At 31.8% G+C, this 72,089-nt stretch overlaps 3 protein-coding genes and 1 long non-coding RNA gene across 5 annotated transcripts; 3 read left to right on the top strand and 1 right to left on the bottom strand.

Annotated features, from left to right (window-relative positions):
• The first annotated feature begins 13,028 nt into the window (after positions 1 to 13,028).
• On the top strand, positions 13,029 to 16,467 carry LOC133691858 (probable WRKY transcription factor 47). Its single transcript, XM_062112473.1, has 6 exons — positions 13,029 to 13,299; positions 13,512 to 13,586; positions 13,692 to 13,844; positions 14,600 to 14,935; positions 15,052 to 15,165; positions 15,549 to 16,467. The coding sequence occupies exons 1-6, from the start codon at positions 13,072 to 13,074 to the stop codon at positions 16,161 to 16,163; spliced, it is 1,521 nt and encodes a 506-aa protein (XP_061968457.1). The 5' UTR covers positions 13,029 to 13,071; the 3' UTR covers positions 16,164 to 16,467.
• Positions 16,468 to 31,843: 15,376 nt separating this feature from the next.
• Positions 31,844 to 32,503, top strand: LOC133691883 (uncharacterized). The gene is made up of 2 exons (XR_009841755.1): positions 31,844 to 32,228; positions 32,325 to 32,503. It is a non-coding gene; the product is annotated as an uncharacterized LOC133691883 (long non-coding RNA).
• Positions 32,504 to 40,547: 8,044 nt separating this feature from the next.
• LOC133691881 (protein S-acyltransferase 18-like) lies at positions 40,548 to 44,647 on the top strand. The gene is made up of 9 exons (XM_062112500.1): positions 40,548 to 41,484; positions 41,811 to 41,924; positions 42,018 to 42,344; positions 42,436 to 42,504; positions 42,591 to 42,662; positions 42,767 to 42,895; positions 42,989 to 43,069; positions 43,772 to 43,930; positions 44,012 to 44,647. The coding sequence occupies exons 1-9, from the start codon at positions 41,428 to 41,430 to the stop codon at positions 44,522 to 44,524; spliced, it is 1,521 nt and encodes a 506-aa protein (XP_061968484.1). The 5' UTR covers positions 40,548 to 41,427; the 3' UTR covers positions 44,525 to 44,647.
• Positions 44,648 to 45,077: 430 nt separating this feature from the next.
• Positions 45,078 to 49,221, bottom strand: LOC133691882 (probable polygalacturonase). 2 transcript variants are annotated; one of them, XM_062112502.1, is made up of 6 exons: positions 48,369 to 49,221; positions 47,348 to 47,665; positions 46,852 to 46,972; positions 46,639 to 46,747; positions 46,358 to 46,428; positions 45,078 to 46,077 (listed from the first exon to the last, which is right to left on the bottom strand). In XM_062112502.1, the coding sequence occupies exons 1-6, from the start codon at positions 48,384 to 48,386 to the stop codon at positions 45,383 to 45,385; spliced, it is 1,332 nt and encodes a 443-aa protein (XP_061968486.1). In that variant the 5' UTR covers positions 48,387 to 49,221; the 3' UTR covers positions 45,078 to 45,382. The 2 variants fall into 2 exon arrangements, with proteins under 2 accessions (XP_061968486.1, XP_061968485.1); XM_062112501.1 differs by having other exon boundaries at positions 46,573 to 46,747.
• Positions 49,222 to 72,089: the final 22,868 nt, after the last annotated feature.

The following is a 72,089-nucleotide window of genomic DNA, read 5'->3' on the forward strand; positions in this document are numbered from 1 at the left end:
ATATATATATATATATATATATATATATATATATTAAGAAAAAACTAAAAGAGATCAGTGAATCACTGTAGATTGTCTCTAGAATTACTGTGGATTGCACTGTTTACGTTTAGAATTCATTCTTGCGATAGGTTTTGACCAGTTTTCTTTCACTATTTTTTCATTTGTTTTCTTGGATACTTGACAGTATCCCTACCATGTATCTTTTTTTTTCTTTTTTCAGGTTACATCTTTCCATGTCTTTGTTTTTTCTGATACAAATGCATCAGAGAACGCCTCAAAAACAAATCAGAGAGCACGTTCATCCATCTCAATTAAAATTAAAAAAAAATACTAATTACTGTGGACTCGAGCAATTCTTATCGCTTGAAGGTTTGCTTTGGTGTTTTCTCGCGCTAAGTTGGGATTCATGGAGATTTATTCCCTGTTGGTTTATTTGGCTGGTGGCTTTATCCAAGAGAAACATCGTCTTGGTTTCACTCCAAGATCTCAGTTTGCATCGGGATTTCAGTTCTCACCAGGAGGTTTGGGCGGAGCTTGCGCTTCGTTCACTCAAAAAGAATGGGATCCGGATCCGTAAGTGGCTTCGATAAGCTTTTAGTTAAGACTGATTTTCTTCCTGACCTTATAGAGCTTTGTTTGGCAGGGAATTTTAGCTCCTTCCTTTTCTTGCTGGTTGGGCCCTCACGGACAAATATTATAATTACATGTGGAAAAATCAGGGTCTGTGGACAGAAGCTCCCAAAAGGAAAGACTGGGAAATGAAGGGTGAATGATGGCTTGGATTTCATGATGGCTTAGGCTATAAGGGAAAGGGACTTTAGTCTGCAGAGACGTGGCCGCCACCAGAAAATCTGGCTTGCTTTTAGGAGTCCTTTCTTCTGGATTGTATGTGTTCTTATTATGCTACATTAAATGCAACGCCCACTTGGTTAGATTTGATTGAGAGAGCAGGTGAGTTTATTTGTGATTAGTAATTTGGTTAGATTTTATATATTGTTGCAGTGATTGACTGACCAGTTTTGGTTTTTTTAAAATTAATTTCATTTTCAGTTTGCCTTTTTTACAAAATATCACTTGACAGTGAAGTTTTGTTTATTAAGTGGCTTGGCATGGATTAAAAGGCTTTTTATAATTCTTATTTACACATGGCTGGTTTGCTTTTATTTCTTTGTGCTGGTACATTTTTCTTTCCAAGAATTAAGGTGTGGGCATGCATTTGGATGTCTCAGTTGAGATAGTTGGGAGTGGGTTGGTTCAACATGATGATGAAACGAAAAAAGGAGTGTGGTTTTAAGCTGTTTCAACTGACAGACATTTAATGCACGTTGAGGTTGGCATGTTGCCGCCATTGTGATGTGCAGTGTTTTTCTTGAGCGGGAAATGTGGAGAGAAAGTGAGGGAGCTGATTTGTTAGCTTAGTTTTGACTTGGGTAGGTGATGGGTTGTCCTTTTAGAATATTTTTTAAGAGCTCTAATTCATATCTGATCATTTTTTCTTGGGCGGGAAATGTGGAGACAAGGTGAGGGGGCTGATTTGTTAGTTTTGTTCTGACTTGGGTAGGTGATTGGTTGTCCTATTGGAATATTTTTTAAGAGCTCTGTTTCATATCTGGTCATAGCAATCACTTTTGTTTTGTGACATCCAGTTGGTTGCTTTTTATCATGTTGGTAGGCATGTATTTTCCTTTTTTCTGCAAAGATATATAATGTTTCAAGCTCTGCTTTTGGATGTGCTGGCTCCTAACTTTTTCCCCGTGTTCTACTAAGACAAAGGTTAGTTTTTTAAGATTATTCTATGCTTTTCCTCAGCTTTAGTTTCAAATCAATTTGGGTTGCAAGTTATAAACTTTGTACTAAGAGGTTTGTTTAGACATGTCAATGCTGAAAGCCAGATTTGTCCATTGTCTCTTTACTGTATTTTTAAGATTTGGCTCCTTTTAGTTGTCTTTAATTTTTTTTACTTTTATTGAACGATTATTTGTAGCATTAAAAACCAATCGTGCAAGCTAATTGCCTCTTCTCCTGTTTCTTAAACTCTTTGCAAGCCAATGACTTAAAAAAGCTTAAAGAAAAAGCAGAGCATCTTTAAGCTTAAAGAAAAAGCAGAGTAATAATCAAAAGAGATGAAAAGCGGGGCACAATGCCGACATGGTAGAAATCCCATATATTTTAGAGTTTTGGTAATGACGACTTGAGAATTCATCGCCTCAACTTCTAGCCTGAATTGTTTTATTTAAAAAAAATTAATATGAAATTGGCTTAGATCTAATGAGTTAATTTACTATAGGTTGAATTATCGGGTTGAAATTCTATTTGACTTTTTTAAAATGATATATTTTAATTTTTTTAAAATTGATTATTATCTCATTTGACTATAAACATTCAGCAAATCAAAGTTAATAGCATTAGCCCCCAAGAACCCTCCAAGCACAAAAATTACCTTAGCCTTCTCTCAGCCCCCAAAGAGTTTCGTTTAATATTTGTGTTTGGTGGGATATAAATGAGGGGGGTTAAAGAAAAAGAAACAAACTCTGTTCCCAAAATGGTTCGTGTATTTGGGACAGAAAAAACAGAGCCTAATCTTCTAAAACATTTAACACTGTTTGGCCATGGGAACCTGTAGAGTTTGACAATTGTGTTGCATGCTTTAGGGAATTAAAAAAAAAAATTGCAGCAGAATGGAAAGACCACCAAATTTTCATAGAGTTTTAGCGAAAAACCTCAGTATATCTTCACTACTTTTTTTTTTTAAAACGCCTCTCCATAACCTGGACTAAAAGCCTAGCACCTAAAAAAAAATAATTCCATCAACAACACAGGAGATTTAGGGTAAGTATTTTTTGTTCCATCTGGTTTTGGATTAAAAAATTATTTTTTAAAAAAGAATTATGAATTGAAATGAATGAATTTGTTATTTGAGATAAGGCATTTGAGGTTGATTGGTACTTGAGATATAGGAAAAACAGTTTGTTTGTGGCTTTTTTTATCTTGATTTTAGGTGTTGATTTGGCTGATAAGTTGATTTATGCATATGAAAATATTTGTTTTACAGGTTGCTTTACCTTTTGTGGACCTTCTCACAATCTTTAATCGTGTAGGCCATTGGTTTTGCTATCCACTTTCAAGGAATGTTTAACAAGGTATTTTCATGCCTCTTTTTTTTATTAGACAGTGTTATGGTTCATGGTTGTTTTGTTCTTTCTTTCAAGCTATTTTCTGCTAAATTTATTTAAATATCTTTATTGTTGTAGAAGGAGCTTAAGTTGAATTAATAGCTAAATCTGAATTTATCTAAAACTAAATTCAAATTTAACTATATATAAAAAACCCCCTCGAAAACCTAGAAACTCAAGTCTCATGCAATATATACGGTTCCAACTGTTCATAAGCTCTACCTTAAAGAAAAGCCCAATAATATAAACTCAGTCTTGGATAAGAATTTAGTTTTCATGGACTCAAGAGGAAGAGCTCAGCTCATATTTTGAATCTTAATATTTTACAGTCATAGCTATTCAGATTAATAGCACCAGGGACAATTTAATTTTCTTTTTGTGCTTAAGTTTTCATTCGTTGAAAAGCAAGTATGTTGTATCAGTTTGTGTTCAATTCTCTCTATGTGAGCAAGGCAGTGGAAGTAGGGAACAACTTTGTTGTTCACCAAGCCGATCAAGTCGTGGCTGAAAAAGCCAAAACCTTGCAAGATCGTATTGTAATTTCTCTTCACATTGATTTTTAATTGCAATTAGGGTTTTTGACTTGACTGGATACATTTGATTCTATGACAATTTTTTTTAATTAATTTATTTGTTCCATAAAATGAATGGATTTGTTGTTTAATTTTCAATTGGTCTTGATGGTTTATTCCTTAATTTCTTCCCTCCAATTTTGTGTGCAATTAAGAGAACTAGCTTTGCTTGCAATTTCAGTTCTCGCTGTCATTTTCTTAGACAATTTGTGTTACCAAAAAGCTTTGGTTGAGACGAACAACTACACCATCTTCACTTTTGTCTTTTCTACTTTGAACAGTTTTGTCACTCAAAGGCTAATTAAATTTTAATAACTTGAGTTTGGGGTATTGTTTTGCTTTGCTTGAAAATATATGATTGATTATATGTGTTTTTTAAAAAGGTATTGCTTGAACTCATGCTTAGTGATATGTGTTTTTTTAAAAAAAAAAAAAACTAATTGAACTCATGTTAATGGTTATTTAAAGAGATACATTCCGAAATGAAAGACGCTTAAGAATAAAAAATAATAATAAGTTGAAGATTTTTCTATTTGGGTGTTAATTGCTTGGTTAACTAATAAAATAATTTAGGCGATCAAGGTTATTACTTCTATGCTTCAAAACGGAAAATTAGATTGTTTATTAGTTTGACATGGTAATTTAAGGTGTTGTGTGTTGAATTAAGAATTTTTGACATGTTGTTTTATATTTCCTTGGCCTATGAATTAAATTATATATAGTTAGCAATTAAATTAACACTTTAAATTTCATTATGTATGATTTCTGCCTGAAATGGTTTACAACTTTATGCTTAACCATTATTGTTTTATTGGGTTCTATTTTCTCTCCACGAACATACATTGCTCATTTCAAGACATTTCACTTCAATTACATGTGATTGCTGGCTGCTTTTGTTTTTAACAACACTTGCATAGAGAAAATTCTCTTTCTGAAATTATGCTGTTAATTGCCATGACTTTAATTAATTTTAGTTGCATGTAATTGATGGCTGAATTATCGCTTTGAATTGAATTGCATATGATTAGTGGCTGAATTGGTTTTCAGCAAGATTTTGGTTGGAAAAAAAATTGTTCATTTGGTATCAACTCTGTTTATTGTAACAAATTCCACTCACTTTCTTTATTGTTGCATTTGCTTCTTTTCATTGCAACAGCTATCATTTTGCAGCCGAATGAACACATTTTTCATAATTATTTTCTTTTATTTTTCATAATCGCATGTCTTTTTTTTATTGTTGTTATTTTCCATCTCTCAAGTTCAAATTTGCTTGGTGGCTTTCTATTTTTCACCATTTGTTGCGGGCATACTATTCCAATTAGTGTTAAACTATCTCTAGCTGCAACACCATCTTTTTCCTGTGTCACTCAAGTTACAGGTGCGCCATTATTTTCAGGCTTTACCTTTTTTTTGCTTGCAACTTTGTTGCTATATTTTTCTTTTCCATTTTATGTTTGTTTTTTACAGATTAATTCTTTTTGTTTTTTTTTTGAAATGTTAGAAATATATTGACGTATTAGAAATATATTGAAATACTTTGTTGATAAAGTATTAGAAATATATTGAAATAAAGGTAAAAAAAACAATTGCATGTCATGATCATCCATTTTCAAGAACAAAAGGTTGTGCTCCATAGGCTGTAAAACCACATATGCCAAATAAATACATGTTTGTGATTTAAATATTACTTTGTCCATACAAAATTAATGTAACCCATCATTATATAAAAACACCGACTCTATACTGAAACCCATCATTATTTAATTATTACTTTGTCCATGCAATTTTGATTTTGATTTTGGGTCCATGTTTTTTATAGTTGAGAGTTTTTTGCTCTAATCCATGTGGTCTTTTTAATTGGCAAGGGCTGTCATGTGGCATTGTTTTTTTTCATTTCAGTAATTACAGTTCCCCTTATTCTTTTCATTTGCTTCTGTAGTTTTTTTTTTTTCCTTTTCCTGTCATCTTATCTGTATGCCTTTGAATGGCTTCCATGTTTTTTTTTTCCAGTTTACTAGGTAATGTGTGAGTTGTATTGTGTTATCTCATTCCTTTGTAACATGATCAGCATAGTGCATACATTATCTAATAACATTTTTTTTCTGCACTATGCTCACATAAAGCCTAAGGTTGCTTCATTGTTGTTAGGCTTCACGTTGTTTTGTTCCCTTTTAAAAAAAAATGTTATTTGAGATGAGGCATTTGAGGTTGATTGGTGCTTCAGATATGAGAAAAACAATTTGTTTGTTTTTTTCCACCTAGATTTTAGGTGCTGATTTGGCTGATTAGTGGATTTATGCATCTAAAAATGTTTGTTTTACAGGTTGCTTTATTTTTTATGGAACTTCTCAGAATCTTTAATCGTGTAGGCTATTGGTTTTGCTATCCACTTTCAAGAAATGTTTAACAAGGTATTTTCATGCCTCTTTTTTTTTAAAACAGTGTTCTGGTTTTTAGTTGTTTCATTCTTTCTTTCAAGCTATTTTCTACTAAATTTTTTAAAATATCTTTGTTGTTGTTGAAAGAACTTAAGTTAAATTAATCAATGCTTATTCTTTGTTTGCATCATAGCTTGAGATTAGGGTGTTGTTTTGCTTTGCCGGAAAATATATGCTTGCTGATATGTGTTTTTTTTTAAAAGATGTTGCTTGAACTCATGCTTAGTGATATGTGTTTTAAAAAAGAGTTGATTGAACTCATGTTGGAGGTTATTTAAAGAGATGCATTCCGAAATGAAATATGCTTAAGAATAAGAAATAACATTATGTTGAAGATTTTCCCTTTTGGATGTTAATTGCTAGGTTAGCTAATGAAATAATGTAGGGAATCAAGATTATTACTTCTATGCTTGAAAATATAAAATTAAATTGTTTATTGATTTGGCATGGTCATTTAATGTGCTACTGTTGAATAAAGGATTTTCGACATGTTGTTTTATTTTTCCTTGGCCTTTGAATTAAATTATATATAATTAGCAATTAAGGGTAATTTTAATTTCCATTTAAGTTTTTGTCTAAAAATATTTTTTTTTAAGATTTTTGTTGTCATTCTGATCCAACTAATTCCCTTTTCATTTTATTACAAAAAACTCTTTTGTTCACAAGGAAAACCAAATCTTAACAGTACAGCCGCCTCTCTTTGGTACTTCAATCCGGACATACCAGAATGCTTAGCATATAAACATTTGTAAGTTATTCCAACATCAACCATCTCTCTTATGCTTTACCATTATCAATTTTTTTCTAACTAATTATTTTTTCACCATCTTTTTTAATCGATTGTACACGCAGCTTTGCACAACTACCCGTTGAAATACAACAACTCCCTTCATCATCGAATGTTGTTTTATCGATAGAGGAACAAATCGAAGAAAATAGGAGAACAATACATGAGATTCTTTGCATGAATCCTTATGAGCACAAGGTTATTTTTTATACCCTTTTATTATTAGCTTTGATAACAAGCTTTACCTTATTCATATAATTAGTTTTTTTAAATTTCATTTAGCCACACTCCTGAAACATATATTTCCTTTCCATTACCAGCATCTAAGATTCACCTGTCAAGCTTCGATTGTTGACTTTGATTTCCCCAATGGCTGGTGGTATCCAAGCTGTCCAAAATGCAACAAAAAACTTAGTGGGGGCGAACAAAATTACACGTGCATGGATCATGATGCTATCACCTCTCTTCCAGTTCCATGGTAACTCATCTAATTTCAGAACTAAAGCAATATTAAGTTGTTAAATAAAAAAAAATATTCCTCGGATACATTATCATAAACTTCTTATTAATGAACATGTCATCAATTTTATATTATAGGTTTCGCTTAGAATGCATTGTTACCGATGGAGAAGATGTCACTAATTTTCTTCTATTTGGAAAAACTGCGGAGAACTTTTTTGGATCATCAACCCACCATTATGTCTATGATAAAAAAATTATTGATCCCTCAGTTCTTCCTCCTGCCATGGCAGCAAAGTTGAACAAAAGCATGATTTTTCAGCTTCGATTTGGTGCTTTCAGATCCATCACCAACAGATGTGAGGTTATCATTACTAATATTTTTGGCGACACCACAAATAAGAGCATCCATCCTTTAGAAATACCAACTCCAGAACCTAAATCATCTGCTACATCCAAGACATCTACTCCATTAAGCTCTATGAAACAGGTTCTCATAGCTCCATCAACTCCACAAAATACTGTCACACAACTCAACATTGCTCCTAATTCCTTGGAGACACCACCTCATAACATATCACCAAACAAGGAAACAAGCATAAACAGTGAAGCACGACGTGCACTTGATTTTGAAGCTGCAACACAGCAACTTAGGCAAGTTTACATTTCCCCACACTTTCTTTACATTTTTTTTTTGTCCTTGACACATGCTAAATTTGATGGTTCTTAACCTATGATGCTTCTGCATGCATCTCTTTCACTCCTTTGATTACAATAGTCCTGAAGATGAGCATGACAAAGCAATTGAAGTCCAAGGAAACTTGGGAAACATAGCTACATCCGACACATTTGATCACTCACTTCCACCTTCGAAAAAACAAAGGACAACATCCTCATCATCTTCAAAGGTTTGGTTTTTAACCTCACATTCTTATAAATCATTATCCAATTTGTCCAACATGCCTTTTATTTGTTATTTATTTTCTAATTCTGTTTTTATTTGTTATTTATTTTCTAATTCTGTTTGTCTTTTATTATTTTACATTTACCTGTTTTTCTTCACTTCACAACCTATAATTGATGAGTTCTTCTCTTCTTTACATGCTAATTATAACATTGAATACAATTCTTAAAAGAGAAAAAATCATTCCTTGGCTAATTTATATATCAATATTAATAATTTTCATTAAAACCAATGGATTAGTAAAGGATATATGTATATTAACAAGAATATGATATTAAAAAAAACATAATTATTATGTGCACACAATAAATACTTATATAAAGAAGAAATCATTACAATTATATATGTGCATATGTTACTTAAACAATTGCAACAAATATGGTTACTTTCTTGGTAAATGCTGTAAATTAAAGTCATCCCAGAGGTTGGGGAACCATGACGCCCATTCCTGACACAGGATATGCACAATGGATGATCCACATTCAGGCAGGACTGCAATCCTTCTTTCAGGTGCTGTAGGCATTGAAAGCACACCATCCATGCATACACTGCACTCAATTTCTTCACTATGTTTTAATGCCACAAGAAAATTTTGTTTCGTTTCTTCTCACATGATTTCAAATGCTCCCCTCTTTCATCTTTCCTAAAGGAATAATCACAACAATGAGATGCTGGAGTTCTTTGAGAAAAAAAGTTTTTCTTTTTTTAACATGTCCAAAAAATACAAACAACAATTACTTGGATTTATTGTCTTTATATAATTTATTTTATTGTCTTTGCATCGCAGGAAAACTAGCAATTCCTCTACAAATGACTTGCATTTGGATTTCTATACCAAGAACATGACTGCTACCTTTGTAATTTTGATATAATTTGCAAAAAACGATCTCCTTTAAGTACTCAGCAATCTGGCAGCTTATTTCCACTTTTGATGTTGTTTGTAACTTAATCTATATTATCATGACTGCTGCCTTTGTAATTTTGATATAATTTGCTAACAACAATGTCCTTTAAGTGCTTAACAATCTGGTAGCTTATTTTCACTTTTGATGTTGTTTATATCTTAATCTATATTATCAAACCTTTCATACTAGAGTTGGCTTCAATTCTCTTCATCACTACCTAGCAATCACTTCTTTCCAACAAAGATCACCAGCAGCAAAATGCAGGGACACTACAATGTGTTTGTTTTTTTTTTCTTTTCTATCATTAGTTCTTCTCCTGTGTGCCTTTGAGGTTGTGGATTTTAGGATACGGGCTGCAATGTGTGTTGCATATGGTTTGTGTTTGTGTGGAGTACAGGAGGAGGAGAAGGAGGAGAGTTGGGTTTGGAGGAGGAGGAGGAGATGGTGGGATTGGGAGTGATGGGAATTCGAGTTCCGGTTCGAGACGTGATTATGGAGAGTATGTCAGTTTGGCCCAGTTAGAAGATGATGGAACTAGGTATGTTTGTGGTGTCCGTTGCTAGATGTTTGAGATTTTAGGGTCTTTGATTAAGTAATGTGAAATTGATGATTTTAAAACTGTTTGGCGTTACTTATTTGGCCTTTTATTTGAAGGGTTTTAAAAAATATTACATATTTGATTGTTCTTGATTTGATTTACCGCAGGCTAGCGTGGGTTATCATGAGGTTGAGGGTGGTGTTGTGATGATGCAGTTATGAAAGATGAAATTTAATTATGGATTTAGGATAGGATTAGGTAAGCCTTATATAGGTTCACCAGAATGTGTTTTCATTTTCTGATTTAAAAGTAAGAGTTTTTAATCATCATTTGGCATGCAATTTATTACCTTTTCATCTTCATTTTTTTACGCACTGGCCTCACTTTATTACTTTTTTCTTCTTCTTTCAACTTTGCTTTGCTTTCACTGTGCTATTGATTTTTTTTCTTGCATAATACGTTCTTTTGGGTTATGTCAATTTGTCTTTGTTGGAATTATGTTCATTGTCAATTCAGATCTTTGTGATCTTGGATTTAAGGCTTTTTCATGTTTTGTTAATGGTTGTTATGTTGTTCTTTGTTTTTTTTTCTTCTTATCTTTATTAGCGGTCATGTGATTTGATTTTGTCAACACATATTAGTGTAACGATAAAAATAAGATGTCTAACAATAAAATATGTAAAAAAATAAATATGCTAAATTTTTATTTTCTTGCCTCATCCACACATTTAACTTTATATAATTCATAAATATAGACTGAATTTTCAACCTTAAATTTCATAAAAACCAAAAATATTTTTGTCAAAGCTATTTAACATGTAAAAAAAAAAAAGACATTAGCTAAAGAATCAAATCAAATTATAGCATACTTTTTTTCTTTTATTTTACAAGTTATTCTTCTATGTTATTTTATGTTACACATGCCTACAACACATCCCTTTCACACATCCTTTCCTCTCTTTTTTGACATAATTTATTTCATTTTCTTACCAGCACTAGCAATTTCTTTACTAATGACTTGGATTATGATTTCTAAAACAATAAGGTAATTGCTGCCTCTGCAATTTTAATATAATTTGCAAACAACATTGTCTTTTCAGTGCCCAACAATCTATCAACTTATTTGCATTTTGTTGTTGTTTATAATTTTATCTATATTATCAAACCTTTGATACTATACCTGGCTACAGTTCTTTTTATCATTGCCTAGCAATTATTATTTTTCATGGATGTTATTTTTGTTCTGGTAAAAAAACCACATTTTCATTCATAACCTAAAATCGCCCGCAGCAAAGCGCGGGCAGTCAATCTAGTATATATATATATATATATATATAGTTTAAGTTAATGAGATTAGGTTTTCTTTTTTGTTACTCTCTTTATATATGTAGGACTCGTCATCCTTTTATTCTAAGCACCATAAGATAAAGTCTTGTCGTCAACCACGTTAACCTCTAGAGATGTCATCCCCACCCCTATATGGAAGACCTTACCATACTGAATCTCAACCTTAATCTCCGTTAAATGAAACCCCATGCACTCCGTTATCATTAACAACGACTCTAGGAGTTAACTGCAAAATTAGTTATTTGAAATTGGTAATTTTTTTATATTTAGATTTTTATACTTCAATTTTTTTAATTAAATTGTCTCAGTTTTCAAAATTTAATAAATCAAAATAACTATTTTTTATGGTGATATTTGAGATTCAATGACTAATATTATCCCATAAATATTTACTTTATATAATTCTCTGAAAATTTGGCTGTAAACTATCTTAATAGAAATATATTGTTTTTGAAATTTGAAATTTTGTTTTAACAAGCATTGAGAAAAAAAAAATTATAAGTATAGATTTTAAGCTTATTTGTTATTGAGGCAACATCGCGCTTCTTAGAAAATTTGGATTTTTTCTTACTTTAAATTAATTTTTTTGTGTATTTTTAAATTATTTTGATGTGTTGATGTCAAAAATAAATTTTTAAAAAATAAAAAAAATATTTTGATTTATTTTCAAACGCAAAGCACTTTTAAAAGCAACCGCTATTACAATATCATTATGGTTATGTCAAAAATCTAGCTACCCTAATTCTCATATCTATTTTTTTTTAAATTAGCATGGTAAGTTAAAAATTTTAGCAAGATAACACCATTTGTAAAATATTTGATAAAATAACACATTTTCACAATGTCGCGCTTCTGAAGGTGACAAACTAACATGTAGCCTCACAACCAATTTCTTGGCTCAACCGGTCGGCCGGTTGATCCAATTGTATAAACTGATCGATCGTTTCACATAAAAACTATAATTTTATGAACTTTTTTCTTTCAAATATGTTTTAAGAGTGTCAATGATATAGTCGGACTTGCAATAATAAGTGATTCTGAGCAGTCAAGTGTGAAAGCTGCCACAACTAGATGAGAATCTGCCTCAAACAAATTACATGGATGGCCTATCAAATGCATTTATAGACTATTGTGATAGGTCTATATTTAAGAGAAGATCTGGTTGCGCCAGAACATAATGATGGTTAAAAAAAGTCATAACTTTTGATATGATCGCTGGATTGAACTCAAATTTTCATAGAAGTTTTCAGAGTTTGTTTTTCTTAAAGTGGTTATAGAATTGCTACTCCGACCATCAAATCTTTAGATTTTAAGAATATCATCTTAGGACTCTGGTTTTGATAGTTTTGTAATTTTTCTTATTATTTTTGAACTGGTCGACCAATTAGTCCTGGATTTAATTGATGTCATGGTTATGAATTTTAATATCAATTAAAATTTTATCATGTTTACAGTTCAAAACCATAACATCCCAAAATATACTATTTTACCAAAACTTTTTCTGCTATTTTAAATAGCCTTTTAAAAAAAAAAATTGTATGCTAATGGCACAAGTTATCCCCAATTCTCCTACATGCTATCAAGTAGTTAATATGTTATGTTACAAGTTGCACGGCTGCCGCATGGTCCCCCTCCCTAATAATGCCACGTGTAAACTAACACAACAATGATGTCAACAATTTGGAGAAAATAACGGCTGGGTTCTCTAGGGACTTGTAATTATTTTTTTGATCCCTCCCTTCTCTTTAGTCTTTTGCTAACTAAACAATACAAATACTTCTCGTTGAAAGGCCTACACAACCACTACGCTCACAATATCTCTTCTCTCTCTCTCTCTCTCTCTCTCTCTCTCTCCCCCCCCCCCCTCCCTCCCCTCGTTTCAGTCATGGATCAACAAGGTCGTGAATTGGTGTTCATGCACTCGGGCGACTTTCTACGGCAAAACCCAGGTGTATCGGATCACTTAAATGATTATAGTTCGGGTGATCATGCCAAGCCCACGATGAAAGAAGTTGACTTCTTTTCTACTGATAGGAATGGTAAATCACCAAGTGAGCATCAAGAGATGAAGATTAATATTGGATCATCAAGTCTGGTTGATTCTAGCCTAAACGTAAGGTTTCTTTAATGTATTTACCTAGCTCTTGAATTTTTTCACCTTATTTTTGTCCACTTATTACTCTTTATATGTGATCACACACTTGTGAAAGGTTAGGTTTTAAGGGCATGGCCATGACGATACTGTATTTACTACATAACAATGTATGAGCACAGTAGGTACGTATTTGTGTTTGCTTGTTACTGACTTAATTTCATGTGTTACAGACTGGATTGAATCTGTCAACTTCAAGTTCTGGGATTTCAATAATAGCGAATGCCAAAGAACCAAATGATAATGAAGTGAGTTTTCACGTTGGTACTTAATTAGAGTCTTTTGAGTTTCCGATGCTATTAATTCACAAGCTTTTTTATTTTATTTCTAAGTTAGAGGATTTGGTTTTGCAGCTGAGAGTACTCCGAGGAGAGTTAGGGAGACAGCATGATGAGAATAAGAAGCTGAGAAGCTTGTTGGATCAGATTACCAAGAGTTACAAGGACCTGCAAGCTCAACTTCTCGTGGCAATGCAAAAACAGACACAGGGATGTCGGGTTGAGCAGGTGATTCATCGTTTGAGTTGCTTAACTGATCAGTTACCTCTCCACTAGTATGTGTGTCTAGTATTGGTCGGAGATAGATGGATTTTCATTCATCCTTACCAATCATACGAATTTCTTGAATAAATGGTCATGGTGTGATATAGCTACGGTAATTTGAAATTCATTAACAAGTGCCTATTTTAGCAATTAAGAAATGAGTAACGTGCTTCCCTTAAATTGGAAAGTGCGATTACTCGGCTCAGTATTACTTTTTCAATACCTTAATACACATTTTTTAGGCCTTTCCAGTTCCAAAACCACCAAGACAGATGACGGGAAAGTTCCGAGTTCGTATAATTTGAATAAGTAATTTCTATTTGACCACCATCGAACTTGCTTCCACAGGATCTCGTGTTTGCTGGAGTGCTATTGCTTAACAAAGATTTGTCCCAAGTTTTTTGATGTAGGGATCACCAGCCTAAGCCTGCAATATCTCCTAGCTATTGCAATAGATCGTACAAGGTGTTCCATTATCAATACCTATAAAGAGAACATAAGCTACTATTCCTTTTTTCTCTTTGGCACTATTTTCTCTCTCTAGTTACGAAGCACGGCATTCATTGAATGTAATCAGATGGTCCAAAACTTGAATCTCTCATTTCGATATTCAATTTATCTTCAATAGGATATGAGGATCAAATTTATTTTTTTTAATAAATGGTTGGCGTCTTCGGTGTCTTTTTCACTGTATGGAATCATTTTAATGTTTGATGCAGAAAGGGGAGATAAATGACACACCAACTCCAGTAATGTCAGCTCAACTCTTAATGGACCCACGGCCATTTTCAACATTAGATGCCAATATTGAACCTTCTGTATCCTACGACAAGACGCATGAAATGCTGGTCTCTCCAACAAATACAATGGAAACAAAGTCTCAGATATCAGGGAAACGAGCTTCAATTGGTGATAGTAATATTGATCAAACATCCCAGAGTTTGGGCTCTCCAAAAAGTCCAAGATTAGAAGAAGAAAAGCCTAACGAGCAAGTCCCTGAGGTCCCTTTCAGGAAGGCTAGAGTGTCCGTTCGAGCAAGATCGGAGGCTCCTTTGGTGAGCATTAATTTTCATGGATTAAAAAGAAAAAGCATTGCACTTCTGTGCTGCAAAATAATAATAATTTAAATGAATTAATGAGATCAGTGAATTTCTTGTGTTTAATTAATTAGATAAGCGATGGATGCCAGTGGAGGAAGTATGGTCAAAAGATGGCCAAAGGTAACCCTTGTCCCCGTGCCTACTATCGGTGCTCCATGACTGTAGGATGCCCAGTTCGCAAGCAGGTAAATAGTCAAGTGCCAATAACAAATACTACGGCGCCTTTCAACTCTCAATATATAATTTAATGTGATGATGGTGCTGGTTACTTCATTTTCACTTGTTAGTCAATAAATATTAATGGTCGGTATCGTTCAACTTCTTTTTTATTAATATAAGATAAATTACAAACTTGTAGAAGTTTAATTAATCGAGCAAAATAAAGATGGGATTTTATTTTTTCCATTTCCTTCGAAATTAAACAGATCAAGAGGTGAAGAGTACAATGAATTTTTTTATTTTTTTTTTGAGGTCTATATGTATTCTGACTTCAAATTAATATTGACCAACCGTACATTTAGGTTTGATTGCTGGTTTACTGACATTTTTCATGTTTTTGTTTTAACAGGTGCAAAGATGTGCAGACGACAAGACCGTTCTCATTACCACATATGAAGGAAATCACAACCACCCTCTTCCCCCAGCTGCTACGGTTATGGCTAATACTACCTCAGCTGCAGCAACAATGCTCTTATCAGGTTCAACCTCTAGCAGAGAAGGCCTATCCTCAAGTAGTGGCTTCTACCCTTCTTTGCCCTATGCATCAACAATGGCTACCATATCTGCTTCTGCACCATTTCCCACTATAACCCTGGACTTGACACATGGCCCAAACACTACAATGCCATTCCCCTGCACTTCTCCTTCTCCAGTCACATTCCCTTTTCCTTTGCATGGCTGCCCACAACTCCCAGGGAACCCAATGTATGTCGCTCCTAAGTTACCTGCAATTCCATCAGTGCAATTAGGGCAGCGGCAAGGTTCAATGGTTGAGACAGTTACTGCGGCCATTGCTTCTGACCCAAATTTCACTGCAGCCTTAGCAGCAGCTATCTCCACATGTATGGGTACACCAAGGAGCAGAGATGGGTCTAACAACCTTAGTACACCTAGTGTAATACCTGGATTGCCCGGATCTCCAGTACAGATTCCTCAATCTTGCACCACTTTTTCCACCAACTAGGGCTGCTACCGTCTGGGGCTCTGGTCTTCAATAAGGTGCCTAGTCTGTTATTTCATTTTTTTCGCGAAAGCTAATTATAATTTATTGTTGGCTTTTGAGAGAGTTTGAAGAAACAGCGCTGAAGATGTTAAAAAGGAAGCTTGAAATCATGGGCTGTCCAAGGATGATGTTTTCCAGCAATCTTGGATGTGCATTTAGCTTCTAGCTATGGCTAAGGTATCGCTGATTCAGCTTGTTTGGAGTGTTATTATTACTCTTATGTAACTACAATTTGGGCTCAGAGATAAATTTTGACATATATACACTTAAGCTGAGAAAGGAGATAAATTAAAATCAGATATATATATATATATATATATATACACACACACACACACACACATACACATAAAGCTTGTGATGGAGAGAGATTGCATACTTGAATTTGAACTGCAGGCAAAGTCATTGCAGCTTTCTCGAATATGCTCTTGCGTGTAATTATGTCATAAGCACTAACCAGCTCAGTATATATTAATGTAATAAAAAATTGTCAAAGATATATTACCGTGAATGATGATCTTTAATATTTTTAATTTTAAGATATTGTCTCAAAATAAACCAACCTGCCGAGTGCCGAAAAATCACGAAGTCAAGTTTTATGAGTTATTTTGATAGTTTTTCTACAATGTGCTAATTAAATAGCATTAATTGAACATCGACTTGCCATCCTTTCCTTTCAAGCACCTTGATTAATACAGAAACACAAGATCGTTACATTACTCTGAAAATTAGTGTAAGAAATAAATTTTTTTTTTTCTATTCAAATCTTAAATCTATATCTTATCTAATAAATATATTTAGGTGTTTTATTGAGAAAAATAATTATCTCTCTACATACCTTAAACAGTTTACATTACACCATTAAACACACCTTAACTTATACTACATTATTAAACAGTTTTATTGATTGATGCATTTCATCGGTGTAAAACACACAATTCATCGGTAAAAGTTTTACTAACGGCCTCACTAAAAGAATTTGTCTGTCGGAATATTAATCTTACCAATTTTTTTCTTTTAACTATTTTCTTTTGGATTAAATTTTAGAAGCTTTGATGATATCCAAATTTGCATTATAACAAAAAAACCTCAGCTACAAATTTAATTAATATAATTCTAGATAGTACGTAGGCATGTTTTATTTTAATTTATTTTCCATTTTTAAGCCATGTTGATACTAATTACATAAGTTTGATTCTATTTTATACACATATATTAAATTGTTATTATAAATTAGTTTATAATTGATAATTTGATGTTTTAGGTTAGTTAACTATTTTACATGGCAATAGTATTTATTGAGCCTGTTGAAGAAACATATTAGGTCAGGAATTTATGGTTCTACTCACTTTCCTTCGATCAATTTGTTGGAAGTTTGGGGTTTCAATAATTTCGAGTACTTCGTCTCTAGGGAGTAAGGGACCAGAACTTAACTAAGAGACAGTCAATGATAAGAGCCAAATCGAATTAAAGCCATCTCCAAGGGTATAGGTGTGGACCAGCTTCCCAAATTTCTTCTTACTTTAATTATGTACGTAGTCTCCTAATACATTAGGTGAGACGAGTATAAAAGAAATGAGAGAGGGTTAACTAATAATTTAAAAAAAAATGATATGGGAGAAGATTATCCTCTTATTGTGTTAGTGGCGTGCTTCCACAACACAAAAATAAAAAATAAAAAATCATGAACTTCATTGAACCTTGCATTTCCTATATTCCACATGAAAAGTTTTTTAATTGAATTTTGTTTTTTAATGGATAAAGTATGAGTACTTAAGATATATATATAAAGTATGTAGAATATTGGTATTAATTTCTTTAATACATACATACATACATACATATATATATATACATACATACATACATACATATATATATACATACATACATACATACATATATATATACATACATACATACATATATATATACATACATACATACATACATATATATATATATATATATATATATTTCTTACTTGAGTAATGATGATGAAATCCCATATGTGGTTTTTCATTACCATTCAAACATGAAATGTACTCAATTTGTAATTTATGAATAATCTTATTAAAAAAGTACCCATAGAATATTATATACAAAGTCGTTTGTGAATAACTTCATTACCATTCAAACATGAAATGTACTCTATTGTGCACACTTTATAAATATCCTCCTGTATTTAACAATCTATGTATCCATATAATTATAGCATTTTTTAATGCATCAAAAATTAATATTTCATTAGAAAATATTTTTAATGTCAATTATACAATTTTCTATCATCCTTCTTAATTTACCCCCATATAAGCTTATCAAAATGAATGCAGTTAAAAGTAGTGCTACGATTATGACATGTGAATTGTTAATGTATTAATATTTTTAAATTTTAATCAATAAAATTTTGACATCTATAAAAAAACTAAACACATACACGTGATCCATTTTGCCACGTATGAAAATTCCATAAACAAATATTGATATCAATTTGAAAAGAGAGCAAATACAAGAAAATCTTTTAAATTAAATATTTTGAATTATAATTTCTTAACATATTTTTAATGTAAATTCTTTTTTTTAAACAATAAAAATCTCTTACAATAAGTTTTAGTTTAAGATGCGTACTAAGTATTTTTAGTAAGATATAAAAGAAAAATCAAGAAACTCATCTCGCATGCTAGATCAATGTATATCAAGGCCTTTCAAATTGTTTAAAAGTTTATGATAGTATAGAATTTTACCTATTTTATTTTTTAATTATTTATGAATTAACTATTTTTTATTAAAAAAACTACAAAAGTAAATGTTACAATAGTAATTTTTAAAATAAAATCCAAAATAGTTGAAAATCTAAATTTTATATGGATTGAGAAAATAAAATATGTTATATAGGTTTTTTTTTTAAATTAGGATAGAGATTTTCTAAATTCAATTTCAATAAAAAAAAGTTTAAAAATTGATACCAAGAGATGACACATACAAAAGTAGCACAAGAAAGACAACAAGTACATGAACACAAAATAAAATTATACTGAATAGAGATCACATAAAAATCATAATTCAAAATTTTATTTTCTCTGCAAGTAGTCTATCTCTTTAGAAGGTTTGCAACTCAAATAAACCCAAAAACTAATCTAAACAAATTAGGCAACCTCGAAATAAAAAATAAGACAATAAAAAGTCTTAAACAAACTAGGAAAAACATCTTAAATAAAGCTAGAAAAATAATAAAAAGCTCTAAACTAAATAGTAAAAAGAATTTTAAATCAATTAGAAAAATATAATAAATCTCAAACAATAACTTTTGGGCATTATCAAAAGACTTTTCCAATATTCAATTGCTGTAGAATTTGAACTTTATAGGAAACAGTGTCTATAGAATCTCCTAGAAAAATTTCAGTTTAATCCAATTGTCAGATACAAAATTATGCTTGACAACATAAAACTACACTTTAAGAAAAGATCTTATACATTAGTATTTTCAGGTTGGATCGAAAGAACTCGTTCTCGAGTTTAAATTGTTTTTTTCTCGATCATATGCCAATGAAGACTCTTCAACCATTTTTTCCTTATTCTCTCCAAGCATATAACAATTTTACAGATCAACTTTAGTCTTTTCATTTCATCAATATATGTCATATTCATATAACCCTTGAACACATCTGCCTTCATAATAACATTAACCTTGCAATCAAAAGGATAACATAGTTTAAATTAACAATTTTCTTTTGTTGAGCACCTTTCGTGTTTTCTTTGCACTCAATCTTTATATTATCAATAAGAACACCATCAATGATATCATTATTATTATTACTATCATTGTTTATGATATCATTATCAAAATAATCATCATTAAAATAATCATCATAGATTAGTAGAGAATACAAATCCATATCTATCTCACCATAACCAGAATCACTAAAATCTCTACAATACTCACCTCGATCAAAAAGTTATATTATCTGCTTATGCTTCTGAAAAGGATTTTCAAAACTAGCCATGGATCCATTAATACTTCAATATTCTCCTTCTCGTCTCCATCAATTAATGGGATAATTCTTCAACTTGCCTTCACATGTTTATTGTATTTATTTGATGAGTTTTTGCACGTGTGCGGCGTTACGATGATTATCCTCCTGGATAACCATCGTCGGGAATGATATGGGTGGAAAGGACAATGAATTCTTGTTTTTTATCAGTAAAAAAAGGGAATCGGAGTTGCCACCTAATATTTTGGTCATTATAAACCTTAACTGATCTCAGCTTTTGGATAAGTGGACTGATTGCATAAAGGGAAGGTATTAACACCCTTAGTACGCCTTACCTAAGATAAATTGCATTATTTATTTGTCTGATGTAAATTAAAATAATATTGTGTTTTCTAGTCGTTGGTCTATTTAGGGCTTAAGAAAAAAAAATTTAGTTAAAAGGTTTTTATTTTATCAAGTTAAAAACCTAACCATTCTAATGCCAGCATAAAAAATAAAATAAAACTGTTTTTTTATTTAACATCAAGAATATATCTTACGTATAAGTTCATAATCCTGTATATTAAAAAAATAAAAAAACAATTATTTATTTATTTCATATCAGGAATATATCTTATGTATAAGTTCATAATCTCACATATTAAAAGAACCAAAATAATTAATTTTTGTTATTTTGGAAATGTAGACTAAAATCCTTTGGAATTTTACAAACTTGTTATGAACTCGATGTAATATTTTTTTAAAAACATATCAAAGTATTTAATTTAAAAACAATGCTTAAATAACTTTAGGATTTTTAGTCATATGTAAGAAAAATAAAAATATTATTTATTTATTTTTTTAGGCTTTGTTTGACAAAAATTCATTTTTCTTTGTAATAAAACTACTAAAAAAAATAGACTTAAAGTGTGTTTGCAAAGCACAACCTTAAACCCAAACATCTTTTAACAAAAAAAATATGGCAAACCAATCCAGATCTTAAACTTTTTGACCCAAATTGTTTTGACCCCACCCAACTAGGTTGACCTGAAATCTTTGGTTCAACCATAAACCGAATAAAAAATCATGATTTGACAAAAAAACAACCAAAAAACAAAAAATAGATTAAACACCCAAGGATACAAAAAACTCAAAAAACCTTGAACAAAATGGATCAAATATAAAAAAAATAATGAAAAACATTAAGAACAATCAAGAACATTGAAACGAACCCATCAACATTGAACCTAAGACGTACTAGATTTGATCAAAACAAAGGCATATATATGTTGGAAATCATGCAAGGATTAATAATCTAGCATTCATTCACTTCAATTATCACTTAAACAAAAGGATTTTGTTAAAATGAGTTTTGGTTCTAAACTGAAACCCTGGGATTAAAAATCATTAAAATCATATTATTCAAGCAAATAAACACTATTATTAGTTAACCATGCATAAGGAAGGGTTCTATACAAAGAAATAGACCAAAATTAATCCAAACTTAGGGGGTTAAGGCAATATTCTTTCCAAGAATATGGAGAACGTTGCCTAAAATCCAAAAAAATTCTTAGCCACTGTAGTCTCTACCAAACCCAGAAATGGGCATTTTTTCCTCCTAAAACATGTTTTTTTTTATCCCAATAAGTCACAATATCATACACAAACATGTTTGAACCAAAAACCTAACAAAAAAAAACATTAAAGTATCAAAATCAAGCATAAGGTACCGAATAAAAAAAAACTATCAACTTAAAACAACCTATATGTTTATGCAGCATGGATTCAAAATTGATATTCTAAACTCATTTTATGCATGAATAGGCCTAACAAACCCAGAGTAAACATCTTTTTTTTAACATGCATAGCTTAAGTCAAACAAAAACTAAAATAACATTGTATATTAACAACAAACTGAAACAACAACTTTAATGTATCAAAAACATAAAAAAAAACATAAAAAAAACTTCATTAAATAAAAATCATAACAACACATTGGTGAATGCAACATCATTTGTTAATTATTTCAAACCTCTTTTCTATGCTTGCAAACATATATATATATATATATATATATATATATATATATATATATATATATATATATATATATATATAACAACAAAAGCAGGCCAAAAAATGACCTATTTTTTTTATCAGTAATGTATACTTAGAACAACCACTCTCTCTTGGCTTTCATTTGGAAAATTTTGCCTCTCACAAACTTGAAAAATCTTAATAGTTTAGGCTTCTCTACACTTTTGTTTCTTATTGATATTTCTCTTATTTTTCTTATCTTTTCTTATCTTTTTTTTTTACTTCTTTTTTTTTTCAACCCCTTTTATTGATCTTGAAGGGGGTATTTATAAGGTTTTGTTAGACTTTTAGGAGGTCTTTAATCCATTTCTAACCTTTTGATCTTGAGGGAAGTGTTGTAAACCCTCGATAAGAACCCATTAAAGAGCCTTTATGTGTGAACACATGAAAATCAAATTGGTTATTGCATGATGGTTGCACTATCAGGGCTAACTGGGTTGCCCACTTTTGAGGTCTTGTCGGAACAATTTTGACATCATCGTCATCTGAGACCACTTGAAGTTGGTAGAGCGGGTGCCCACCTTTTATTTAGATTTAATTTTTCTCAATTTGGGGGTTATTACATCTACATTCATTCATTTGATGTTGTCAATTTAGTCAACAAAAACTATCAAAAAAAAGCTATAAGCTGACAAATGAGATGTCATTCACCTTCTTTTCATTGAGTCTCAACGACACATAATTTAGGGATTTTAATTTGGGATTTAGAAAATTTCAATTAAGTCTCTATTCTTCTAATTGCTTTTAATTGTATATGTAATTTCCTCTAAACTTTTAATTTCATGCAATTTCACCCTTGTCTAACTCAATTGTTAGCTTTAAAGTTGATCATTATTTTAATTATAGTCTTTGGTTCTAAATTTATGCATTTTTTACCTTCAATTAACCAACAAACTTCTAATTTCTTCAATTTGGTCCTTAATTTGGTCAATTTCAACCCTTACATTCATGCGCCTTTTTCAGTTTGGTTCTTGGTTTTCGATTTCTTCAATAAAGTCCTTAATTAGTTGTCAAACTTCAATATTTAAGCAATTAATACCTTGATTTGATCATATTAACTCTTAAAAATTGCAATTCGACCTATAAACTTTAATTGCTTCAAATTAAAGTCTAAATTGACTTCAAAAATCATTTTTGAATTGCAATTAAGCCCTTAATAAATTCAATTAAACCTTGAAAAAATTCAATTGAGTCCTTAAACATTTAATTTTGAATTTTCCTCCTTAGATTGAAATTTATTTGCCAAGGCCTTCATCAATTGAAGATACACTATTAACTTTTTCAATCTTGTATACTTTAATATTACTCAACCAATCTTCAGCAATTTTCTAAGCGTTCTGGTATATTTTTCTTACTGATATTTTTCTAATTTCTTATAATATTTTTTTCAATTTTTTTGTATTTTCTCCTTTTCTCATTTTTTTATGTGGGACCCCAAAATGAATAACAACAGGGTTAATTTTATAATTTGTCTCTGCATGTCTTCTATAAAATGCTCCTGAATGTTTCTTTTTAGAGGGGGAACCTTCTCATTCCCTCTTACCTAAACACATTTTACTATACGTCCTCTTCCAACCATGGTTATCCCAACACACAATAAGCAAATAACATGTGATTTGCAACACGCAACAAGAAAAGAACTAAAGATCATTGAGCTCTAATACAAACTAACACAGATGGAAGCAATACAAGAAAGACAACAAGCACCATAACCTAAAATTATACTAAATAGGGATCACAAAAAAACTCTAATTCAGAATTTTATAACTACATATTTTCTCTTCAAGTAGTTTATCTCTCTAAGATGTTTATAACTCTTTAAATAAATCCAAAAACTAACCTAAACAAACTATGTAATAAATACCTAAATAAGCTATGAAAAAAATACTCATTAAATCTAAAAAAATAAATAAAGAGTGCAAAACAAAATAGTATAAAAAATCTTAAACCAGCTAGAAAAATATAACAAATCCTAAATAATAATTTTTTAGAAAATATCGAAAGACTTTTCCAATAACTGATTGTTGTGAAAGTTTAACCCTATAGGAAATAGTGTCTCTAGGATCTCTTAGAAATATTATAGTCTAATCAATAAGTCGAATAAAAAATTATGCTCAATAACTTCAAACTGCACATTAGGAAAAAAAAATCTCCTAGATCACAAGATTAAAAAAATAAAATTATATAAATTTTGGGTTAAATATTTTTATGAGTATAAGATCTGTTAATATTTTTATTTAAATGCACATGATTATAATCATTAAAATAACATACAAACAACATTATAATAATATAGCCAAATTACTAAATATTGATTATATATGAATTATCAAATAACTAAATTATGGGATGTATGATTAGTATAATGTTTTAGCAAATATAATAGTGTTGTAAATGATATGGCTTTTTTTTTTCTCTTAGGGTCATATAAATATAATTTTAAAAAACTCAAACTTAATGGAGTTTGTGATAAGGTAATGAAGCTTGAATTATTTAATTAATGATTAAATTGTTTGAATGTATATGTCAAGGTAGTAAATCATATGTATTTGGAGTATTCAAATGAACAAATTTTTTTCTCGTAAAAATACAAAATTTAAAATTAAGTTTAATCTATAAATAAGAAATAGATTTTCTATTCATTAACATCTACAAAGAAACTTGAGCAAACTTACGAGTCTCTTTGGCTCTCTAATTTTTTCTAAATTTTAATGCTTTAATTTGCTTTAATGCAATTCATAAAAAATAGTGTTTGATAAGGATTTTAAAAATCAACTATGTAACTTTTGATATTGAAATATATTGTTTTTTAGAAGAAAAAAATAGATTAAATGTGTATTAGATTTCAACTCAAAACATATAGGAAGTGATGTTTTCTTAGATGAAATACTATTTATTTTATTTTAAAAAAAATAACCTTAAATATTATAAAAATAAAATAAACATAATATTTTTTATACATACCAATTAACTAATATTTAATTACATAGTTAGTAACCTTAAATATTTTAAAACTAACTAAGCTCAATTACTTTATTTCAAGTATATTATATCTTAGCTTTATGGATCCTAATTAAATTATCTACTATTTCTAATTACTAAAAAAGACTATGTAATATTTTCATTATTGCTTTTTTTTTCTTATGCTATTTTAATATATGTGTATCTTTCAAAGATATAATTTATTTTATAAGTAATTTATTTGGTTTCTTAAAGAAAATATTTAATTATTTTTAAGAAAAAAATTATGTATAGTTATTTTCTTAATGATAGTTTGATTTTAGGTAATTTTACTATCAACATAATAAAACAGTTCATTACCAAACAATTTAATATGTTTAATCTTAGAACACAACACAACAAACAATAATACAACATAACAAGAATAAGACAGCACAATAAACATAATATGGTCCAAATAGTTTGTACATCGATTTCAACTTCAACAACCAATTAAGCAACTTAAGTATTTGTTAGAGAAAAATAAAAATTTGGTAATCAATATTTATTTAATTTTTTATTTTAATGCCTAACCTTCAATTTTATCTATTTGAGTTTTTTACCTTGAAATTTTCATGGAGAAGTTTCCATTAATCTTTATTATGCCTCTAAGTCCCCACGACCAATTTTCTTCAAGTCCCCATGACTAATTTTTTCAAGGTCCTCGTGACCATTGTCTGTAGGTTCTTGTGACCAATTGTCTCTAAGTCCTCATCACCAACTTTCTTCAAGTCCTTACGATTACTGTCTCCAAAAGGATCATGAATCTCTCCCCATAAAACATCGACAATATCTTATAAAATCAAAAAATAGGCAAACATTCAAAGCCATGCTCACACGGGTAACATTTTTATACAAGCATATACTGTAAGTATTTGTTTTCCCTTTCTAACTAGTTAAAATCTTTCAAATATGTATATTTACAAGACATCAAGGGCAAATGATAATAATAATAATAATAATAATAAGACATGTTGAAGCTTAGTATGGCATCCCAACCAAGCCTCACCTCGAGCTCGATTTGTTCATAGTTCAACCAAGCTATTTTGTCTCGATTATGCCATGACCCAACTGAGCTCCACGAAGCTTGTCAAGTCAAGCCCAAACAAGCTCGAGTTTTAGTCTGATCGAATTTTCTCACCTTAGTTTACTATTCATGAATAGTATTCTTTTTCACAAGCATTTCTCCATATATTTCTTTATATATTTTATAGATATTTTTCAAGACTATTTATTCTCAGGTTTTGCGAAAGAAAAGGGGGATTAATCTTAACAACATTATTTAAAGATAACACTCAACGAGCTAGAAAACATAAAGGGAAAGTCTATTTTTGAAATTTTTACATGATAACCACTTGATCAAACAAACTTAAATGCTAACTTGAGAATCAGAGTGTACCACATTCTATGAGGGACTTGTTTTGAAGGATCGATATAGGCCCAAACTCATCAGTCAGGGAGAGTCCATTTTTATGTGAAGTTCTTTCATGACTTAATCATCATAGCCTGTAATTTACAACTCGTATTTAGAGCTTGGAATCATGTATGGGCTCCAATAACTTTAGAAAATTTAGTTATTTGCAAAAGTCAGATTTGGAAAATGGATTGGATTAGGTGGTTTTTGATTATGTTGGCTCAAATAAGGTTGTTAAGAGTTTAGATTGTATTTGGGTTTAGGTTATCATGCATTTTACCAGTTGACCCTAATCCTAACCCATTAGGTTTAAGCATGTTTGGGTTAATTCATAGGTTTGACAATTAGTGTAAAAAATTAATAAAATAACATACCAAATATATTTTTTATTAATCTTTCTTTAAATAAAATATCTTTTTTTTAAGAAAAGGAGAAAAAAAAACCATGTCAGGTTTGTAGGCTAGGGTGGCCCAACGTTTGTGCCTTTTTTTTCTTTTTAAATTGAGTAGATAACGTGTCATCTACGTAGTTTTTTTTGTAGTTTTTTTTTAAGAATAAGATGGTGTTGTCTATTATTTTTGTTATGATAGACACATCATCTATGGATCATTCAGGCCACTTCATGTGGTCAAAAGTCGAGCTTCCAACTTCTCAGACAAAAAACCTTATTTTCAACCCTTTTTTTATCTGAAAACATTTAAGAAACACTTTAGAGACCACAAATGATTATTTATGGTCTTAAATATATATATGAAAAATCAATTTCAAAATGAAAAATTAACCTGAAAAATCAATTTCTTTTTTCAAGCAAGATGAAGGTTAATGAACATCTCAATAGGACTCCTCTCTTTAAAAAGAACTTGTTGACTTCAGGAATGACTTTTTTATGGCCAAAATGGGGCCAATTGACAACTCTCTTTTTTAATATTTTCAAATGACTCTCTCTCTCTCTCTCTCTCTCTCTCTCTCTCAAACCCAGGATATGAAAAAAATAAAATCAATAAATAAAATGTTTGGTCTTTGAACTTAAGGAACTTTTCGCATATGGACACATGACGTCAAGGGGTTATGGGAGTCGTTACCTAGTTGTTTGGTTCAGGATCGCTAGGAAACCCAGGTATATTGGTTTTATTAGAAATTTCAAGGTAATAGACTGGTTATAGCTAGAGAAGGCATTAACATCCTTAGCATACCCTACCTGAGGTAAGCTATATTGTGTGGTCTGAATGTTGTTTAAAGATTTTGATGGGTTTCTAACCGATAGTTAATCCATGGCGCAGGGTGAAGATTCATTCATGTGAATAAATATGGCTTTTAGAATTCATTATGGGCTCGCGTGCCCAAATAAATTCTTATGAAAATAGGTGCCCTGACATAGTTCACCTATCTTGGAAGACGAGAGTGTTTTTCACAACTCATGTGTTGTGGTAAGAAATATTCCCAATTAAAATTAATGAGTATTCAGAATTTTTCTGAGAATTCTGAGAATTTTCAGGGTAATTCTTAATATTTAAATACTAGCCTACTTATAGATCCAACATTTATACCAAAATATTGACCATTAATTCTCATGAATTAAAATTTTACTGATTATAGGAATATTGATCAAATTCTTATGGATTCAATAAATTGATTGTTAAATCCAAAATGCATACTAAAAAAAAACATACCATGCATTTTAGTTTTTAAACAAGATATGGTTTTTACATTTTTTAGAGACTTGGTTGTATACAATTAAAACATTTGGATAAATTAAAATCCTTTTAATTTTTTATCTTTTCTACCACAAAAAGAAAATAAGTAATAAAAAAATGCAACACGTACACACATTCTCTTTTTTTTATTATATTTTACTCACACACACCTACAATTACACTTTTTACAAATCATCAAAATTTAAAATTTAACAATTGCAAAATGGACCTTCTTAAGGTCAAAAATAAATTGGGGAGATTACTGGGAACTCAGGAAGCATGCTGGATATGAGGAACAATGGTGGCACGTTTGCTTCACATGTTGCTGCCATAGGTGAAACCCAAAAAATAGGTGGATGTAACGCGGTTTCCCCTTTTTTTACTCCCTGTGTTGGTGGTGACTCTTATTGGGACATGTAAAAGAAATAAACGCAAAAATTGCTAATTTTATCTTCTTTTGTTCATAAATCTGCTTCTCTTTTACTCTTAATACAAATTTGTCAAGATGAAACTGGGCTTTGTTATTGACGATGAAGGTTGTTGGCTCCTACTGGTGTGAAGAAGAGATGATAAGTAGTGAATTTGATAGCGAGAAAGGTTAGCTTGTGAGAGTTCAGACAATAAATTTTGTTAAAGAAAAAGGGGAGCTACTCCTGTTGTCCGTGGCTACTGGGGCTATTAGGCTGAAAGGTGTTGGTAGGGTTGATTGGCTTGGGAAAACTCATCACTACTGGTGGTGATGAGGTTGAGAGAGAGAGATGGGGTTGTCTCATGTTGATAGTGACTGATTTTGTTACAACTAGGTTAGGGGGTCTATGATGGTGCCGACCTTGAATAATGAATGAGAAATTGGTGAAGGCTTTGGTTTTTTTTTATATGAGTTTCAGGTAAATGATAGATCATTGGTGGTTTTCTTTTGTTTTGGAAAAAGAGAGTTTGTGGTCGGCGGTGCTACTGATGGTGATAAAGAAGAGCTATCAGTCAAAGCTCTATTGGAAGTGGTGGCAGATGGTGTGAGGGCTAATGGGAACTATGGTTTTGGTGTTTCTAGTGATTTAGTAGGTAATGGCTATTGACATAGAACTATAATTTGGTATATATCTTAGTGGTGTGAGAGGCTAGAGTGAGTATAAGAGAAGCATGGCTTGATTTATAAAAAATAGTGACTAAGCTTCGGGTGGTTGTCAATAGGTGGATGAGAAAAACTATTTAATTGGTATGGTAAGAGGGGACAAAATTGTGGTTGAGAGGAGGTAAACTCTGATCATTGATAGTGAGGAAAATGGTTGTTGTGGGTTGATGAAAGTGTTTGTGATTTGGTGGATTCCTTTGATAGTTATGGCTACTTGTGGAGGAAAGAGAGAGGTTGGTGTGCAGGGAGAGAGGTTGGACTGTAGTAATGGTTAGTGTGAGTCACCTATTTTTTCCTTATGTAGCTAGCAATTGGTTTCAGAATAATAGGTATAAGTTTTTTTTGTGTTATATGGGTGTTTTTTGAGTTGGTAGATGGGAAAGTGTTTTGGTGTGTGGGTGGTTTATTTTTTCTAACTAATTCTTTTCTAAAATTCCACCTAGAAATTCTCTCCTAAATTTCTACCCTTATTTTTATGTGTGTATGACCATATATTTATAGGTGAAAATTTTCTTTGGCTTTAAGATGAAGTGAACAAAGATTAACCATGGATTTCAAAAATAAATCTCAACCATTCATTTGATAACTTAGAGACAAAGCAACCAAAAAAAAAAATGGATCCTTGGATTGTGAGAATAATTGTAAACCATTTGATTAAAAAAATGAATTACTTGGTGAGAGGGTTTTTAATTTTCAAATTGGTCATCTCCCTTCCACAATTATAATTAGATCACTAAAAATTAAATGTATTTTTTCTTTTTTTTTTTCTTTCTTTTTCTTATTTTAAATTCTTTGAAAAAGACGTCAAAAACGACCCAAATAAATCAAGAACATATTTTTTGGGTTTTTGTTGTTCTTTTTTGTAATTTTTGGTTTTTCTTTGAAATGTTTTCAAAAATAGGATCGAAAATTAGATCGCACCAGGACTAATAAGAAATTTGACAAAATACAATTTAGCAAAAAAGCAAAGGGACCAATTTTTTTTAAATAGGGCTGTCATTTTACTTTTTCTTTAATTTTGGTTCCCTAGCTTTTAATCTTGTGCAAACAATAGAATAAAATAAATTTTTGCAAAATCAGGAAACAATCCAACAACGAGATTTTTTTAAAACTACAGTAGCATAAAAGGAAGAAAGAAGGAACAAATAACAAAAACCAATTATCAATAAACATAATGTCAAAGGACTAAGTTATTCGGAAAAATTAAAGGACTAGAAAAAAAAAAAGATAAATCATTGTGATAGGTAATAAGTGAAGACTTGAATAGTAAATTCATGATTTCTTTTTAGGTTTTTGTTAATTCTACTTTTAACTCTGGGTTGGATTAGGCCTATCTAGTTTGAAAAAGCCTACTTATATTGTTAAAGACATTTGACCTCTTTATCAACAATTTTAAATTACATCCACTAGAGAAATGAGGATTAGACGAAGCCTTTATCAACGGCTACCGCGTCAAGTGTTATATATTAGTATGCATATACTAAAATGAAATAGTGTCAATTTCTTTACTGTAGCGGTGAAAAAATTATAATTAACAGTTTTTTTTGGAAAACAAGTTTTTTATATATTTATTTTTCTCTTTATACTTGGAATTTATATCATTTTACACTTGGACTATTTATTATCATTTTTTCTTATCTTTATTTTTTAGTTTTTTTTCCTTACACTTTTTTTGGAAAAAAATTATTATTTTGTATTTTTTATATTTCAATATTTATCACTCTACTCTTAGCCTATTTATATCTTTCCTTTTATTCTTATCTTTATTTTTCTGTAATTTGTTTTTCAATTTTTTTCTTTACATTTTTTTTAAAAAATTATTATACAAAAAATAAAAAAATGGTGTTTTTATGTAGCAATCAGAACATTGCTTTATTCTTCTTCTATGTTAAAAATTAACTTAAGAATTTACATATTTTTATTAAGATATATGATTTATACTATATTTTATTATATATAAGCATTAACCTTTTAATTCACGATTATATTGTTTACCCGATGTTAAAAAACACGTTAATAACACCTATACCTTAATTCTTTAGTGTTAAAAAAATTATTTGACCTACAATAAGACGAGTTGAATAAACATGTTAACATTTTGATTTTTGCATTTATTAACACAAATAATTCTTGATTTATTTAATTAAATGCATGTATAGACTTTTTAATTTTTAATTATAATATTTTTTAAAAAAACATATTTAATAAAGTTGTATATTTATTTTTTTTCAAAAAAAATATTATTCAACCCACCGAAACACGGGACAAATAATTAGTATATATTTTATTAAGAGTGGTATTTAAGATTACACTCGGGTCAATTGGTACGAGAACCAGTAGAGCCTGAGAAAATGTCCAAGTTCAATGAATCTAGTACGAGGGTCATCCAGAACCAGATCGCAACATGGGCTAGGTTCGCCTAAAACGTAGTTTTATCACGGTTGAAAATAAACCATACAGTCCTTGAAAGATCCAGAGGCAGTTATATATATATATATATATATAGGAGGAGGAGGAGGAGGACACGGCAGGAGGCATGTATATGTTAGCTATGTCGACAAACTGAAATATTCATCGGAAGTTGATTAGAAATGAGCAATGAGTTTGTTTGGGGTCACCCTGAGTTCCTCCTAGCTTCTTCAGTACCCGTGGAAAGCTAATGCTGCAATTATCTTGAGCTGGTAAGACTGGCAGGTGTCAGATTTGGATGTGTTAAAGGTAATATTATTGATTATTTACGGCGCCATTCAAGTATTTGTTCTGTGTTAGAGGATTTAATCAAGTATATGTGGTATTACTCCTGATTTGCTGAAGGGTTTGGAGGAACTCTAGGTGCTGCCAAACTTGTTACCTATCATGCTGTGTGGTTGATGCAGATCTGAATCGGATAATTTGGTGGGTTATTAAGTTTCTTTATTACTTTGCAACTTGCAATTAATTAGTTCTGGACTGGTTCAACGTTCCTAGGGTTAATCTTAATCTTTCTTTCTTTCTATTTGGACTTATTTTAACCACTCTTCAACTTCTGCTAAAGGGAGGATAAACTTCTCTACCAGAATAATGAAGATAAATTGAAACATGATCAACAGATGTTATGGAGATGGCATGAAAATGTCAAAACAGCTGCACTAATGATGAGTGTGTAGTACTACAAGGCCTTTGAAGGCCACAGGATCAAAACTCCACATTTGTTAGTAAAATGGAGGTTGTGGAAGTGCACACCTCGACCTCCTCTTACATGGCAGCCACAAATTGTACCAGTAATCTCTTCAAATCTCCTTAATTCTTTGTTGCTGCCAAGTTAAAGATTCCACCGCAAAGAGGAAAGCAAAATTATCCAAACATACAGATAGCATATTTGACTTCAAGAGTAGATCAAAAAAAGAAGTAGAGGTAAAATAGAAAAGCAAACTAGGCGAGGGGGCTGCCACTGGTTGCAGATGTGAGAGCGGCACTTGTTTTCTTTGTTTTTTTTCCGATCCTTGGTGAAGAGTAGTTATATAATTAAAATTTTATTTTGCGGCTCAGAATGCAGCAAGGTCTCTCTCTGGTCTAACAAGAAAGCTTGTCATTTCTTCATCAAGTGCACAAATTAAGGACTTGGAGAGGCTAGACAAAATACTTCTCAATTCTTTTCAACAATTTGGTATTTGTGCTTTTCTCTCACAATTGGAATCTATCTACTATGAGTAGAGGTATGTGTTCTTGGGCTACCGCTTTTGGTTTATTGAAATTTCATGATGATATTGCTAACATTTTGGTATCAAAGCAATATTTGTAGTCTGGTTGATTGCATAATTTATCTGGTTTATCTATATATTAAATTATGTATATTACGTATGTTTTCAAGTTTGCTTTCTGTTTGAAACTCTGCACAATGTGGAATTCTACTGAAATTCATGCATCTGTGGTGTTTTACTTTGTATTTCAAAACTCTATTCAAACTGGATTCTTGCATGTGGAATTATACTGGAATTCTTACATTTGTGATGTTTTATTTATAAATTTTATTTTTGAAAAAAATAATTGGATAATCAAATTCCATGTGAAATTATGAGAGAGAGAGAGAAAAGCCCGATGATGCTGCATGTTCTTATCCTGTATGGATCATGAATAACATTATGGGTCTGTAACTAGACAAAGAATCCTTTTGCTACACTTCTTCTGCATATAATTGTCATTTGTATAAAATATATGAATTTATATTTCAAGAATGTGTAACAAATAGTAGGCTAGTCTGGTGGCACATGTTATTTAATGTATGTTTGATATTGTAGTAATTTTGTGGTAGTAAGTCTTTTAATTAGTTGTGGTTTTTTTAAAAATAGATTTAAAAAATATGTTTGGTTAAAATTGTTGTAAGATGAATTTTTGCATGCAAAATAAATAAAAACATGTTCTTGTAAATAAAAAAAAATTACTTGAAACTTCTATAAATACAATGTTTAAAACACAATTATGTGTGGGACCGGTGTACAAAGCAGAAGTTATTTAACTAATCTAACAATTTTTCTTTCTAGTTAGATAAAAAACAAAAATTACCATAATATCAAACACTCTTTTAATTTTTTTAGGCAAGCTAGGTTGGATTCACTCTTGGTGAATAAAACCTCAACATTTAAATGTTGTTTTATGGAGAATAGAACTTAAGAAAATATGAGAAAAACACAATAATTACTATTAAGTTGTTATTATTATTGTTGTTGTTGTTAATTCATTACATGTTTGAGGAAGGATTTTTATGTATACTTAATTTTTCAATGCATATTTTTTGTTTTCCTCAATATAAAGAATTTGCAATTGACATAAAATTTAGTCAATAATTATGATGCCATATTAAGTTTGTATTTGAGAAATTAAGTAATAGCTGCAACATTTAAAATGTACAGTAACATTAAGTTTAGTTATATAAAGTTAATAACATCAATAAATATTCCCCCTAGTAATTTTTATATTTAAGTGATTAATTAGGATGAGATAGAAATAATTAAAAAAAAATATTAATCCAGTTGCCTAAAGGCCTAGAAAATTCTTTTAGAAATAAATGTTAGTCTTGTCATAAAGTAATTTAAATTGCATGGATGTTATAATCTAAGCTAATTTTTTTAAAAAATTAACTTACATGGGTAAATGTTTTGTATTTGGCTTCATCACATGTTTTATTTAGGAAGCTTTGTTGTTTATTTATAATTATTCAAACTTTATTTGTTCTTAATTTTAATTCATTTAATGTTGCTCCTATGAGTGTTTCTTCTTACATTACTTATTTATAATTATTCAAACTTTATTTGTTCTAAATTTTAATTCATTTAATGTTACTCGTATGAGTTTCTTCTTACATTACGTTGCATGGACCTTAATTTAGCACTTTGAGTGGATGAACCTCTAAAGCCCATGGAATCAAGCAAGGGAAAATGCCTCTTAATCAAGTTAGTAAAGGCAATGCCAAGTTTTTATTTTGCAAGAATAAAGGACATGTAAAGAAGACATATCCTAAATTCAAGCATAGACTTGAAAAGAAAAGTAATCTCATATTTATAGTGTGTTTTGAATCTAATATGGTTCATGTTTCTCATAATATTTAGTGGATTGATTATGGTTCTATAATTAATATTGTCAATATCATGTAAAGTTTCTTAAAAAAATAGATAAAAAATAAATGTGTCATCTGTTTAGGAAACACTACCTTTACATGAAGATGCGATTGGGACCTAAAAACCTGTCCTTACTTCTTGTTTTGTTTTAGACCTTGAAAAAACCTTTTATGTTTTATCTTTTTCAATAAACCTTATTTCAGTTTTAAGACTTTTATGTTGTGCTTTTAATTTTAAATTCATTGTAACTACTTTCACTTATATAAATACAATGTTTTGTTGGCAATGGTATTATGGATTATGAATTATTCAAATTTCATTTAAATCCTACCCTTGATTATAGCCTATGATTTTGCATGCTAATAATATTGGCATTAAACATGGGGTTATAAATGAGAGATCTTTTATATTTTGGCATATGATATTAGGTTATATCTTTATTGATAGAACTACAAGATTGGTAAATAATGGAGTATTTTATTTATTTTAGTACTTACATAAATTGTATTAAAGAAAAGCAAACTAACAAGTTCAAGAAAGGTACCAAAAAAACTTCTGATTTTTTTAGAGATTAAGCATTGTTATTTCAGGTTTTTATGATGCATGTTTTAATAGTAAAAAATTTCTCATTACCTTTATTAATGACTATACACGGTATATGCATCCTTATTTTTTTTATGAAAAAAAGTGAAACATATGATGCTTTTAAGGTCTATAACATAGAAGTAGAAAATCAATTATTCAAACAAATTAAAACGAGAGGTCAAATAAAAATGGTGAATATTATGACAGGTACACTAAAAGGGGATAATTATAAGGTCCATTTGTAAGGTGTCTTGAGGAACAAGGTAATGTGGCACAATACATAATGTTACGCTTACCACCTTAAAATAGTATGGCTAAAAGGAGAAATTGAATATTAATGGATATGATAAGTAGTATGGTTAGTAACTCTGAGCTCCCATTATCTTTATAGAATGAAGCTTTAAAAATTATGTATGTACTAAATAGAGTTCCAACCAAGGCAGTCATAAAATACCATTTGAGTAATAGAAAAGGTTGGAAACCTAGTTTGAGGCTTGTACATGTATAAAAGAGTATACAATCCACATAAGATAAAATTAGATTCAAGAACAATAACAAGAGTTGTGGAATCTAAAAATTTAAATTCCTTGAGAATGATGAGATTAGTGATAGTAGTCAACCTCAAAACTTGGTTCTTAAAAAGGATAACAATTTTAAACCTACTCATATATCTTCATATAAATTGGTTTTGTTTCATGATAATTATCAAGATTTGATAACTAAAAAAACTAATCATTGAAGAACCACATCATCAGAAGGATATTTTTATAAATCTAGTTACTTAACATTCTTAAGTTGAATATATTAAGAATATATTTAACAATTAGAAAACCTATAATTTTCTCAAATTATGTTGTGTACCTATTAGAATATGACATGAGCATTGGTGTTGGTGATGACCTTATTATGTTTTCACAGGCTATGATATATAAACCTATATTATGGTATAATTCTATTAGGGATAAGTTAGATTTAATGGTTAATTAGTAAGTTTGGGTCTTGTTGATTTGCTTAAAGATGGAAAAGCCATTGGATGCAAGTAGAATTTTTAAAACCAAAAAAGACTTTTTAGGAAATATTAGAAGATATAATGTAAGACTCTTAGCCAAGGGATTGATTATCATGATACATTATCTCATGTTTCAAAAAAGGAATCATTTTCGAATAATCACGATATTAGTAGCTCATTTTGATACGAAGTTGCATCAAATGGATATGGAAATGACATTCCTCAATAAATACCTAAAAGAAGAGGTTTAAATTAAACTAGAAGGTTTCATTTTAGAGAGGAACAATCACTTGGTTTGTAGACTTAATAAATCTATATATTATCTAAAACAAGCCTCTCGTCATTGGTATTTAAAATTCTATAATGTTATTTCTTTATTTGATTTTATAGAGAATATCAAGGATCGATTTATAGGCTGTAAGGTCAATGAAAGGAAAATAATTTTCTTAGTCCTATACATAAATGATATTCTACTTACTTTAAATGACTAGGGTTTACCTCATGCGATTAAATGATTTTTTGGTGCAATTTGATATTAAAAAAAATGGGCAATACTTATTGTGTCTTGGGCATAAATATTGAGAGAGACAAATCCTAAGGGATATTAGGATTGTCTCAAGAAGCCTATGTTAATGAAATTTTAGAGAGATTTCATATAAAGGATTGATTATCTAGTGTTGCACTTATTTTCAAATGTAATAAATTTAGTCTGGAACAATATTAATTGGTTGTAGGGGATGGGTTTGGTGCTAGAGATGTCTTTGATTTTTTTTCTAACTCTTTTTTCTAAGGTAAGTAATGCAACAAAAAAATTTCTTTCCAAAAAAGTTGGTTTGAGTCTTCTCGAAGCATAACACAAGTGAGAAAAGTGTTTTTATACCAATGGAAATTACTAAAATTTTTGCATTTAATGTTTGAAAGAAGTTCAACATTTTTATCTTTTACTTGAGATGGATCTCCTATGAAATGTAGAGAAATAGTTAGTATTAGGGTTGATATTGCATTTTGGATAAGGTTGTCAGATGATTTAGGATTGGTGTTTGGTCTTTATATGTTTGAATGGATTGTAAAATCTCTAATCTTTGGGTATCAGTGAGATGGTAATCCCATCATCGTTTTAATTGGCCAAAAAATCCTGCAATTAAAAGTTCAACTATGATTTTTGTCTGAGTTTCTAATATGGGTTTTGTAAGCATTGACAACCATAATAATTTGTTGTAAAGTATTGAGGATATTGTACCATATCATTCCATCGAAATTCCATTTATACAAAGAAGAGGCATTGAACTTATGTTGGTTAGTAATGTTTGGCTCATTTTGGATTCTTATCTCTGGTGCAACATGAGTTGTTTTAGGTGTAGTGTTCCTCCAATAAAGTTTGTATATTTCAGGAATTTCTTTCTGGAAGGCTTCTTCTTTAGCAGAAGTTTGGTTTTTGTCAAGTTATATGATGTTTACATAGCTTGTAGAGGCTTGAGGGTGGTTAATGACTTGGGACGTGTCAAGAGCAATTAAGGTGAAAAAGGAAGCTTTAAGGTGGTTAAGATGGTCCTTAGTAGCTTTAAGAAAATATTTTTTATTATTTTAAAGTTTAGCTTGGCTAGCTTTATGTAGGTTTAGGTTGGGTTGCTTCTTTAAGGATCTAGTCTTCTAGTAAAGTTACATTTTTCCATTAGATGACTCTAAGTACAATTGTGTTTGATTTTGAAAAGTCTATCTAGAAAAGTAAAATTTCACCTTTTTGGGATTGAAATTTATGTTCGCTGGCAAAGGCAGAGGCCATAGCTTTATAGTGGATTTTGAAGATCAAAGCTACTAGAATTGATCCTTCAAGCATATTGTAATTATAGATTTTTGTTTGTAGGAGTATACTTTGTAGTATGTTCTTGTCTTTGAGAGATATGGTAAAGTTTGGGTAACGGCAAAAAAAGAAAGAACCAATGCATAAACTAGATTCTATAGAATCTAATCATGAATCTTGGAAATTATAGAATTTAATGTATCTGAGAACCTGCAAGGATATAAGTGTTTAGGTCTTCTTTGGTAAGGAGCTTTATTCCTACTTATACAAGACCAATATGGACATATTTGTAGTTTATGTTTTTATATTTTTTGTAAGGATTTTTTGGAAAGAAGTTGGGTGATTTCAAAAGGTTTTGTGAGTTGTATATCTTTTTTTTTTCAGTTTTAATTATAAAATTAGTTTTGAAAATATTGAATGAAGAAGTTTGATAAATCTAATTCTTTCGGACTTTTAGTATTTTCCAATCATCAATATTTTTTGTAAAATCTTCAACAATAATTTCTTCACTGTTAATAATTTTTTTGTTTTTAGAATAATCAATTGTAAAGGAGGCTGAAAGAGAAGTAGTTTAAAAAAAAAAAACAAAATCCATGAAAATAAAAAGATTGTTTAGAAAAGCATGTTCCAAATTATATGGCTTTAATGCCCTACTCAACTCTTATTCTGGACTTACACCTTTCCGTATGATTGATCTAAGATTTTAAGGTTCTTTCTGTCTTTTTTATCTAATCATTGAAGTTCTATACAACATTACTATTCCAGACCCCAATAGACTCTAATATCAATATGGTTTCAAAAGTTTTTTGCAAGTTGTATATCTCATTTTCTAAATTTAATTGTAAAATTATTTTTGAAAAGATTGAATAAAAAAGATTGATAAATCTTGTTTATTTTTTGACTTTGGTGTTTTCCAATATATATATATATATATAACATGGACAGACTAGATAATAGACTTCTCAATTCTTTTCAATAGTTCGGTATTCATTTTTTCCTCTCATAACTAGAGTCTAATTGTCATGGCTGGAGGCATGTGTTATTGAGCTTCAATTTTTAATTTATTGAAACTTCATGATAATATTGCTAACACGAAGTCCAACAAAGGAGCAGGTTTAGATGTTTGGTATAATCTAAAAGGCGTGAATTCGTTATGGATAAAAAGGGACGTGCTTCTAGGAAAGGAGTTGAGAATTGAAATAAGAAAAATCCACTATTTGTTAAAGTATTCAAAGAAAAAGAATAAGATTAGCGAAATTGAGAAACATTACTATATTTTAACCTAATTTATCTTTCCTATTTTGAAGAAATTATTGTGTAGAGCTGGTAGATTATCTAAACATTCTAAAACATTGGAGGTTTTTAAGGTGATTTATTGTTCATGTGAACAGTAAATCACTTTAATATATATATATATATATATATATATATATATATATAATAATTCTATTTCATGGCTTAGTCGATTGAGTCATGTGTAGGGTGGGAGCAAGTCGTAGATTCGAGTCCTATTGAAACTAGTATTTTTTTTTAGACATGTTTTGTTTTTTTTTTTAAGACAGACGATAATAAATAAGGGTTAGGTGTGAGGGCCTAGCATGCTACTATAGGCTACGTGCTAGACCTGAACTTTTTATATCATTTATTTTTCTTTTTTTTGCACTAAAAAAATTATTAGATTTACTTGCTCTTCAATTTTGACATGGTTCTATGATAATATTATAAATTTTTATTTGAATTTTAACAAAAAAAGAATTTCAATTATTATGTACCTGATATAAAAATAATAAAATTCAATTCAATTTTATTTATATTCTTAAAATTTTTAAATAAATCCTCAACATGATTTTATCACATACTTTTTTGATATATTTTTTAAAAATTGCTATAACAATTATAAAATATATATTTTTAATAGAAACTATGATTCCAATTAAAAACCTTATGCTCGGTAAGATAAACAAGAGATGCATTAATAAGAATATTTATCTTAATTAAGAAAAAAATTCAAAACAATTGTATTTTCTGGTTTAATATCAATGTTAAAGAATTTACTGGGATCTAAATATATATTTTCTTGCATTTAAAAAATTTTTGGTTTCTCTCACAGCATAACACAGTCATACAAACTTGTTCAATTAATGTGGTTTGTACCTTGTATTTAATTGAGTAATATGAGAAGGTGAATTTCTCTAAATCTCTCTCTTTTTTTGCCCCACTCTATGAATCTAAACCTCTCATCTTTCTTCATAAAGAAAAACAATTTGATAGAAAAACAAACTAAAAATTGAAGTGGCATAAGTTATCCTTTTCAATAATAATAATAATAATAATAAAATTTGGTTTAACTTGGCAGATCAAAAGATTAACTTATTTAAAATTAAATGTAATCCAAATTTAAATTAAAGCTATTGTATTGAGTTAAAAAAGATTTGATCTATATTATTTAAAAAAATAAAAAAAACTTGAAACTATTGTATTGAGTTAATCAAAATCCATCCACAAAGCTTGTAATCCCAGCCTAATTTTAGGTATTATAGCTTTGGTAGCAATGGCATAAGCTCTGGCGGCCCGAACATGTGAAAGTGATTTCTATTGGGTCCCACATATTTTTTTGTATTGTTTTTTGAAGTTAACTACTGAGGGCCGTTTGATCTTCCTAGTTCTAAAAGTAGCCGTTCAAATTTCAAAAAACCCTCCCCAATAGTCGACCGTTGGAAGAGGGAGGGAATAGTTGTTCCCATTTTTTAACTCTCAGCGGCGACTTCAAGCGAAAGACTCAAATCTAAACAGCACTTAGCTTTAGCTCACTCAGGCCAAAAAAATTTATAAAAAATTCTATGGATTGCAACTAAAATCATACTCCCAAATTCTCTGTGTTACTTCGGATTCGGAAACTGCAACAAGAAATACACTCAAAAAACAGAAATGATATCCATGGCCACGAGGCGCCATGGTTGGCAACGCCCTCTCCACCCTTTACAGGTACGCCCCGCTTTCTTTTCTTCTTCTTCTTCTTCTTTTCTTTTTTTAACTTCAATCTCTCTGTTTATTGAAAAAATGAACTGTTAAAGCTATATTACCTTCTAATATTTTCATGTTGGGTCTTTGTATGAATATAGAAAGGGTCTTTCTTTATTTCAATCACCTCTTAAGTAACCCATAGCTTGCTAAAAATTTTGTTTTTGTACTTGAAGAACGAAAAAAAAAAAAGATGAATATCCTATCTGCTGAATTCTTAATTTTTTTAATGTCATAGTGTTGTTTAAAGTTTAAACCATCCATCTGTTCTGTTCATTGTTGCGATGCAGATGATAGGAATGGCAGTTTACAGTTTTCTGGTTGTGACCTTCTATACATTCCTTGGACTTTTCCTTGGAAACAGAATTGCTGAAATTACAGTCACTGCAATCTTTACTTTTGTGGTAATGTTCATGTCAAAACAAGCCTAAAATCTATTCTTTCTTTACCAATAAGCCAAGAAAGCTAACCCATAACTCAATTCCTGTTTTTTTCAGGCAGTTCCAGTTATGTTCCTGTTTGTTAGGTGTACTGCCATTGATCCGACTGATAAGACCAGGTTTAGGAAGAAGAAAAGAGCTAAATCAGATGGGTTTCCAAAGTTAAATTATTGGTTGATATTGAATCAAATAATCATGAGGTTTTTTAGAAGGATGGAAAGAAAGATCCTTAAAACCTTTATAAGGAGAAAGTATTTGGACCCATTGAAGGCCAATGCTCAAATGGAGCCATTGCTTCCATTTCCACTTGTCATGAAGGACGATGCAGTTTCACCTGACCCAAAAGATGTTGACATCTCTTATTGCTCGCTATGTGATTTTGAGGTCTGGGCATATATGCTTTAATTACGCGTATCTTTAACAGTTTTGCTAAGATTTAAAGGATACATAGCTGACTGCAATATATATGTCTCAGGTAAAGAAGCGAAGTAAGCACTGTAGAGCCTGTAACAGGTGTGTTGAAGGGTTTGATCACCATTGCAGGGTAAGAGTCTGGGTGTTTCTTTGTAGGTTGAATTATCGATCATCTTCTTCATTAGTTTCTCATGAAGTTCAATTTTTGTGATCCAGTGGTTAAACAATTGTGTTGGCAAGAGGAATTACACAACTTTCATTCTTCTAATGATATTTGTCTTGTTAATGGTCAGTAGCTTTGTGTCTTTAGATTGTTTGAGACCAACTAATTATGTTTCCTAATGGAAGTTCAGTTCTTAACTGGAGTTTTTTTCAATCAAATTGTTGTACAGTTAATCATAGAAGGAGGAACTGCCATTGCCATATTTATAAGGTGCTTTACTGATAAGAAAGGAATAGAAAGGGAGCTGGAGAGGAGGCTACATGTGGAGTTCCCAAGAGGGGTTCTTGCCACAATATCAGTAATATACAGCTTATGTTACGTTCAGTGGGTTATCATTTTTTATAAAAAAAATTTGGGTATTCATCGGCTTCTACTTGTCACAATGTTACAGGTTTTGTTGGTTTTAATGACAGCTTATAGTTCAGCAGCCATGGGACAACTTTTCTTTTTTCATGTGGTTCTCATACGCAAGGTAATTATAATGGTTTGCTAATATCACCAAAAACATCAATTGTGTTGGGTTAGTGAGGTAAAGCAAGGTCCAGGCTACGAAACTTCGTCATCCAGCCATCTTTGTTCATTTCAACATTTACTTCAACGAGAAACAGCAGTGCCTATTCTGTCCATGTTAAGGATTCCTTCTGGTAACGGGAAAAAGTGGACATTGAAGCCTAAAAAAACAGGCACTTGCCTTGCTTGGTGTTAGGAATACAAGGAAAATGACAGTTTCCTTCAACCGCAACTCTCTTTCTTTTGGCAGATTCATGGACCGCTCCCCTCGCATGATAGATGCAGATACCTTGAACAATAAAAGGATACTGGAAATCAAATCTTAATTTTTCTCTTACGGGTTGGCATTGAGTGAGAATCATGTCAAATATAGGATTAAAGTTATACCCTTGATATGCCAACCCCCCTCTGCGTAGTAGTTTATGTCTCTTAGGATGACATTAAGGGTTAATTTATTCGATTTCTTCCAGCAAAGCATCAATTATCAGTATCTCAAGTGACAACATCTTTTGAGCACTAAAGGATGCTTGCAAATCCGTGCAGGTTTAGATTTAGAAACAATGAAACCAAAATATTTTGTATGTCTTCCTCTACTGCACTTTAAAGTTTTTCTATCAATTGCTTCCCTAGTCTAATTTAGTATTTTGATTATTTATTGTTGCAGGGAATGAGAACATATGATTATATCCTGGCCATGAAAGAGGTAAACGAATCAATGGAACTAGATCCATTGGAAGATTCAGATCTCTCTTCAGACTCGGATTTTGACTCTCCTGAAAAATCAACAATTGTTTCACGGTTTTGTGGCCATAGAGAAAATGAGGTATATTAGACTCTGCCTACCTTATATTGCACTTTGAGAAGAGATAATATCAACCTTACTAGATGGTTAATTTATTTTCAGAACCCTGCAAGTCTGTCAATAAAAATTGATAGGGGGGATCCTGAGTCTTCCAACTTAACCAAGAAACAAAGCTTTCGTGCAAGCATCAATCCATGGAAACTAATCAAGTTGAGCAGAGAGAAAGCTGTGCTAGCAGCTGAGAAGGCCAGAGAAAGGATTATGAAACAGAAACCAGTCGAGCAATCAAATTCATTAAGGCCCCTACCATCGGAGACTAAATGTGGACCATTGATGAACCAAAACAAGAATGTGATCAATGTGGAATCAGGTTCAACACCACTTATTTCCAAAGGGAGGGTTCCAGTGTCACTTGGAAGCCTCTCAAGTCCAAGAAGGCGTTTTTCTGGCTCCCAAAGCATGTTTTCTGGCTACATACCTTCGCCAAAGAATAAATACAGTAGCAGTTTTGATTTGAAGTTGACAGAAGTTTCCAGGGAGCTCGAAACCTATATTTCGAAGCAGGTTTTGTGTTCTGTAATGAAAAAAGATGCCCAAGAGGCTTCCCCAAAATAATTATTGCGCTTGAGTTTTTGAATTCTCAGCCTTGGAGAAAGTTTTGTACATTGATTTAGTGTTGTATACATACATGTGTTTCTTTTCTTCTTCTTTTTAACGACAAACTACCTGGAGCACTCAGTTCAGATTCTTTTTTCATTGGAAAGCAGGTCAACTTCTCTTGAATGTGCTTCACTATTTCGCAGTCTGGATTTGGATCCTTCAGCGTACGGATCATAAACGTTGAGGCGTTAACATGAAAACTGGAAGCGCTTGGCTCTTCTGTCGAGCAAAAGTAAATTCATAAATGGTTCAAAAGTAAATTCCAAACAACCGTGCAGCCGGCATTAGGCTTTTTATCAAGTGTAATTGAGATGGTTCTCTCTCAACCCCCTGTCCTTATGCGAGAGAGAGAGAGAGAGAGAGAGAGACCATCCTAATCCCATCATTTTCTGCAATTTCTTCAACACCAATAGCATCACAAAACGAGCCGTATCCAAAATGGTGTAAAATGCTCTTCTTTTTCTTCCTTTTTGCTTTCCACAGACACACGGACACGTTTGCACGGAGATAGTTTTGAAGGTATAAGCTCATTCTATTACCACTTATGATATATATATATATTAAAAAAAAATGCACTCAATTATTTGTTACTGCACACAGCTACAGGAAAAATCATCTCTCAAGACTATTTTCTCAAGTCAACAACCACAAATCAGCAACTTCACTCAACTTAATATGTCAGGCGACCATTTCCTCTGAAAGGCAATGAGCAGCGGTGTGGATAATGGCAAGAATCAAATCTTGAACCACGTTGAACATTCACAGTAGAGGATGAATTAATCACCGAACCAATACTATTATGCCTCCATAAATTTACCAAGACAACCAAGCACCACCTCTGTTTTGATTACTTGAACTTTGCAAGTGATGTGATAGACAGTAACAATCTGAGTAATGGTCAGGGAAGATTCTCTCCCTGAGAGGCTCACAAATTTCTGGGGAAACCGTGTCAGAATACCCTTGGATATATGAACAATTCCATGGAGACTTCGAGGTCACACTGAGGTTAATGTTCAACAGGCAAATGTCAAGAAATGTATCCCCTTCTATGCCCTCCAAAAGGCCAGCATATTTAACATTGTGTCCCGCAACATCCTCAATGGTTATTCGTTCTATTAAAGGGAGAGCCGTTGGATCATAATACTCATCTGGGTGCTCTCCATATCGACCAGTGAAACTTATAGCTGTTTTGACATCAGTCAAGCTCATATTTGATATATAAATGTTCCTCACATATCCCCCCCTTCCAGGAGACGTTTTTATCCTGATACCTGTAGTTGAATTGTAGAACCTGAGATTTTCTGCATGAACCTCTGACACTCCTCCAGACATCTCACTTCCAATTGCAATCCCTGCACTAGTAGTTTGTCCAACAAGCCTGCGAATGGTAATGTTTTTGCTAGGACGACCATATGACATGCCATACTCATCCCACCCACTTTTGATGGCAATTATATCATCACCAGTGCTAACGAAGCAGTCCTCAACACAAACATCATCAGAAGAATCTGAATCCATTTAAACACGTGAATAAGAACCATATGAAGTATTTACAGTGAGTAATTGAAAATGGGTTAGACGGTGAGAAGAAGTTAACTTGCATCTTGCAGAGATGCTTCTCACTTTAAAAATCAAGCAAGTAGTAGCCACATTCCATGACAGTACGCATGAGTTTGATTTTTTCCAAAGAGAAATGTAATTTATATATATATATCTATTTGCATCTCAAACCATAGATTTCTCATCCATAAACTGCATGAACATTTTCCAGCCTTAAAGAGAGCTCACCTGGATCAATCCCATCAGTGTTTGGTGAATCAAGAGGAGCAAGGATCGTGACATTCTGAACAATAACTTGGCTGTTCATCCAGAAAAACAGTCTCAACTCTCCCCCTAATTCATAAAAGCTTCACTTTTGCACAGTTTTATATGATAATGTAAACACTTCAAGTCTAACAACAAGGAAGAGATATGCAATATGATTGATTTTGGAGATGACAAACCTGCAGTAAACAGGGTGGATGGTCCAGAACGGTGAATTTATGAAAGTCAGGTTTGAGATGACTAACCCAGTAGTGTTCATAAATTCAACCAGATGAGGCCGGGTATAGTTCAAGGTTTGATTTCGGAACCAGTCCCACCATATGCTGCCTTGGCCATCAATAGTTCCATTGTCACCTGCATGGTGAAACCAGTACCATTTCAAAAACAACATACTTAACTACAAATAAGTACTCACAACAAAATAAAAATAAATAAAAGACCTTATAGATGTCACTGACCTGTTATAATAACATCCGTTAAATTACGACCATAAATAAGGCTTTTGTGCCTCCTCCCAGGCAACTCCCTCCCTCGGCCATATGATGGCAGTGGATCAATAACTGGCCAATCATCAGAGTTCTGGAATTTTCAGGTTAAGTTATTCAGTATTATGAGCCACAATGTCATACCAGTGGGCCCAAAATCAAAAGAAAGGTTGCCCAATTACACTGGGGGGAATTTGCACAGATGAACTAGCATAAGGAACCAAAAATCATATGTTAATAATCACTTGCATCAATCAGTAAGTGAAACCCGTGGAATATAGATTTTCACATATTCATATAAAGATAACTTACTTTCATGCATGTATGATCTATTTTATCAAAAACAATAGCTTTTAGCTTCCAAATTAACACAGTCCAAACTTTCCAGATAGAATAACTGCAGATAATTGGCAAAGATTTTAACACACATTTTGTGCACATATTCTCTGGCGTGGAAGTGGGGACTCACAGTTGATCCAAGGATGACAGCATCCTTATCTAACCACAATGTCAGATGACTAATCAGATCAAAGCTTCCTGTCAACCAACGGCCAGTTGGGACAAAGAGCTTGGCCCCGCCCTTGTCAGCAAATGAATTGAGATAGAAGATGGCATTCTGGAATGCCTTTGTGTTGAGAGTGACCCCATCTCCAACTGCTCCAAATTCAGTAATAGTGACACTGTGAGGTCGAATCACTGCCAGGTTGCCCTGTTCGCAAAGTAAGCTGCACTTGATAGCCCATGGAGCATCACCGAATAACGCAAGTAACAGCAGCACATTCACCAGCTGAAAATAAAAATATATATATATTCTAAGATGATTAAGTAGAGTAAGAGATCTGAGTTATGTCTTTTTGTTTCTTTACTTGTGTTTCTAGTTAATCATAGTGAGCGATGGTTAGTTCTTATATACAGGTATGGTAATGTTGATGACCTTGATCAGCTTAAAAACTCAAAAGCTAGCCAAGGAAACAGAATATAAAGAAAGGCAAGCCATGTAAAGTAAAATGTGAATCAAAACTGGAAGAAATACTAAAATATATAGAGAGTGAAGCACTTTAAACTAGCAAACATGTAGTTTTATACCAATTCATAAGCAATAGATCACGGATTTCATGCCATATCAGTTTCTGATAGATAGAAATGCAAGCCGCTTGAGCTACATTTTGCCAGAAAGATGTTAAACTGAAAAGACAGCCATAGTTTTGACAAAGAAAAGGAAACTAATAAACATTTCTCCATCAACATTTGGTAACAGTGAAAGAGAAGAAGTAATTCTTTTCAATCAGATCCCCAAGCAAATTGTTCTCATTTTATGTATGTACTTGAATTTACGACTGTAATTCTGACTGAAATAAGCTGAGTCAGGGCAATGCTTTACCATTTTCTTGAAACCATACACTAATTTACTTACCTACAGGGTAAAAGAGAGCGAAAACAAGGAAAGGGGAGCAAGAAGAGTTAAAATAAGAAATGATCAAGCAACTCACAGTAAAAGATCTCCTCATATGACTAAGATCTGCTATTTCCGTTTTGAGCCCAAGCAGCTTAACCTTCCCACCTTGTTTGCCAGATAAGAAAATCCAACAAACAAATTCCCTCAAAGTGAGAGAGGTTGATAAAGATAGGGGTAGGGATCTTGCAAATCAAGATCTCTCCCTATGCAAGAAAATGCAAGTGTGTGTGCTGTCTGTGAGTGTGATCACTGATTAGATATTGAGACAAACAACCACCAACAATACCATCCAAAGAAGAAAAGAAAAGAAATATCATTAAAAGTGACCGTTGCTGTCAGCCAAAAATTAAGCAGTAGGTCCCTCTTAATTGTTCCTTCACCTCATCTGCTACTCCACTGTAATTTTCTCACTCACTCACTCACTCACTCCTATGATCTTCTTCAAGAATACAAATACACTATGAACTAAAGAAAGCCCGAAAAAGCAAAAGGGACTGAAGCACTCGATGAAATCGAAGTTGGGTTAGTGTTTAAATACTGATATTTGAGCTAAAACAGTGGTGTCTGTGTGTCCCTTTTGAGGATTTTAGTTTTTCTATGTTTCCCTTGATTGAGAGCTAATTAACACTGATGGAAGTTGATTTTTCGAGAGAGAGACCATGGAACAAGGAGGGCATCCCTCGCTATCTCTCTCTCTCCCTCTCCCTCCCTCCCTCCCTCCTCTCTATAGGTAGGCTTGCCTTCGCATGTGACCATCTCACGTTTTCAGTTCAAGGTTTGGAGAATCTAGTCCTAAAACTAACCTGCCCATGTAATTTTACTTCTTCAATCATCATTTGGCCTCGTCTTTTAGGAAGCCTTTTCGTTGAGGGGGAAACTTCAGTAAGTAATGGGAGTTCCTGAATTTATCTTTCTCTTTGAATTTATCCTTGATTTTGTTTTTTTTTTTAAAATGTAACTAAAATTATGATATGGTGTAATTGGAAATTAATCAATAATTTTGCCTTTTTTCTTTTCAAAAAAGTAGGATAAAACGTTATAGATCTTTGGTGGGATGGGTTATAGTTTCATATTTTGTTTTTTTATTCCGACAATTTCATCAAGTGCTTGAAATTTTATCACAATTAAAATCCTAAATAATATACTTACATCGCTCGTCTCCTATAAGGTACCTTATTAAAATTCTATTTTCACCATTAAAACTTTTAAAGTGCTTGAAAACAATATTTATTTTGATTGAATTTTATTTCAGCTTTAGTTACCAAGTCATTGAAGGAAATTAATACGTTCTTAAAAAAATATGTATGATGGACGAAACTTTTAATATAGGTAACATGGCCATATAGAAAATACATTATCAGGATAATTTCCAACATATCATATTTATATTTTAATATTAAAAAAGTTATTCATGCAATTAAAATATTTGGTGTTTTTTCCCTTATGCTTTATTATTGTTCATATATTAAAATACCTCCCTCCTCCTCCTTCTTCATTGTTTATTTTCATCCTTTTCAAATTCACTCTCAAAATATATTTTATTTAATCTTTTTATAACCTAATTTCATGAGATAAAGTTTTAAATTGTAACAAAATTTAAAAAAAAAACCTAAAAGATAGAGGACCACAATGTAAAACACAAAGAAAATATATGGTTAGTCTTACAGTTTTTAGAATTTTTATCTAGTTCAAAATTTTATTTTGTTTATTTTTAATTTTTAGATTTGAGAGAGAAAGAGAAAGTTATTAGTTGATCATATTTTGACAATAAAAACGATTAATCTTGATGTCAAAAAGTTTTATTCAATGAGAGAAATTTGATAATGACATTTTCCCCTATGAACATACCTGGAAAAAAAAAAAGTTGATCGAGGTATTTTTAGATTTTTTTTAATAAGGTTAGTTTTTGTTTTTTGAGGATTTTAGAATGTTGTAGGGTTTATGGAGGTTTCTATTATGTTTTTTAGGTGTTTTTTTTAAAAAAAAAAAGGATGGGAAAATGAATTTTTTTGGTCAAAACTCAACCCCCAATAATGATTGATGCATGTGTTATTTGGACCAATTATAAGGACAATAGCCAAAAAAATTAAAGAGACATTCAATGGAATGATTTGAGATGTTTAGGTCCAGCAAGCTTCGAGAATTCTTTCTAAAACGGCATTAAGAATTAAACTAAGTTAAAAAAGAGATCTGGCCCTGATCAATGTGATTCAAACAAGAGATGAAGTTGCTTAACATGATTAAAACTTGGTTCCACATCTTTATGTAATAGTCATGCTTTGTTATTTTATTTTAAAACACTTTTAAACTAGTTTATATGTGGGTTTTAATTCCTACCCAATTTCTAGTAGGTTTTTTTATGTTGAACTATAAATAATTTTTTTGGTTTATAAGCTGCCACAACTTATTAATTATTCATATATAAATTTCTATACCAGAGATTTCTCTTACTCTTACTTCTTCATAAACTTTCAAAACATATCGAAGATTTTTTCTTTGTAGCATTTATCCTTATACCTTCGGTTATTGGTTTATTATAATAATTGGGTCAAGTTCTTTTCAACTTAATTTTAGCTTTATTGAATTGTGTTCAATCTTGATTGTGAGTTCTAAAGTTCTTACCCTCTGGGTTTGCATTACCCCCCTCAATTTTTCAACCACCACAAATGGTGGTTAAATTTTAGGTAGCAGCTTAATAGGTGACATGTCACTCATATTTTTATCAAAAAAAACCAGGCGTATGCTTAGGCTTCTAACCCCACCCAATCACCCCTAGGTTTTTTAATTAAGACCATATGTATGAAAACATTAAAGTAACAATATAGTTTGACCAAAACAAATTCAAGATGATATCTTTTTTTTTATTTAAGATAACAACATATTAGATTGACTTGGTTCAACCCGGGTTAACATGTTAAATCCATGATTTGGCTTAACATGTTAGATTCATGACCTGAATTATGAGACTATGATAACTCCATAAAAAGTAAATCACAATAAATTATAAAGCCTAATTCTCAATCAAACTAGTAAGAGTGAGATTGAAAAAAAATTAATTAAAAAGGGATTTAGAAAGCTACTCGAGTTAACCAGTGAAACTCGCGACCTGAATCATAAGACCGAGATAACCTCATGGAAAACAAATTGATCAAAAAAATCAATTAGAAAAAGAACATAAAAAATGACATGAGTCAATAAGCTAAACTCATGATCATGATCATCAGACTGAGATAACCTCATATATAAAAAAAAGACCTGATTTAACCTATCAAATTCATAACTTTGGTCATAAGACTTAGATAACTTCATAGAAAGCAAATCAAAACAAATTATGAAGCTCAACTCCTATCTGTCGGACCCAATGTTAAATGATGAAATTTATAATAATTTATATTAAAAGAATTACATAAATATGAGCTAAGTTAACTCGAGTTAATCCGTTAAGCATTATTCTTAAGTCACGAGATTAAGATAACCTAATAAAAAGCAAATCCAAACAAATCATAAAACATAATTCTCAATCAAATTCAATATTAAATGATAAAATTGAGAAAAAAAAAGTAAATTAAAAAAAAACAAATTGAGTTAATTGGGTTAACCCTTCAAACTTGTACCCTGGGTCACGAGATGAAAACAACCCAATAAAAATAAAATCAAACGTTGAAGGACTCATGATCAGGGTCATGAGATCTAGATAACCTTTTAGAAAGAAAAAAAAAAACTCAAGTATACTCAGGTTAACTCTTTAAATATTATTCCTAAGTCTTATAATTAATTAATGTAGTTGGGTTAGAATATTAGAGACTTTTTAGTATTTTTTTTTTACCATGCACCCTAAAATTAAAAACAAAAATTCTGTTATCTAATTTATGGTTTCCTCTTTCTCGGAAGTGTTCTCTTTTAACCTATTTTTGTTTTTATTTCTGTAGTTTTGTGCAGTTGCGGTCATAAAAATGTTTGTCACGGCAAAGACAACCGTTAAAACGTTTTACTTTGCTGAAAATTTAAATACTCACGACACCCAAAACTAGGCTGGACCGCGACCAAAAATACTCTGGCCAAAAAAGAAAAGAAAACACTGTGTCGAAAAGAAAAAAACTGTGACTCAATTAAAAGAAAAAAACACTGACTTTAAACTTAATAATATTATTTGCTGGAATAATAGGATAATAGGATAATCATTGTTTTGCCTCTTCATTAAAAAAAAATTAATAATAGTTTTTGATAACATTAAAGTTTTTTCACGGAATTCTTTAGTTATTATCAAATTAACTCGAAATAAATAAATCTTTTATCATCATAATTGCATAATGAAAGGATTAAAATACTCTTAGAAACAAAAAAAAATGAATAAAAATAACCTCAAGAGATATTTTTGTATTTTTGTAATGTTTTTTTTATAATATTAGTTGAGGAGCAATTTGATATTTGATCTTATATAAAAAATAATAAACAATTTTAAAATATAATGAAACAGCTAAAATACTCTTAAGGGAAAAAAAATTTAAAGTTGGAGTCAGTAACCTTTTTTTATCTTTTCACAATAATTTTTATTATTATTATTAAATCAGGTCAGGGGCAACTTAATATTTGACTAAAAATTAAAAAAGGTGGGGCGCGTGTGCAATATTAAAAGGCACGTGTAGTGCCTTCAGGAGTCCAAAAATATCTTTCCGCCTTGTCATTGGAAGCGCAACCATGTTCTCTTCTCTGTGGAGAGGTGCGTATCGGTATTGATAGCCCGGTTTGTAACTAGTGGGTCTTTCTTTTCATTTTCTTTTCTCTCCCTCCTAAAGTTACAATTTATTCTTTTTTGTTGTTGGTATTTCAACTTCATTTCTTATTCTTATAATTTCTAATTTTTGTTCTTGATCCTTTTGAAGAAGTTTTACTTATTTTCAATTTCATCCTTCAATTTTAATTTATCAAATATTATATTTTCTAATTTGATCTTTATTTTTTTATTTCTAATTAATTTTCTTGACCCTTTTGTAAAATAAATTGTTGGTTTCTAATTTTATTTTTCAATTCAAATTGATGGTGTAATGTTTTTCAATTTGTTTCTCATTGTTTTAATTTCTAATTTTTTTTCTTTGTCTTTTTTAAAAATTTATTATTCTTTTCAATTTCACCCTTCAATCAATTTCTTTTTTATTTTTATGTCAATTTTGATCCCTATTCTTTGGAATTCTTTTGGGTCCTTTTGCTAAAATACTTTTTTCTTCTTTTCAATTTCACCCATATTTTTTTGGGTCCTTCTGCTAAATTGATTTTTCTTTTCAATTTCACCCTTCAATCAAATATAAAATTTATTTTGTATTTTAATTTTGATCATCATTCTTTTAATTGCTATTTTTTGAATCCTTTGTATAATTTAAATTCTTTTTTCAATTTAATTCTTTAATATTTGATTGATTAAGAATTAAACTTCATGATTTTTTTAGATAGAATGCTTCGGGCTTAATGACCCAGGTCATGAGTTTAAAAAATTAGCAAAATTATTTTTTTAAAAAAAGGCTTTATAATTCTCTTTATTTTTTATAAAATTATTACAATCTCATGATCTAGGTCGCAATTTTGACGGGATATCCCACATTGGTACAACCTTGATTACCGGGGTTATAGGTTTGTCATGCTAACTTGGGTCAATCAAAATCTGTTTTTTTTTTGTCGTTTTACCTCATTGTGTACTCCCATATTTAATGAGTTGTAAATTGAGATACATCATTTGTTTCTTTTTGAAAAAAAATATTTTTCCCCATATTATCCTAATCACTTTTCTTTTAAATTTGATTAATCTACTATTGTTTTCTTCTTTTTTTTTCCGTCTAATTGAAATAAAGCCAACATGTTCAACTTAGTTGGATTTATAACCCAAGCCATATATTTTTTTTAAAAATAACAATTTCGACTACTAAATATCATTTCTTACACGAAATTGTCTGGCCTGTGATAAAGCACAGACACCAAAGCAATGCCGAGCTAAGTCTAAGAAGTTCACCCTATGAAGGAACTCTCCTACCCCATTGGCTTTAAAGCTTGGGAATACTCCACACCTCCTGCTTGTAACATGTTTAAAACCCAAAAAAGAAAACATCTAATAATTGGCAATTATACCACTAAAAACAATTAATTCAAATCCTTTGGCATCATGGATACTAGTGTAAATCGTAAGTTATTAAACTTGTTTTGAGATTTACCTAGTGAAAGGTCTAAATTAAGTGTTAACCAATAAAAAGAAATTATAAGAAAATTATAATAATATCATTTAAAAAAAAATTGAAATGCTAAACCAGGTTTAACCAAATTAATGAGGTTATGAGCATCAAATCGGGTCTATTTCAAGTTGATTTTTTTAAAACGCCCTACCTGGACTAGGGGACAAGTCAACTAGACTTTAGATCAACCCACTAAATTGGTCAGAGTTCAATAATAGTGATATAAATTAGAAGTAAATCAGCAATAATATGATGATATGGTAGATATACTTTCTAATTCTATTATAGATTAACCCTATATTTAATTTATTTTCAAGTTGTGCTGAAATCTACTTAATCATATTTTGAGTTTTTAAAATTTAAAAGGAAGAAATTATCAAAGTTAATGAGAAAGCAATCTGCATCATAAAAATAAATGTTTTTATGGGTATCATTTATAGTTATGGGACTCAAGATTTGTAATTACCTGGATATATAGAATTTTCCTAAGATTAAACCTCTTCATATATCTAAGATTTTCAAACATCATGATGAAACGACAAAGAAACTAAAGAGAGAAAGAAAAAAAAAAAAAAGATAACTAGCCGAAGGCATATCATACTAGAAAAACCTAAACCTTAATTAATATACTAGTTAGGGCTCAAGGAGAGTATTTGACTAAGTTTCTGTTTATATTTTTAGATTCTTTTTAAAAGTGATTTTGATTTGAAAAAAATATTAAATTGATATTTTTTATAGTGTTTTTCAATAATTTTAATATGTTAATATCAAAACTAAAAAATATTAAAAAAATGTATAATTACAATAAAAAACTACTTTAAACAACACATTACACTAAAGTGCCATAAACCTCAAAAGTGCTGAACCAGACAACAACAGACAGAATGCACCTTCCAAAACACCCCCAAGATGCCAACGAGTTTAAGACCATTTTAAAAGGGCAGAGGAGCACCAATCCATCAAGTACAAACAGGAACTTAAACCAATCAAGAAAATTTGTCCAAACAGCTGGGGACAAAGTACTAGGCACTACAAGGAAAAACACAACGCAAAGGGAAGTCTCGAATCTGGAGCAGTACTGTAAAAAGAAAAGGTGAAGGTTTCCAAGGTCGAGTATCCAATGACACCAAACACAGCCAGTACGTAATTGTGTAGAAGAAGAGAGAACAGGGTTACTTCCCAGTATTTCCATGGATGGTCCGCCTGCATCGGTTCATTCAGCAAGTTGACTTCCCGCTTTAGGATCAGTTTACTGCATTTTACTTCTCTCTTGTGCCCTATTACTTGGCAACAGCCTTTCTTGGATCTTCATAATCTCATTTTGTCTCACAGGGCACGAGTGATGTTTGGGTTTCGGCAACCTCTTGATTTGTTTGTACTAATCCCATGTCAGAAGTGTTGGGTTATTTCCGAATTCAAACACACATCAATTTACGTGGTTCGGCAACTTGCCTACACCACGGAGCTACTGGTTTGTATTAATCACTTCAAAGAAACAATACAAACAAAGGAGGAGGAAAAAAAAAACTCTTCTTAACTCAACTCTACTCACTCAAGCTCTCTCTGCTGCTCTCACTTTTCTTCTGTTCTCTCTGTGTTTTTCACACACACACGCAGCTCTTCACTGAGCTTATATATATACAAGATGGGAGTGAAGGGGCATAAATCATGCCTTGATTTATGCCCACCGTTTGTGTCCTCCACCATGTGCCAAGTGGGAGATTAGGTATTCCCACTTGCATATGGTGGGACATTGTTTGTCTTCCACTTGCTAACAATCTCCCACTTGGAGACAAACAATGAAATCATCTTTTATCCTTGAAGACCAACTGAAGTTTTGCACAACTTCAGTTTATCAAGTGTAACTCCTTTGGTTAACATGTCAGCTGGATTCTTGCTTCCGCAGACCTTTTCTAGCAGTAGTTGCTCCTCATCTAGCAATTGTCAGATGAAGTGATATTTGATCTGAATATGCTTAGTCCTGGAGTGATATGCTGGATTCTTGGCAAGGAAGATTGCACTCTGACTGTCGCTATACAAAGTACCCTTTCCATTCATCTTGCCCAATTCTTTCAGAAAACTCTGCAGCCATACGATCTCTTTTGCAGATTCTGAGACTGCAACATATTCAGCTTCTGTTGTTGAAAGAGCGACGATCTTTTGCAAGGTAGAACTCCAGGAAACAGCAGTACCTCCTAGAGTATATACATATCCTGTAGTGCTCTTTCTGCTATCAACATCTCCTGCTAGATCAGCGTCTACAAAACCTTCAAGTTTCAAACCACCGTCTGTGAAGGTAAGACATGTCTCTGATGAACCTTTTAAGTATCTCATGATCCATTTCACCGCCTCCCAATGTTGCTTTCCAGGATTGCTCATATATCGGCTTACAACTCCCACTGCATGGGCAATGTCTGGTCTAGTACAGACCATAGCATACATCAAAGAGCCGATAGCTGAGGCGTATGGAATCTTATCCATGTATCCACTTTCTAGCTCAGTTTTTGGTTACTGGTCTTTGCTGAGCTTGAAATGATTCCCCAGAGGTGTACTTACTAGTTTAGCATTATCCATACTAAACCTGCTGAGAACCTTCTTGACATACTCTGTTTGTGAAAGCTTTAGGATGCCTTTGTCTTGATCTCTGATGATTCTCATGCCAAGTATTTGTTTAGCAGCTCCCAGATCCTTCATTTCAAACTGTTTTGACAATTGTTGTTTCAGCTTGTCAATCTCCTCAATGTTGGATCCTGCAATCAACATATCATCCACATATAATAGTAGAATGATGTAGGAGTTATCAAAATGTTTGACATAGCAACAGTGATCAGCCTGGCATCTTGTGTATCCCGAACTACACATGAAGTTGTCAAACTTCTTGTACCACTGTCTTGGAGCTTGCTTCAAACCGTATAGGCTTTTCTTTAGCTTGCAGACTTGGTTCTCCTTTCCTGGTATTTCAAACCCCTCTGGTTGTTGCATGTAAATGTCTTCCTCCAATTCTCCATGAAGAAAAGCTGTTTTTACATCTAATTGTTCAAGATGTAAATTCTCTGCTGCTACTATCCCCAGAACAACTCTGATTGTTGTAAGCTTCACAACTGGAGAAAATATCTCAGAGTAGTCAATCCCTTTCTTTTGTTGAAACCCTTTTACAACAAGTCTTGCCTTGAACCGTTTGCTTCCATCATGCTCAATCTTTACTCTGTAGACCCACTTGTTTTGCAAAGCCTTCTTTCCTTCAGGTAGTGTGGTCAGCTCCCAGGTCTTGTTCTTCAGCAACGAACTCATCTCATCCTTCATGGCTAACTCCCACTTGCTTGAGTTTCCATCTTGTAAGGATTCTTCATAACTTAGCGGCTCACCACCATCTGTCAGAAAAATATAATTCAGTAGAAGTGTGAACCGTTGTGGGGGCTTTACAGTCCTTGAAGACCTGCGAACATAAACAATTGGTTCACTTGGCTCTGCATCATCTTGTGTAGTGGTGGGTACAGATGTGCTTGAATCTTCTTGTAAAGACTCTTGAGTTTTGTTTTGCTCGGTAACATCGGGAAGCCCTTCTAATCTGATGAATTCAGATTTTTGTGGACTTGTATCTGAATCAGTCATATCTGTTTCTGCACTTGATCTGTCTTTGTACAAAACTTTCTCATTGAAGATCACGTTCCTGCTTCTGATAATCTTTCTGTTCTGATCATCCCAGAACCGAAATCCAAATTCTTCATCTCCATAGCCAATGAAGAAACATTTCTTGGATTTGGCATCTAGCTTGTTGCGAGCATCAGAATCTATATGCACATAGGAAACACACCCAAAGACCTTTAAATGAGAAAGTTGTACCTCTTTTCCTCTCCATACTTCCTCGGGCAATCTGAACTCCAAAGGAACTGATGGTCCACGGTTGATCAAGTAAACTGCAGTATGAACTGCGTCAGCCCAGAATGTTTGAGGTAGCCCTGAATGCAGCCTCATGCTTCTAGCTCGTTCATTGATGGTCCGGTTCATTCTTTCAGCAATGCCATTCTGTTGTGGTGTGCCTGGAATGGTCTTTTCCATTCTGATACCATTAACAGCGCAATACTTCTTGAAACCTCCATCAATGTATTCTCCTCCATTATCAGATCTTAAGCATTTCAACTTTAAACCTGATTCATTTTCAACCATAGCCTTCCACTTCTTGAATGTTTCGAACACATCAGATTTATTTTTCAGAAAGTAGACCCATACCTTTCTGCTGAAATCATCAATGAAAGTTACGTAATACCGAGAACCTCCAAGAGATGCCACTGGAGACGGTCCCCATAAATCTGTGTGCACTAGTTCTAGCTTTCTTGGTCTTAAGGCCCTGCCAACCTTTAAGAAACTAAGCTTCTTCTGTTTTCCAAGAACACAGCTTTCACAAATGTCTAGATCAACATTTTTAAGCTCTGGCAGTTTTCCCTTCGACTGAAGTATTTTCATCCCTTTTTGACTCATATGGCCGAGTCTACAGTGCCATAGCTGTGCTTGATTTTCTGCTTCAGTAGAGGCAATAATGTCTGCAAATCTTGTGGTCATATACAGGGTGCCGGTTTTCTTTCCACGAGCCAAAACCATTGCTCCCTTTGATACCTTCCACATACCTCCAGAAAAAAGGATTGAATGACCACTCTCATCAAGTTGTCCGACTGAGATCAGCTTCTTCTTTAGTCCAGGAACATGCCTTACATTTTGCAAGTTCCATGTAGATCCATTCATTGTCTTGATCTGCACTTCTCCTATACCCACAATCTTCATTGGTTGTCCATCGGCCAGATAGACTACACCGTGATCTCCAGCAACATAGTTTTGCATCATCTCATGGTGTGGTGTACAATGGAATGAAGCACCAGAATCAAGAATCCAATCATCAATTGGACTTTGTACAGCAAGAATCAAAGCGTCTTGCACCTCATCTGTGGTAGCGTTTGCAGAGTCAGCTTCAGGTTTTTTCGGTTTTGTGCAATTCCTCATGAAATGACCAGGTTTGCCACAATTCCAACATTCAACCTGCTTTCTGGGTTCGAACTTGCTTTTACTTCTGTATCTTGATTTGGATCTGCCTCTGGATAAACCTCTATCCTATCTCCTCCCTCGAGTGTTAATGTTGAGAGCTGATCCTGAACTTGAACTTTCACCTGAGTCTTTCCTTCGCACTTCTTCAGCTAAAATCAAGTCTCGGATATCATCATATTTCAGTTTGGATTTTCCAGCTGAGTTGCTCACGGCTGTCCTCATACCTTCCTAACTGCTTGGAAGTGAAGCTAGTAAAATGAGTGCACGGATCTCATCATCAAACTCAATCTCTACAGATGATAATTGATTTGTGATAGTATTGAAGTTGTTGAGATGCTGTGTAACAGAGGTGCTTTCTGTCATCTTCAAGTTGAACAACTTCTTCATCAGGTGCACTTTGTTATTTGCTGATGGCTTCTCATACATCCCAGACAGGGCTTCCATCAGTCTTGCAGTGGATCTTTCTTTTGTAACATTGTGAGCAACTCTTCTTGATAAAGATAACCGGATAATACCCAAAACTTGTCTATCAAGAAGCAACCAATCTTCTTCTGGCATATTTTCTGGTTTGCTCCCCAACAGAGGAAGATGAAGTTTCTTCCCATATAAATAGTCTTCAATTTGCATTTTCCAATATCCAAAATCTGATCCATCAAATTTTTCAATTCCCGCAGCCTTTATTTCATCTGCCATTTTTACTGTTTCTCCGATTCGAATTTGTCAAATCTGACCTTACAGATGTGTTCGGAACGGCCAAAACTATTGGAAACGACACTGAGATCACCCCAATCGGACTTCGGATGGCTCCGATTTTAACAATCAAAGTTTTGGATCAACGGACGGTGCAGATGAAGCCGCGTGTCAGGCCAGAATAGTGTCTGCGAAGCACTGGATCAAAACTCACTTTTGCTGACGTGTCAAGATGACGTGGCATCCACGTAGGCCAACTGGGACCCACGTTTGCTGACGTGGCAAAAGCACGTGTAATTTCGACTGACGTGGCAGTTGATGACGTGTCTGCTGACTGGACGGATGATGTGGCGGATGACTGTGCAGGGTTGCTGGCGTGGCTGCTGACTGGCTGCTTGCGTGGCGGGTCGACCCGGTTCAGTTGCAGACAATCGGGTGAAGACGACGCGTGGAGAGCGTGGCGCGAGTGGTCGCGCGTGGGCAGTGCTGTCGTCGGCGCGTGTTGGCGCGTGCGGGCATGCAGGACGTCGGTTCTTCGCCGGGTTTTCACCAGTGAATTCGTCTCTTCTTCCTCTACGCTATGGTAATGTCAAAAACATGTTTGGAGAACTTTGATTTTTGAGTTTGGATCAAACACCCTCTTTTTCAAGAACAAGCTCTGATACCAGTTGTTGGGTTATTCCCGAATTCAAACACACATCAATTTACGTGGTTCGGCAACTTGCCTACACCACGGAGCTACTGGTTTGTATTAATCACTTCAAAGAAACAATACAAACAAAGGAGGAGGAGAAAAAAAACTCTTCTTAACTCAACTCTACTCACTCAAGCTCTCTCTGCTGCTCTCACTTTTCTTCTGTTCTCTCTGTGTTTTTCACACACACACGCAGCTCTTCACTGAGCTTATATATATACAAGATGGGAGTGAAGGGGCATAAATCATGCCTTGATTTATGCCCACCGTTTGTGTCCTCCACCATGTGCCAAGTGGGAGATTAGGTATTCCCACTTGCATATGGTGGGACATTGTTTGTCTTCCACTTGCTAACAAAAAGATTATGATAAAAGCTAATAATAATGTCTGCGGAAAAAAACATTGCTTATGTCTGATATCTCTTTGTTCTGATTTTTACTTATTTTATCAGCATTTTTTATGATTCTCTGCCATGATTATGAAGGCATCTAAGATTAGCTAGATCCACTTCGACTCTTACTAATTTGAAAGAAGTTCCAAATCAAAAATTGCTTACGAACTTGAAGATGAATCTCTTCTAATTTATTTTGGATCATATTAAATCAAGAGATTACTTTAAGGGGCTGGCTGGGTTTTTATAATGGTTAAGGGGTTTTGCTCTCTCCATTAACCTTTTTAGTTTGTACTTTGGAGATGTATCCAAGAAGATTATTTTCATAAATGCACAAAATTGATTGAAGGATCCATTCTTAAAAGGAATATAGTTTCAATTAACATACAAATGATTTAATATGTCATGAGGGATCGATAAAAAAAATGATAAATAAAATAAGGTGAAAGGATGAAGAGAAGAAATGATTAACAAGTTATATACTTGAAATTAATTATAATTAATTTATGTTTTAATTTTAATGTTTTAAAATTCAAAATCAATTCTTGTTGTTTAAAAAAATCAAGACCAAGACCGTCCAAGAATTAAATACAATAATTTTATAATTAACCAAAACCAAGTAGAGTGTGAACATGTGGTTTTACACAAAATATATTGTCCAAGTCATCTCCCTGTTATTAGATCGATGTTCGACAAGCCAGATCTAATATCTCAATACATTTGTATTCAGTCATCAACTGAACCTAATATACTATGAATTTAATGAACAACCATGTCTTTTTTACCTGAGTTTGCTCATATATCAAGTCCTATTGGTCTTAGAATTTTAGGACTATAGAGCTTTACTTTTAGATTAATTACATGAATTATTTATGTAAGAGGTAATGATCTTTCATATACAAAAAGTCTCTTAAGGGTTCTATTATACTTACCTTCTCATTAATGTGACATAAAAGATATTTATCTCTTATTAAATGATATTAAAAGACAAGGATTTTTCAATATTTTTTTTCTTGAAGATAACAAAATTCAAGAGTTATAAATACCTTCTAAACCATTGAGTTAAAAATTATATACATGAATATTTTAATTAATCACTATCCAAAAAAAAAAAACCTTATTCCTTAAACATTCTAGGTTTTGGACATCATCATTGTGTAAACCAAGTCAGAGGCATGTAATTAGCAAGATGGTATCTCACCTAATGCAGTGGTTATGCTTTACTTTATGAAGATTCTTTGAAACAAAATTATTAGGGAAGTTTGGTAGAAAGCAGCAAGAGAATAATGATTACATATCTTTCTCTTCCAGGTTTCAACCAACAATAGCAGCTACCTTGCAATGATAGAACATCCGTTGTTGATGGTTTGCCGAAGAAAGACAGCATACTATAGAACGAACCATGAACGCATCCCAATATATAGGAAAAAATGGAGTGATAACACATATATTCGCTCGCAATTTCTTGCCTTGCACATATAAAGATTAAATGAGTGAAAAAATTAAATTTCTGATGTCCAGTCATTGGTAGTCACACGTTGTTGATTATTGAGTTGAATGATATATTATTTTAAGGTGGGTATTGAGACCATGACAATGAAGATTTGCATGCCCTCATTGACCTGATATATAGCATTGGATTGGCGCAGATACATCAAAGATTATAGGGATTATCATGATAATCTTTATACACAGCATCATTTTTGGATCTATCACACCTAACCTATTACTCTATATTTAATTTCCATGTGCTCGTTGGCCGTATCCAAGAACGCTACAAACTTCAATAGATAGGAGGACCACAACTCCAGTTCCATGTAAATATACCAAACCTAAGCATATAAATGTTTTTTAACGCTTCTATCGAGTTATTAATGGTACTCTTTTGGCCTCCTCCAAAGTTCAAACAATAGTAAACCTAAACAAACTCGCTAGGACCAGCACCATCTGATCTGTGCGTGTTGTTTTTTTTTAATCATTTTGGGTTGAGCCATGGATATTAAACCCGGGCCGGCCGGGCAGATCGGCTCAGGACCCGATTGACCTGATGGCTGAACCAATCTAGGTAAGGCAAAAGATCAAGGTGAGTAAAAAAGCAGCAAAACTCGGTTGACCCGTGACCAGGTTTGACTCGGCAAAACCAAGTTTGACTTGGCAAAACCAGGTTTGACTCGACAAAACCTGATTGTGACCTTTTTTAAAAATGTGTTTTTTTCCTAGTCAGATACTTTTTTATATATATTTTTTAGTTGGTTATTAATTCTTTTCAAAGTTCACTATATAAATACTAGAAGAATGTTTTATTTTTTTAATGTGGAATAAAAAACTTATGAAATAATATTTTCAACTTCATTATTTATAATATGTATAGTCTATATTCATATAAATTATTTTTTAATTTTTTTATATGAAATATTAAAATTTTAAATATATTTTTTAATTTTTTAAATTAATTTAAGTTGATTCGGATTAATTCATATAATAACTCATGGGATATGGAATGAATAACTCATGGGCTTCAAAGTTCTTATTGAGCCTGTCTTTGTTTGACCCAATTTTTAGCATTTTATCAATAGAAAAGTAACGAGGGCAGCAAACCCTCTGCTAAACCTCAGAAGCCATTAAAAAAAATGAAAAAACCTTTTTTGAACAAGCATGCGAAACAGAAACGGAAACGGAGCTTCGAAAGACTCGGTTACTCAGGAACAAGAGTGTTAGCTAATTCCCTATCTTTTTCTTGATGTCTTTTTACTTTTTCTTGGTTTTTAGTTCCTTTTATTTTGTGGTGTTTTCTGTTTTATTACGTGGGGTTGATCGTGCATGTGGTTGCCTTGAAGGGGAACGTCTTGCTCGTTTGCTCAAATTAATTCACAAGTAAACATTACACTCTCTTTTTCCATTTTCTTTTTCAAATCATGGAGTAATGATGTTTTCCATTAAACTTTTGTAAGAGGGAGATAGAGTCAACCAAAACTTTGGAAGGGAACTCACTCCCCGAGAAGTTTTGGTTCAAGTTGATGTTTTTTGTTTGTTTTTTTTTTTTCGTTGCTAGTTTAGATGTGTAATGCATTGCAATTAACATGGGTGATGATGGTGGTGTCCTTTTAGCGACAATTTACTATTGGGGTCAATGAAATCACTCGTGTTCTTGAACGTATAATGTTGTCTGCGACCGACAACGGAAGCTTCCCTCAACATTCTCCCGTTGCGTGCAATAATCACAAAGTGTCCTATGTTCACCTTCAGGTTCTTTTTACTTAAATTACTTGCTTCGTGTAATTTGTAGAATGTGGTTTATGTTTTCTTGTTCTATCAATGAAAGGAAACTTGGTTTATAATATAAATTTTATTTTAGAATTTTATTTAATAATTTAAATTATTTGGTAGATATAGTTTTTTATATGGTATCAGAACTTTAATGATCAAGCGGTTTCGAGTTTAAATTTTATTATTTCTATTTATTTGATAAAAATTAAACACAAGATAATATGAGCACATGCAAGTTTCAAGCACAAATGACTTTCATTTAATATAAATATATTAGAAAATAATATAAATTATATCTTAAAATCTCATGTAACAACTTAAATTCTTATATAATATTTAATCATAATCTATATGACTCAAAATTGTATACTTTGATTTGGCTTTGTCAAGGAAGGTGCTGCTGATTTTCATCGAAGATAAACAAAAAGGAACCTGGAGATTAGGTGAAATTGTTAGGCTAAAAATTGCAATTGCAATTGCAATTGGAGTGAAAGTAAGGGCATCTTCTGCAAATTGCATATCCTGCATTTGGCAAGGTAATTATGCTTGGAAATATTATTTGGATATCAATTGATGATTTCACTTCATTTAGGCTATAGGAAATTGCTATAAATGAAATCATGGAGGAAAGTTTTTTTGTGGAAATTAAATAAGTCTTGATATAGATGGCTGAAATTTGAATGAGGTGCTTAACTAGTGTTGTCAAGAGGCGTTGGAGTGCTTGTTTAAACACGTCATGCGAGGCGAGGCGAAAAGAGAACCCAACACCTTCTATTTCTTTGAGGCAAGTTAATTTAACTAGGCGCTATATAGGTGTCCACCCATAGTAGACACTGAAGTAAATGTCTCGTTAAAATTTTTTTTTTTAATTGATGTCTTTTGGCCTATTTGCCCATGTTTTTTTCATCCACCACAAAAAATAATTTAAGGATATAATTGTAAAAGTAAAGAATAAGGTTTAAAAAGAAAAAGGAATCATCGAAATAGAGATGGAGGCAAAGTTAAATGGAGCATTATTAGTTAGAGGCAACCATGATTTTTCAAAAGTGAAAGACATTAAGTGGCCGTTTAGTATTGTAGCTGCGGGTGAGGTTCACCCGCAGCCACATATATTGTTGTTTGATTAAGCAAAAAACATAATTTTATTTTAGTAGGACCTACTATAAATTGTGGTTGTGCCACAGGTTTAACAAAAGCACAATTTATGTGCTTTGCAAATAACAGCTCCTTCACTGTTCACGTGAACAACGAAGAATAAAGGAAAACTGCAGTAAACCAGAAAGGGAAAAAGCAAGCTTTCGTTGAAAAAGAAGAGCAACCCCAAGTTCATTGAATGATGATCACTTGCTAATAATATTGGATCCTTTATCAAGAGCAATAAAGAAAATCAGGAGAGGTAAAACGAGGAAAATCCAAGTAGATCCTATCAAAAAAAGAAAAAATCCAAGTAGAAGACAACGAGTACAGCCTATGCTCGAGACCCAATTTAGGATTGTGGAAAATTACCTCGCAAGATAGCATCCAAAGTCCAAAGATTCATCTAAATCGCCAAGCTGCATTGACAAGAAATCAATGGGTTATTCATTTGTAACATAACAAACATATCACTATGAATCTTCTCTATATGGGCCTCTTACCAAAAATTTCAAAACCCAGATCCACAATAGTCCAATATTGCACGTATTTGAATTTTGAACTCCTCCCTTCAAAAATTGTAATCCTTATCGGATGGATTTCGTACATGATAGAATTGCAAATAATTTAATGGAATAATAAAAAATAATTTATATAAAGTATTGTTTATTTCATGATGTAATAGAAGTAGTTAAATGTACAATATTTCAATTAAAAACCTTCAATATTAATATATATCTTTTTTAGTTATTTTATAACCTCAATTTGAAAAGCATTTTTTAACCAAACACATTAAACTACTTTTTGTTCAACCTCAATTTCAACCACAGTTTTAACCAAACATATATTTTTCCAAACCAACCTCAATTAAAAGTACTTTTATAAAATAACTTTTTTTCAAACCACAACAGCTACCGCAATACCAAACACACCTAAAAAGAATCAAGTACATCTTTATTGCTTTCTTCATCCATCATCATTTTTATTTGTTGCTACTTCATTTTTTTTTCTTCTTCTTCATTTATATATGTAGTCTCTCTATATCTTATTTCTTTTTTACCTGTCTTCTTCTCTCTTTCAATATCCATGTTGTTATGCTCTAGAAATTTGAACATTTTTTTTAAAATTAAATGAACATTTTCTCAAATCTCAAGTTCATCACTCATCAAACTTCACTTTTTTTTTTATCTTGTTTACTGTTTCTAAAACTTCAATTTATTCTTTTTTTTTAATGAACTTAGTTCATTTCGAACTTTATCATTACTTTGTAAAAATTGATATTCTGAACTTGTAATAATTGAAAACAAATTAGTTAGTATATATTTTGTAGATTGGAATTATGTTTAACAATATTTTTACATTTCACTCTCATAGAAAAATGACAAGTGAAAAGTCTTCGAGTGACAACAAGAATAATCTTGGGTGAAAGTTTAATTATTTAAAAAACCCTAATGATTCAAATAGTATCGCATGCAAGTTTTATGAAAAGAAATAAAAGGTCAAAAGTGTCAAGCAAAACATCAAATTTAGGACATTTAAGAATGCTTCAGCATGTAAGAAATGTCTTACTAAAGTGAAGATAAAGTTGCAAGATTATTGAAGAAAAAAAAACAGAAGGCAATATCATATAGTCGCCCACCTGAATTTGATGAAGTTGAGGCTCTTGAAGATAATATAGTATAAGAGATATGTCCAACTTTGTTTGGTAAAATAATAGGTGAAAGAAGTTGGCAAAAAGACGCTAGTGGTAAGAAAATAAAGGTTAATATACCAATGAATTTGTTCATGATTCCAAAATAAGGAGAAAAAGTCAAGTTAAGGCAAACAAATATAAATGATACTTGTGACAAAAAAGCAAGAGCTAGAACAATTCACTAAATAGCTTGTTTCTTTTATCAAGTGGATATTGCATTCAATGTTGTTCGTTTAGAAAGTTTCAAGAAGATAATTGAAGCTATTAGAAGATATGAAGCAATCAAGAACTTAGAGTGTCACTACTTAAAAGGGAGTTGGACTATACATATGATTTGTTGAAAGGTTAAAGAGATGAATGGGAAAAACATGGTTGCTCTATAATGTCAAATGAATGGATATATAAGAAGCATAAAAGCATAATCAACTTTTTGGTTAATTTCTCTTTGGATTCTATGTTTATTGATTATATTGATGCATCATCTTTCATAAAATCTAGTGAGAAGGCAATATTCGAGTTGCTTGATAGATTTGTGGAGTAAATTAGAGAGAACAATATTGTTCAAGTAATCACTAACAATAAAAGCAATTATATGCTCACTGGTAAGTAGATTTTTATTTATTTTTATGTTGTAACTTAGTTTATTGTTTTAGTTATTTGATTAAATATGTTATATTTGATAATTTTTATGTTTATACAAACTTGTCATTATGATTAGGTAAGTTGTTAGAAGCAAAGAGAAAGCATTTGTATTGGACTTTATATAAAACTCATTATGCAAACCTTATGTTAGGAGATATTAGAAGAATTAGTGAATAAAACTTTAAAATAGTCATTTTTGTTATTGGCTTTATTTACAACCACTATAATGCATTGAATATGATGGAATTTACAAATAAAAAAGAATTGATGAAGCATAGAGTTACTAGACTTCCAAAAAATTTTACTTTGTAAAGAGTACACAAACATAATCTTAAAAACATGTTTATATCATAAAAGTGGGCAACAAGTAAATGGGCTAAGGAAGCTAGGGGAGACAAAAAGCAACTGATATCATTTTGGTGCCATTGTTTACATGCTTCTAAAAGGATGGCACCAAAATGATATTAGTTGCTTTTTTTCCCTTAACTTTCTTAGCCCATTTACTTCTTACTTGATTTTCTAATATGAACATGTTTCTAAGGTTATGTTTTTGCTTGTGTATTTTTTGTAAAATAAAAAAACTTGTTACAAATTGAGTAATTTTATACTTCACTAACTCTTTTTCTTTGTAAATTTTTCCATCATATTCAATGCATCATGATGCTTGTAAATAGAGTCAATAACAATAATTACTCTTTCTAAAGTTTTCTTCACTTGAGGAATGCTTCTAATATCTTCTAACATAAGGTCCACATAGTGAGCTAATCATGGAGTTCAATACAAAAACTTATTTTTTGCTTCTAACAACTTATCTAATTGTAAGAACAAGTTTGTATAAACATAAAAACTATAAAATATAACACATTTAATCAAATAATTAAAACAATATACTAACTTACAACATATAAATAAATGAAAATCTACTTACCCGCTAACATATCATTGCTTTTATTGTTATTTATTATTTTAATAATAGTGTTCTCTTCAATTTGCTATATAAATCTATCAAGCAACTCAAATGCCCTCTTATCATATTTTACAAAAGATGATGCATCAATAGAGTCAATAAAAATAAAATCCAAAACACAATTAACTAAAAAATTGATTATATTTCCTATTTGTCCGTCCTTCTAACATTATAGAGCAACCATGTTTTGCCCACTCCTTTCTATGCCCTCTCAACAAATCATTTTAATAGTCCCATTCTTTTTTAAGTAATGTCCTCTAAGTTCATGATAGCGTGGAGGTTTCAAATGTGGACCATATCTTCCAATAGCTTCAATCATCTTCTTGGAACTTTTCAAATGAGCAACATTGAATTCAATACTCTGGTAACAGAAGGAAGCTATATAATGAATTGTTCTAGCTCTTCCTTTTTTTTCACGGGTATCTTTTATACTTGTTTGCCTCAACTTGACTTCTTCTTGCTTTGGAATCATAAATAAATCCTTTGCTTCAATCATCTCTATTTTAATGATTTTTTTTTCTTTTTAAATCATATTCTTTATTTTTTCAATTATACCCTTAAATTATTTTTGATGGTGAATAGAAAAAATATTGATAAATAGAAAAAAAAACATATATCAATTTAAAGAAAAAGAGGGAAAATAACATATATTTTGACCAGCGGTCGTTTCAGTGTCTGGTGCTTGCACTCAAGGCAAACACTAGTTAAATTGCCTTGCATGATAAAATGAAAGGCATAGGGGTCTCGCCTGGAGCGCCTAGGCGAGCATCTTAGCTCCTCATGACAACACTGCTTTGGACATTTGACAGCTTTCGCATTTGACAACACTGCCTTCACCCTGTCAATGAGCTTGCCACTTTTACAGACATGTGCATTAAGTCAGGGCAGAAGGGTAGGAACAACAGAACTGAATTGGGAATTGAGCTACTGCTATCACAGAGTCTGGATCATGGCATGTTTCAATTTGGGAGCTCATGCTTACTCTCCCCAGATGATGAACAAGGTTTTCAGACATTGTACAAGCTTGCTGACGTGCTTGCAGAAGAAATTAACCTCGTGGCTAAGATATTCACTCGGTCACTTGCGCGGCCATTCAAGTTTCCTGTGCACGACCATCTGATGGAATGAACCGAGAAGCGTGCTAGTTATCATATATGTGGTCTTTGTCGGACACAGCAACACATATCCGTAGTGTTAAAGACAATATCCAATCGATTCATCATGCATTGTGTGCACGAGTTGACTTTCCAGTAGATAAGTTAGTTTTATGTATATGACCCTAGTAATCCATGGCTGTTATACACTTAAATTTGTGTTCCTGATTCCAGCAGGTCTCACATGCGCGCATATACACGCTCAGGAAATCACTGACAATCAATTACCAACCTTGTATATTTTTACCTGGGAGAGTGTCTCTTCAATCTTGGTCTTGCGCTTCATGTCGAAAGGCCAAACTCTTGAACATATTAGAATAGCTTATCAAGGCAAAAGAATGGTTGAAATGAATTAGCGTTGATTAGAGAAGTGATCGCTGTCGAAGAAGAGTTTAAATAACGATCATTTCATAGCTACCCATCTCTTTGTAGGTTAATTTAAACAGAACTTGCATGCCATAGATTGCAGCTTCGAGATCGAAGTGGTCGCCAAGGGGTTCCTGGAAGTTCCCGCTTCTTCCCAAGTCCTGAAGACAACCTCTTTAGGACTTTTGGAGGAGACCGAATCCAGGTTTGATTTGTGGTTGCTGTTGTCTGGTTGTTAGTGCTCCCCAAGAAATGATTGTCAAAACATTCTCGACATTTCCACTCAGGGTGTTATGAGAGCTTTCAGAGTTGAAGACCTTCCATTTGAGTCCAATATATATGTTGACGCAGTCTTCAGATCAAACTCAGAGACCAAATATCTATCTTTCATTTACGTTTCATTAAAAAAGCTTTACTTTTGCATTTCAGTACTCTCTGGTAGTCTGCAGTATATAGACGAGAGAAAAATTCATAAAAAAGAAGATGAGAGAGATATCTATAAGATGCTTAAATTCTTTCCACCAATAACTCTGAATCTATAAAAGCAGTTTTTACTAAGATTTATAAGAAAATAGATTGAAGCTAAACGAATTTATTTGATTTAATTTTGAATTTTTAGATCGACTAGAATGCATTTAGTAATTGAAATGGGGTTTTGAAGTTCGATGAGATTTTTTTTTCATGTTTCTAGCTGGAAAAAAATATTTATTTTTAGGATTTTAAAATTCAAAAACCTGGAACTTATTTTTTTATCAACAAAGGTTATCAAAAACAGTTGTAGTGAAAAACTTGTTCTTGACCCATATATGCTTGGGCTTGATATTCTAGGTCTTTCTCTTCTCTTTTTTAATTTTCTTTTATGTCTTAAATTAAAACCCTATTTAGATAAATAATTATGTTGATATCTAAAAAATTATTCAATTATATCATAAACAAGATTTGAGTTTTTTATAGTAATATTTTTATTTTTTTATAATTATATATAAAGCTAATATGCCCAAGTTTTTAAAAGCATTGCACATAAATATTCAATGAAAATAAAATATATATTTTTGTTATTAGTTTTTTATATTATTTTATCGAATTAATTATTCTTTTATTCTTTTCATATTTTCTCATAAATAGAATCAAAACATTTTTTTCTTGTTTCATGGTTTAAAATTGTTTTATAAATCATAATAACTCTTTACTTAAAAATACCATGCTTATAATTATAAAAAAAAACTCATCAAAATAAAAAAAAATACTAAAAAGAGAGTTTTAGCTAAAGAATATATTTTTTAATGAATCTAAATCAATTAAAATTTATGAATATTTATTTTAATTGCTTTAATTTTTTACTCAAATAACCATGTTGTAAATAAAAAAACCATGGTTTTGTCAAAAATGAAAAACAAATGCGCAAATAAGAAAGATAAATCTTAATTGAAGATATAAACTTTTTTCTCTCAAAATCTAAATCATTAAAATTTTTATTTTAATTATCGTAACAAATGTTTTAA

Source organism: Populus nigra, chromosome 4 (assembly GCF_951802175.1).
Source record: "Populus nigra chromosome 4, ddPopNigr1.1, whole genome shotgun sequence".
NCBI classification, from domain to species: domain Eukaryota; kingdom Viridiplantae; phylum Streptophyta; class Magnoliopsida; order Malpighiales; family Salicaceae; genus Populus; species Populus nigra.

Excerpts from the sequence above, each read along its gene's own strand:
- LOC133691858 (XM_062112473.1), top strand. The coding sequence starts at position 13,072 with ATGGATCAACAAGGTCGTGAATTGGTGTTCATGCACTCGGGCGACTTT. Across the intron at positions 13,845-14,599 it reads AGGGATGTCGGGTTGAGCAG|AAAGGGGAGATAAATGACAC; the intron begins GTGATTCATCGT and ends TGTTTGATGCAG. Across the intron at positions 14,936-15,051 it reads CAAGATCGGAGGCTCCTTTG|ATAAGCGATGGATGCCAGTG; the intron begins GTGAGCATTAAT and ends TTAATTAATTAG.
- LOC133691881 (XM_062112500.1), top strand. The coding sequence starts at position 41,428 with ATGATATCCATGGCCACGAGGCGCCATGGTTGGCAACGCCCTCTCCAC. Across the intron at positions 41,925-42,017 it reads CTGCAATCTTTACTTTTGTG|GCAGTTCCAGTTATGTTCCT; the intron begins GTAATGTTCATG and ends TGTTTTTTTCAG. Across the intron at positions 42,896-42,988 it reads GGGTTCTTGCCACAATATCA|GTTTTGTTGGTTTTAATGAC; the intron begins GTAATATACAGC and ends ACAATGTTACAG.
- LOC133691882 (XM_062112501.1), bottom strand. Across the intron at positions 46,429-46,572 it reads ATCCACCCTGTTTACTGCAG|CCAAGTTATTGTTCAGAATG; the intron begins GTTTGTCATCTC and ends CTGGATGAACAG. Across the intron at positions 46,078-46,357 it reads CACTGATGGGATTGATCCAG|ATTCTTCTGATGATGTTTGT; the intron begins GTGAGCTCTCTT and ends AAATGGATTCAG.